The 64,346-nt window shown below is 38.4% G+C and overlaps 2 protein-coding genes across 2 annotated transcripts; one reads left to right on the forward strand and one right to left on the reverse strand.

Moving 5' to 3' along the window:
* The first annotated feature begins 1,113 nt into the window (after positions 1 to 1,113).
* LOC139722470 (uncharacterized) lies at positions 1,114 to 8,241 on the forward strand. Its single transcript, XM_071633762.1, is given in 8 exon segments — positions 1,114 to 1,186; positions 2,039 to 2,097; positions 2,100 to 2,160; positions 3,534 to 3,664; positions 5,391 to 5,453; positions 6,163 to 6,330; positions 7,478 to 7,530; positions 8,139 to 8,241. Coding segments are annotated over 8 exon segments (693 nt in total). The 5' UTR covers positions 1,114 to 1,131.
* Positions 8,242 to 26,327: 18,086 nt separating this feature from the next.
* Positions 26,328 to 57,663, reverse strand: LOC139722471 (alpha-N-acetylgalactosaminide alpha-2,6-sialyltransferase 3-like). The gene is made up of 7 exons (XM_071633763.1): positions 57,405 to 57,663; positions 40,685 to 40,924; positions 39,702 to 39,906; positions 39,102 to 39,237; positions 38,347 to 38,568; positions 27,492 to 27,599; positions 26,328 to 27,136 (listed from the first exon to the last, which is right to left on the reverse strand). The coding sequence occupies exons 2-7, from the start codon at positions 40,895 to 40,897 to the stop codon at positions 26,953 to 26,955; spliced, it is 1,068 nt and encodes a 355-aa protein (XP_071489864.1). The 5' UTR covers positions 40,898 to 40,924; positions 57,405 to 57,663; the 3' UTR covers positions 26,328 to 26,952.
* Between the last annotated feature and the right edge of the window lie 6,683 nt (positions 57,664 to 64,346).

Below are 64,346 nucleotides of genomic sequence, written 5' to 3' on the forward strand. Positions count from 1 at the left end.
GGTTCCAATACATTACATCAACTCAAGACGCAGCTAGCGGGGAGTTCATTGAATATACCAGAGAACAATGAAAGGTGAGAAGGATAATTTTTATTACCCAGCGTACCAAATGTGAAGCCTACACATTCCCTGGTATATTCCTTCACACTTTTAATATAATTTCCTTCAATTACTAATAGTTCATTATTGTATTAACATGATTCGTGAATTGAAAAATAAAAGTATGCTAAACAGACGAAATCTGTGAATGAAATTTGTCGCGTGAAAACTAGAACATTGTACATGTATCAGGGGCAGATCCAGGAATTCTGTAAAGGGGGGGGGGGGCGTGACTAATATTTCTGGTGCCACTTCCGGGTTTCATTTCATTTTTTTTTTCTTTTGTTTTTAACGAAAAATAAAGGGGGGCGTGCGCCGGTTGCGCCCCCCTCTGGATCCGCCACTGTGTATAGTTATTATTTGTCTGTTTACTTTTTGTTTCAGTTTATTTTTGTTTTTTCCTCCGACGGACTGTCTTCAAAGGGAGGAGAAAAATCTCTTTGACTGTCTTCGAATAGCGCCATCTCCCCGCTGGATATGTACAGCGTTCTAGTTGTGCGTGGTGCAGGACTGCAGCAGCATGCAGCAGCAACCGTGCGGCGACCGACCGACTCTAGCCGCCCGCTCCCGGCCGCGTTTTTTTTTTAAGACGGCACAGATTGGGGCATGGCGCGTGTTAAACCTATGGGAACAACGTTGGGTTAGGGTTTTTGGTTATGGTTAGGGTTAGGGTTAGGGTTGGGGTTGGGGTTAGGGTTAGGGTTAGGGTTAGAGTTTGATGGTTAGGGTTAGGATTAGGATTAGGGTCAGGTTTAGGGATAGGGTCCCCGATAGATTTTTAGTTTCCCCAATCTGTGCCGTCTAAAAAAAACACGCCGCCCGGCCCATCCCCACACACCCGGCCGCGACGCCCTTCGCTCACTCGCTCGGTCTCAGAATCCGGTGTGGTGGTGTGTATGTTGTGGCTAGCTGGCGTAACAGACGTCGCGCCGGGTGACGACCTTGAGTGAGAGCGCGAGACGGTGCTTCGCACGCACACTGCATACTGGTTTGTCTGAGGGACTACAGTATCTGGATGAAAAGCACTTAAATATGAGTGGATCCGGCGTCTCTAGGCTAGTCACAATCCTACAACTTGCTGACACAGGTAAAACTTTTGCAAAATGCTACAAATCACAAACTGACTATCCTAAAATGTCGCCAATGATCAGTCGGGACTTTACTTGCCTAGCCATTAGAAGAAGTAAAGTCTACCCTTCCCTTCCCCGGTGGATCCCCCGGGCAGGGCCCCGCGGTGTGCGTGATGTGAAGCCCTGTGACAGACATGCTAACCTGGAAACATTAAATTGCACATTACTTGAATATGAGACCATTCTGAAGCAACAATAGATAATGATATAATTTACTGTTTTCAATCTTTCATCGGTGAGCATGGTCACTGAAGTACTGCCAGTCCCACTGCACTGGCACTGATCAGTTGAGTTTGATACTAGCCATCCTCTTTGCTTTAATAGCACTGACTTATGCTGTATTTTTCCCAAAATATCTTTAATTACTGTTTTCAATCTTTTGTGAATGGTCCTGAAATAGAGTCCCGAATAGGGTTTGAATAGTTCCAAACCCCTGAAAAATTCTGAAATAGGGGTAGACTCTAGTGGCCAGTGCAGCTTCTTGTTGTTTGCCCCAAATACCAATTCTAATTCTCCTGAATGTACTTAACGGTTAGTGTGCATGTTTTGCTGGAAAGCATGCCAAGCTTCTCTTCTTTTCGCAGGACATTTAGCCACATATCTGCTGCATGTCCATCACTTTATTTAAGTTGTTTAATACTTCCCTTCCGAAAACATGGTGATGGGGGAGGGGGAAGGTTTACTCAAACTAAAGGGTACCGTACTTAAAAAAGCTGTAGGGAGTGTCCACAATTTGATGGACGTCATTGAGTTGATAGAATTGTACAAATTATGTTATTATATTTTACAATCCACATTCTCATCTGCAGGATTTCCCACTGGAGCCTTTTCACACAGCCTGGGCTTTGAGTCAGCAGTCAAGCAAGGCCATGGCATATACGGAACCATGAATCATTCAACAATTTCATCACTTCTGCAATGGAAAATGCAGGTAGAACTTTAATACAGTAACCAGGGCTGCCAACTCTCACTCATTGAGAGTGAGACTCACTCATTTTAGTCCTTTCTCACTCTAAAACTTTATTTCATTTGCATGCATTTCTGTTGCTCTCACTCATTTTGACTCCTAAATTATAGCATTGGCCTGTGGGAGTCTCACTCTCAACTAGTTTCCAGTGTTGGCAGCGCTGCAGTAACAGAGATGACTAGACAATAGAGACAGTCTGTCTGAAATACCCACCATGCACCAGTTTTCATACAAATTTGGCTTTGCCATGTCAATGAAAATTTGTCCTATTTATTGCCTTGTGGAATTATGCTATGACAAGGGACATCATTCTAACTTCAACAAGTGAACTCAAGTTTAGTATTAAAAGTCAAATTTAATAGGTACTTTTTCAGTTTTTTTTATATTGAAAGATATATGAGAAAGCAAAATGGAGTATAAAGTGCAGTTTTTTTTTTTTGGAAGCACTACATAATATCACCCACAATCATAGCTGTGCAAATTAGTTCTACATTCATAAGGTAGTTGTACAGGGTATGTCATTATCTCACAGTAATTACATTGACCATTGTACATTGCTTTGTAGTAAATCGTACATTGAAAGACAGTTTTAGGAGAGTATGTATACGTTACTATGACTTTGAAACTTTAACTGTTGACCTCTTAGAGAATATTGTCAGCACTTAAACATTGCAACTGTGTAAAAGTTCATTACCAAAGAAGAGATATGCGGTCTTGTGTAGTTAAGATTATGTGTAAGCTAAACACTACATGTAAGGACACGTAGTACTGTATACAGAAATAGACATTTTGAATTGGATACTGATAGTATTGTCTCATCAGGTCTGTAGAAAAGTGTAATGAGCATTGATGCTCAGTACCGATATCACTTTTGTGAAAACATATCAGACTTTCCAATTTAATAACTTGCCTATAAACTGTTGTCAGATTTCGTAGAGACATTGACATATTTGTCAAACCCTTTGTACCAGGTCAAACTGCTTTAGAAGGTCACGTCAGGAGTACTTAGCTCAGTGTTTAAGACTGAGGATTCTTATTGTGAGGCCCTTAGTTGCAGTCTGCGGACAGCAGCAGCTGTGCACTTTGGCAGTTAGGACATATTTATCTTCATTGAAATTAGTCCTCTGGAGGGCACTTTCACATACAACTGTCAGTTCCTTGTATGCTTAGTTAAAGCATACATTGTAATTGCTACCACAATGGACCTATGCAAAATGAATCCAAAACTCAATGTATTGTGGGATGCAGTTTCACCCAAGTTCTGTCTCCAATGAAACTGCCTGCATGGAATAAGTTCTTGTTATGAAGGATTATGGTTTTTGTGTGTTTTGTGTCAGGGTCCTCTTGTTTGCCCTTTGTGAAAGCCGGATATGAAGGGAGCGAGAATCTATCAGCCATCTGCTCTCTGGATGCTTACTGCGATGCGTGCCTGAATAATCACGTAGCCAACAGAGCCAGCTCACAACAGGTATGGAGAATAGTGGTTGTCATGGTGATACGCATTGAATCAAAGAATGTAGTAGTGTATCAACAAAGGATAATTAGCAAGAAAAGCATCTTGTTTTCTATCATGGTGTAGAGACTACATACAGAGTATGTTGAAAAAGGATGTTCATGTATGATGATAGGGCAGGAAGGAGAATGCAAAAAGTCTGCCAGAGTACTGGATATAATACAAGTGTACTCTTTCAAACTAATTTTGTGTTATGGCTTCACAAGAGCAGGGCACCAACAGATCAAAGTCTTTTTGTGCTAACAATTTCATTTCTTTTTTTTTCATGAGCTGAAGAACCATCTTAATATTTTTTTTTGGTATGTATGTATGTGTGTATGTGTGTGTGTGTGTGTGTGTGTGTGTGTGTGTGTGTGTGAGCAATCACTGTTAAAAGCAGGGTGCTATATAACTTTATTTTACTAGTTTCCTTGTCGGGCAAGCAGATTTCAAATTTGCTGTAAAGTAAAAACACTTGCCCAAACATTGATTTTACTTGCCCAAAAAGAAAGTCCAAAATACTTATATAAGGACATAATAAAGAAAATCATGTGTTAGTCAAGGGCTTAAAGACAATCACTGGAATAATCAGCATACATTGATTCAATTCAATTCTATTCAATTCAATTCATTCGCTCGCTTAAACACAATGGAGTAACAAACTTGGTCCAATCTGAATCAAGTGTTGCCGTTGCATTGCATAGGGGCTTCTTCACGTAAGTGTTGGACAGTTGCTGAAATGAAATATAAAGTGCATTGCATTACTAAACAGTCATTATCTTTGGGATTCTGTATGGTTGACTTTGTTGGTTTATTGGGGGAAATAAGTAAAAAAAAATGGCTTCAAAACTTTTTGCTTGCCCAATTCGGGCTGTTCTCTTTGTTCAAAAACAATTGCCCGAATTTGATTTTCACTTGCCTCGGGCAATCGGGCAAGTGCTTATGTAGCACTCTGAAAAGTGCCTTAGATTATCATTTGAGTATTCATAGATTTTAAGACATTACTTAGTAAATCAGTAATCATCCTCTTGTGTTTGAATGCAACAAAAAACATGTGAATACAACTAAACACTCACAAGTACACACACATACAATTAGACATAACTTTCAGCTATTAAATGGCGCGTTTACACCGAGCACGGTACGGGCAATGGGCTGGGTTTTAGCTATGGTACACCAAAAGGAACCATGTCTTCTTCTGTTAAAACAGAATCAATGATGCGGTACAAAATTACCCAAAATGTTATTCATATGTCAAACTCAAGAGCAACAAAATCAACAGTAGAAGATTAATTTTGTTACAAAATCATTAGCAGGGAAGTGATATTGTAACAGAAACAGACATGGTTCCTTAGGTTTGGCGCACTATAGCAAAAACTCTGTTCCCTGACCCGTGCTGGATTTGGTGTAAATGCAGCTTAATTGATACATTTATTCCATGTTGCATCCATCTGTAATTTCAAATATACTTTCAATCTACTTCTAGCAACAACTACGGTGCATGGACAGCGATTCCTGGGGGTTAAGAACATCCAAGTTTGCAAGGGCAATGAAATGTGATTGTGTGTTAAATTTTATGTGAATTGAGTAGTTCATTATTTCATTATCTGTGTAAGAAAGGCTTTGTGACACTGTCTTTATGACTCTAGCCTACCCTTAATGCAATGACATGTTTTTTGTTACCCCCATGTGAACCATTCAGGGGAAGTCCCTGATATTGACAGCGAGTGAAGCATTCCCTGACAAGAGGATTGGAAAATTACACGTGAGTCTCCTGCCTTAAGTATTTCATCCTACGCTGTCTCATTTAATGTGCCTTCTAAACATGACAGCAATAGGTAGTTGATAAGACATGTTCTTTCAGGGCTACCTGAATTGTGTGGGATTCCAGGATACATATGCACATGTAATGAAATTCACGCACTCTTTATGACTTGAGAGAAAATCTGATAAGTGCATTTGTATAATTACTGTATAAGTATTCAGACTTTAGAATATAATACTCATTCCCATAGTATTGATGAATTAGCAGGCAACATCATAATCGCAATGATATGTACTGTGCGGTTTTCATGGTATGAGAATGATCATTTCATTAGCTTATAAAATCTTTAATATGTTTTTATGCCATGTGTCCTACCATTTCATTCTGTCCCTCTATGACCTGGGGGTGTTTCATAAAGCTGTTCTTAAAGTTACGAACGACTTAAGAACGACAGGAATATGTTCTGATGTGCTGTACTTATTAGAATTTCAATAATTCAGCACAAGAACTGATCACAAGTCATTCTTAAGTCGTTCTTAACTTTAAGAGCAACTTTATGAAACACCCCCTGGTTGTTAATTAGGCAAGTAAAGATTCAAGCAGATTTAGAGTAAAATGGATTTCTGTTACTGATTGTGTTAGTATTGCGTGTGCAAGTCAAACTTTCTCTCCCATTATACTTGGTATGACTGCATTTTTTCCATCGCAGCAAATCATACAGGAGAGAGGGTTGAAGGGTCATCATGCTGTTATGTTTGGCGCCCTCTGTGCCTACCTTGATATACCTCTGATGGACTGTCTGGAGACGTACATGTTCAATAATCTAAAAACCCTGCTAGCCAGTGTGGTGAGACTTGGCAACATGGGCCCTCTACAGGTAAGGTCATGGGAATTTTATTAACCCGTTGAGGATGGGCTGATTTTGCTACAACACACATTTCCCACTGACACTTGACCGAGTACTAGTATACTCGAGACTCGTCCTCAACGGGTTAATCAATGCAAACGTGCATGACAGCTCATCAACCACAGAGTACCAAACTGTGATGTCATAGCCATTCATCGGCATGGAAACTGGTTCTAAACAACATCCCCTGGCCTGGTATTTGAACACTATTGTTGCTAACCATGCTCACACCTGGGGCCCGTTTCATAAAACTTGTCATCAGTGACAAGTTGTCATAGATGTGACAAGCTACTGAAATCCTTGCATCTGATTGGCTGAGAGCAAACTTGTCATAGAAATGTGGCAGTTGTCACTGATGACAAGTTTTATGAAACAGGCCCCTGGTTCCAAACACAAGATATAACAAACCACTATGACATCACTTCGGTACTCTACAGAGCTGTCGATGTAACTAGAAGGCTTGTGAATTTTTTTTTTTTGTCTAGTTCTGTTGTTTGTTTCAGCGTGCATTACACAATGTGGTAGTATTAAGGTGGTGGTGTTCATCGATTCATCATTCACTCACTTTTAAAGAAGAATGAAGAAGAAATTGAAACAAACGAAAATTAGATTTGTGCATTCTACCTTAAATTGAAATCACTCAATAGGTAGAGAATCAAAGAATATCTTCTCATCAAGAGGTACAGAATTGCACTTATCTATGGAGAAGTATTGGTATTTCCACAGTTGATTTGCTGAAAGCATTTCCAGCTACACAGTTTGAGATACCATTTAACGGTGTATTCATAACTAATTTCACTCCATGATAAGGGATCAAAGCTTTCTTATGATTTCTTGGAAAATTTGTTTTGATAAGAAGTGGTGGTTTCAATTTTAAAGAAATTTGTCTTCTCTTTTATTTGCAATAATGTGTAAAAAGGTTGCAAATAAATTCAACTTTCTTATCACAATGCAGAAAGAGATAACTCCTTTGTGTGAATTTGGCTATAGCAAACCTTTTAACCCCTTCCCTGCGAGATGTTGAGATATCCATCGAGACTTTGTACTGGAGCTACAGTGTTTGTAACTGATGGCAGTATGCAAGTGTTTAACAGACTTTATGAAATTGTTTTTTCAGGCACAGAAGCATCAATATGAGCATCAGAAGAACATTGGGGACATCATAGCAAGGTGGGTATTGTGTCTCTTCTCTTGTTTGACATTGTTGTGGTATATGTGTGAAGTAGATTGCTATAGTACACTACTTGTCAGCTGCAGTGTCTGAATTGAAGACTACACTGTCAATGTGGATTGACAATGACAAGTGTCCTTTGGTATGATAGTGAGTTGTTGGATATAAATGATGCACAGGTTGCCATTTTTTGAATGGACCTATGAGATGGCCTCCCGCTCTTCTTGGACAAAGTCGTATCAAAGAATCCCTTCTCTATTAGCTGAATGTATGCAACTGATTGACAAATTGCCCTTCATCAATGTATCAAAAATAAACACTAATTATTCAATGTATGAGTAGCAGTCATGATAGAAAACTTTGGGTATACTTGCTGGTGTAGGATTCCCAAACTTTATTTTTCCCATTTTGATGCAATTTCTGTTCAACTTATTTTACTGTATTAATTGCTGCCAACTTCAACATCACTTGGTGTAGAATAACTCTACTATCTCTTTAGATAGGCCTATAGGAATAATGCATGTATTATTGTGATCTCATATTGAGTGATAAGTACTGAAGTCAATTGTCGATTTTTTTTTTCTTTCTTTATATTTTGTAAACTCAGAAATTATGAGAGGACCGTTCAAGAGAGCTGCCTCCGATTTCCTCTGGTGGATATCGTACAGAACACTCACGACACTCTCTTCTCCAGGCTCTTCTCCTCCTGAACGTCATCAGAATTTTGCATCTTTACCGACGATAGTGGAGCCATCTACGACCATTCTCAGCAGTATACCGGTTTTAATGACACCAGGTTATCCCTTCATTTTTAGACTGAGAGGGAAGTCAAGGACCCTTTACTTTCTGAGAGGTAACCAACAGTATGTTCTTATTAACTCTGAGAAAGAAGAAGAAATCAGCACCTGCAGCACACACACACTGAAAATAAGTGAAATGGGTCACCTGGCCGAACACTTTTTCATCTTTCAAGGACCTAAAATTTGGTTTACAGGAAAGTGTGTTTTTTTCAGTTTATTTGAACATTTTTGGTAGAATAGTTGATTAGGTGTGTTTTTGATTTATTGAAACTCTAATATGAGATGGTGTCTGCAGTATGGACAAGAGTGTATGTTTTCTTATTCATTGTTGTTACTGTTTACTTCCTGTTTTTTGTCCCATTCATCGCACAGCCAGCACGGTTTGGTAAAGTAGTGAGACACTGTAAGAAGTTCAAGATGTGCTTTCTTTCCAATAATTAGATACTGACCATTTTATTTGAGTTATACATATATAAAGTCTGCTCTTTCAGTGTCTTAACTAAAAATTCATAGAGTGAGTCACATTTGAAACATAGAGTGAAAAAAAAATAATTATATAATCTATCTTGAATGTATTTAATTCTGCGAATTAATAGTTTTCGGAATTCCGTGCATAGAGTAACTACAGCCCATTTATTATTGCCATGCCCAACAGTTTGCATTGATACAGAACTGCGATGTAAGTCATTCATTCATGGCGACCCTGTGAGAGGCGAATGCTGGTGGCTTTCTGTCTTTAGGAGATCTTTCTCTCGCTGAATGTCAATGAAATGTCCCATCTCTGCTGATGAATAGATCGTTCTCTCTTCCTCACAAGGTTCAAGGGATAGGAGAAAGAGTCTGACAGGGAGAGAGAAGGCAGTCACGTTACTGGTGATGAATCATCAAACATGATGGTGATGACTCACCTGGGTTGACTGGTTCCTTTCTTTGAGGTTAGGGTTTCTTCTATCACTTCACTGTGAAATTGGGATATTTGAAAGTTACACTTGGAGAAGAGAAAAAAAAAAGGTATTGACTAAGGCTTTAAAACAGAGCTACCAACCTACTTTTACAAAAAATCCTACTCTTTTTCTCTGAAAAACCTATTTCAACACAAAAAAACATTTTTGTTTTTGACATACACTTTTTGCCACATGTTTGTCACTAGCATGTTTTCAGCATGGAGCCTAACACACCATAGTTTAAAATGTTGACTGAAATGACCATTTAACAATTTGCATACATGTAAGTTTTTGTTCCTTGATGCATATTTGATGGAAATTGCATACTATTTATTGTTTGTAAGGGAATCGGCCTCGATAGGCTTCATACTGCCTTTACTGATCCCTCACGTACTATATTTGTTTGTATATTTTTCTCTCCTGTTTTATTGTGAACGTGATGTTTTCTTTTTAGCATGTTAAATAAATTTGAAATTTGAAACTTTTGACATCTTAGAAAAAAAAAACAGCATCACTGAATTTCTCATTGTAGCATTGAGTATGTCTTGACTATTAAACTTAATATCTTGTGGGTTGGGTTAGTATGTCTGATATTACAGGTCTCTGTCTTCAGACTTGGTCTGGTCTGAATTCTGTGCTATTTTTTCATACAATGTTAAAAGGTCTTGTGCTGTGGCGTTGCTATGACCAGCTGACAGAATTGTGAACTTTGGCAAAAGATGATACGTGTACTTGTGCTTTTCAGATGCAGTTTTCACACAAGATATGTCTGTCCATACATCATCAGCTCTCATGTCCAGCAGAATTCTGTACAAAGGATCAATTTGACAATGAGCAAATTCAGTCTCCAATACATCAAAGTGCTCCTCCAAATACTGAAATTTCTCCCCCCCCCCCCCAAAAAAAAAAAAAGTGCATGGATGTAATTTTTCTCTCCATCCTCTGGACAGGATTTGCAATACTGGCACGTTCATCTCCCATGGGAAGATTTTTCATTACATAGTCACAAACTCCTTTATAATATTTCCTAACAGACTGAACCATGGTGCGGCTCAGGGCAGGCCTGACTACTATGATATGTTCCTCCACTCATGGGATGAGAAAGTCGAGTGGTTTTGCCAGATCTTCTGGTACCTCTATTATATTGTGGAGAACAAACTGGATTACAAAACAGAAAGAAGAGAATCATAAAAAATCGCATCATAACCATGTCAAATCCTAAATTTTATTGACATTTTGTTCAACAAAAATTGATTTTTCTTTTAGTGGCATCGACCCACATTGTGGGCCCATCGTGTACCAGAAGGGCTAGGGTTCCTTTGACTGCCTGAATGAACAGGCTCTTGGTGCTGTGGAGGTCGGCATGTAGTCCTCCATCTGTCGTGATCACAGACGAGAGGACCAGTCCCTGCATCTTTGTGGATTTCCAAAGGCCGGGCTCGACACCAAAAATGAAATATGGGCCACCAAATTTCAAAAAAGGGCAAATTTGGTGGCCCGCCTTGGGCTACCAAATTTTTTTTTAAAGTACACTGTATATCAATAAATTTGTAACTTTTTGCGCCGGAAATGCATTCATTGAGTGTATGACTCATTAAAGAAAAAAAAAAGAAACATAAAAGAATTAATCAAGAATCAAATTTTGGGGTCTGTGTTGTTTTTACAATCAAAATAAGGCTATAATATGTACCATGTGGATGACTGACTAGCCTAGCGGGTCCCCAGGCGGCAGAAAAGCCAGCCCCTCCCACTAGAACGTAAGCCTCTTTTGGCCGTTCGAGCAGATCCTCAATTTGCCGTAGCTGACATTCACACTAAAATGAATTGTCATGTGCTGAATCTGAAATATAACGAGCTAGCATTGCACGAAAACAATACACTGTAGGAGGGGAAAGCAGAGTTGTGAATTTTTTTTTGACCCCCCCCCCCCCCCCCCCCAAAGAAACAGTTGCAGAAAAACCATACTTTTTAGCATTTCTCATCATTAATTCCTGCTGAATCTCCTGTTACTGGTAGAGGAAACATCAGAGATTCAGAAACCACAATGAAAAAAAAAATTGACCCACGGAATGGTTTTTCACCTTTTCCAGCCCATAATGGGGAAAGTCGATTTCCAATTTAAGACTCATTTTGACAGAGCGCCACACATACGGAAATCTACAGCAGGGGTAAGGGCCCAACGGCTGCAAATTTCAAACGATGCTGAGCACTCTGATTGGCTGATTAAAGATTAAGTAGAGTCATTCAGAAAAAAATTCTTCATACATTGTACCCATTTCAAGATTACTTCACTGTTCGTATCTTTAGTCAATGGGATGCACTTTCATTCTTTCCACTTTGTCTTCTTCATCTAGCAAAGGATGTGATAGTAATTTTCTTTGACAACTCATGGTCATACAAATCTCGAAACCCCTTCCCTTTTCCTGCATGGCATGATCACATGTTTTCATTCCTGTGCAATGCAAGACTTCGGATAAGCCTCTCAAAGAGTGTCCTACTTTCTATACAAGAGTCTGAGTACATTGTAGTAAAAATTCCATCATTTTGTCCTTGAAGCCTGCCAGTTTTTTATCCCTTTGATTACCTCATAAAAGTTTCTCGGATTTACAAGACCTGATGTTTTGATCGTTTCACTGTTTATTGCACACATTAAGCAACTTACCAACTTCCCTCATTTTTTGTGATGCATAATCGGTTGATTAAGGTAGATACCCAGCCTGCTCGAAAGTATGGCTGCCAGACCTACATATATCAAGCCATGTGTTTGCACCTTGAGTGAAATCAACTTTCAGTTGCTCAGATACATCATTGTTCAATTGTTGGGAGCTGGTATGTAGATGATATCTGGTGCATATGGTGAGCAGGTTGTGCACTGGGCTTGGTTTTCATGCAAGTTTTCTTTATGTCTCCACAGGTTTGACTTTTTGATAGATTATATAATACAGTTCGACCTCGATTATCCGGCCTCCTTTTATTCAGAAATCTCTTATCCGGACGCGTTCACGCAGTGAAGGACCTTTTTTTTTTTTTCATCCAAAAATTAAGAAAAAACAGTGACTTTAAAGTCAATTAAAATGTCTACAAAACTCACACGATTTACCTACAATTTTCCCGACAGAACTAACATAAATTCACACCACATTATGATCGTAAAAGTAAGCAGTCATGATCTATAAATTCACCTTAAGAACCACCGTTGCAGGGTACGCTACCTACCTAGCTGCCAGTGCACTGGCACGGCAGCTTGGACGGCAGCTATATACATTAACATTGTCTCTCCCATATCCGGCCATTTCTTATATCCGGATGAGCGCCGGTCCCGACATGGCCGGATAATCGAGGTCAAACTGTATGGCCTTGACAGGTATTACATGGAAGATACTCAACTGCATCTTTTGAGGATTTAGATTTGGGTCATTTATAACAAAAAGCCTGCCCAGACTCTCTCTAGAGCTGGAGTGTTGTTGGTATAGTCTCTTTCTTTCCTTAACTCTTCAAGCGTTTGTCTCTCCTCAAAGAATTGTGGATGTGTGAAAACTTCCTTTACTCTTGAAATCCATTTTAAGGTGATGAGTTTCTGGCTGGCATGAAGGTTTAGGGTCTATTTTTGTACAGAAAAGATGGCAGTGTCCTCTGTCCTACTTGCATTTCGTTTTCCTCGATACCGAGAAAGATCACGTGACGATGATACTCTCAGAATGTGCTTGGTTTTCAGGTCTGTCATTTCCCAATAGCTGATAACTTTTTCCTCCAGTGAGCCAGAAGATTTATGTTGTTGGGCACAATCCTGTGAATGAAATAAAGGAACCTAAGTTTCATGAATGGAAAGGTAATACCCAAAAATAATACGTAAAGGTAATATCACAATCACATTTCATGCATAATTCATACTACATGTAAGTTTGAAATAAATCTACCTATCCTCCTCTTGTCTTTACTAAGGATTTAACATTATTTAATGTCAGTGCCAAGATGTTTTGGATGTGTGATTTCCAATTAACAAGGTGTTCATATTCAGTTGACATTTGTATTAAGTGGTAATACATGTATTGCTATTCAAAATTTGTGATTTTAAGCTCAAATGCTGCTATGCATACTTGTGTCAAAACAATGACTGTCTCTTATATACAATTTAGGTAGATGTGACACAGGTTGTATTTTTATTGGAGGAGTTTTACTAAAATTGTGATTATATATATTCTTATTGTTACATGATGTTCATATCTAAGATCTAATCTAACAAATCTTGCCCAAGTTAAGATATTGCCCTGTGTTGTCAAGCATTAGCAGCACCTACATAATATGTAGTTTGATCATCTCTTTTTTAGTACCGGTACATGTGCCAATGTGAGATATTGTTGAAGGATCAGTAATAGAGTTCATCTTGAAATGTGCGCTTTGCCAAAATGCACACACTATCCATAAGGTACAATGAAATACAGTGAAATATATTTTTTACTCTATAGCAATAAGTCCATCCGTGTTATTGATGTCTTGTATTGGCATTGTGGAATTTGAAATGTGATTGAAATTCTTTTTATGTCAAATAATTGGGGAAGAAAGTCTCAAAAGTTTCACTAAATGCATAATTGTTGGTTTATGGTTCATGTATGAGTCGCCTTTTGCAAATTAAACAGGAAACATTTTGGACTGTCCAATACAGTGCGCTCCCATTACAATGAATGCTGTTAAAATGAAACTCTCCTCACAGAAGTAAAGATTCAGGTCGCAAAATTTATATCCATAAATACCTCCATTTGTTTGGTTATAACGAAATTTTGAAACTGCAAAAAAAGAAAACAAAAACAAAAACCTGCCTGTCCTGAGGAATTCATTTTGTTGAATAACAGGAGTTGCCTGTGTAGGCCTACTTCTTGTTTTTCATGTGTTGATGAATCAATGTTATCAGCCCTACATAGAGAAGGTACATTGTATTTAGCATTTTTAACTTTCTACCACAATTTGATGATATATCGGGCGTCCCCAAAAAAGCGGAATGGTGGATTTTCAGTAACTTTCGTTCTAAAAGTGATATATTTTTTGACATCATTAGTAAGAGCATCTTCCACAGAAGACTGTGATACCAAAATCATTAAATTTGGTTCAGTACTTTTTATTCTACGCCAATTTCTGTAAATGCAGTCATTTTCAATATTTTGCGACTAATGAGATAATAATTTGGGTGCGACACGCGTTCCATATGGTGAATCGTGTACGCTCGTTGATCCATGTCAACAAAAGATAACGCTTTCATATTGGGCGCGTACACACACACACACACACACACACACACAGGCACACACACTGTTTTTTTTTTTCTGGCCCGTGCCCAATGTGAAAGCTGTATCTTTTGTTGACATGGATCACTGAGCTTACACAATATTCACCGTATGGATCGCGTGTCGCACTCAAATTATTATCTCATAAGTAGCAAAAATCCGGCGAAATTTGAAAATGACTGCATTTTCAGGAATTGGCGTAGAATAAAAAGTACTGACCCAAATTTAATGATTTTGGTATCATTGTCTTCTGTGGAAGATGCTCTTTCTAATGATGTCAAAAAATATATCACTTCTAGAACGCATGGTACTGAAAATCCACCGTTCCGCTTTTTTTGGGACACCCGGTATAATAACCCTATTTGATGATGATGACCCTAATTCTTAGTGGTCAGTTGAACTGGACTTGTGGATAGGAGAAACAAATGAGTTTGTTCAGTCAGTTGGAGGATCTGCAGTCTGCAAGATCTTTTAAATAAACTGTTGCCAAAAGGGCCTGAATTCACAAAGGTGGTACAATTGAAACCATGGTTGAAACCATGGACAAAGACTGTTGTTTTTTATGGGGCGCCAAGTGTCGCATGGCCTATTTCGTTATGAAATGTTATCTTTTGTAACGAAATGCGACACTTGGTGCCCCATAAAACCTACAGTCTTTGTCCATGGTTTAAACCATGGTTTCAATTGTACCACCTTTGTGAATTCGGGCCCTTTTGGCAACAGTTTAAAGATCAATTGTACCACCTTCATGAATTCAGGCCAAGGTGATTTGAATTTGGCAGCTTTCGCACCATCGCATACACAATCCCATCATTGCCTGGTGCGGATGTAGTTTTTTGTCCTTTTAACTGATGGGATTGAGATCAAAGGATTGAGTGTCCATGTCAATGTATGACAATCATGGTAATTTTGAATTGTCAGTGGGATTGCCTGTAGAGCAAGCATTTGCAGAATATCGGTCAGCAGTTTTTCGTGTGGAGGACGGTTTAGTGAGGTTTCTCTAAGCATTCTGATGAGCATTTTTGGGCAAAATGTGACATATTCTTTCCTTCACATCTGACTTTAGATTCCTTTTCCTTATTCCATTCAATTCTCTTCAGATGGCTATGGGCCTGGACTGCTCGTCTGAAGAGTTTTCTATCTTCTCAAGTCGCATGTTTTCCATACACTTTTTTTATGCCTCCGCCACGAAGTGGTGCCGGAGGCATTATGTTTTCGGGTTGTCCATCCGTCCGTACGTCCGTCCGTCCGTACGTACATGTACGTCCGTCCACATTCGTTTACAGGATAACTTGAGTAATATTGTCTGGAATTTTACCAAACTTGGTCCAAGTATAAAGTATGATGGGGCAATTACTTGATTAGATTTTGGGTGAAATCGGCCAAAGGTCAAAGGTCAAGGTGAAATCATGAAATTGTATCTGTTTACGCAATAACTCAAGACTGGATCTAGCAAATTTCACCAAACTTTGTCCAAGGATGATGTATGATGGGACAATTACTTGATCAATTTTTGAGTGAAAATCGGACAGAGGTCAAAGGTCAAAAATCAAGGTCAAATCCTAAAATTTATCTTTTTACGTGATAACTCAAAACTGGATGAAGCAGCTTTCACCAAACTTGGTCCAAGGATGATGTATGATACGGCAGTTAGTTGAGTAGATTTCAGTGACACTGGCAAGAGGTCAAAGGTCAAAAGGTCAAGGTCAAATGCTAAAAATGTTGCTATTTCCCCATATCCATGCAATGCCCAGAGGTATTTTCTTGAAACTTAGTGTAGACATATACTACTGCATAGAGATTCTCAAGAGAGAGTTTCATGTCATAAGGTCAAAGGTCAAAAGGTCAGAGATTAGGTAAAAATGTTACAATTTCACTTTTCTCACAAATGGTTCAATGTATCTTCATGGGATTTGGTACATACAAATGTATGGCTGGCAGGGATTATCTAGGGAATTTAGGGGTCATGGGTCAATAGTCAGGGGTCAAAGGTCAAGGTCAACTCATCAAAATTTTACTATTTCCCTCACATACTAGTACATGCAATGCTTGCATTATTATTTTTAAAACTTAATATACATGTATTACCTAATGGAGATTCTCTTGGAAATTTCCTGCCAGAAGGTCAAAGGTTAAGGGTCAAGGCCAGGTTTAAATGCAAAAAAATATATATTTTATACTGTAATTACACTCTTTCTTTATACCTTGAAAATTACTCAATGCATAAACTTATAAAAGGGTTAGTCAGTAGTCAAGTAAAAATCCTCAATTCCCCAAATACGTGTACCTGCACTCTGTAATAGACAATTATAGCAAACGTAGTTCAAGGAAAGTGAACATTCAAGATATTTCTGACAAATCTGTCATTTCAATATTTTGCCATTTATGTGAAACTGTTATCTCACATTGTGAAGACATTATACTATACACCTTTTGGGAGAATCATGCATTATGGCGGAGGCATCAGTCGCCATAGCGACATTTCTAGTTTTTGTACGAGTTCATTTGATTTTAGTGACATTTTGCAGTGTTTTGGAGGGAAACTATGTGTAAAATGTTTGTAAATGTTCACCTATTTCCTTGACCTGCTATGCTCCTTTGTGAGGTTTCTGAATCTGTTAAGATATCACTTTCCCTTTTAACAACTCAAGATGTTCAACACACACACTTAGAACGAGATGCGTTGATCCATTCCAAATGGAGACAGGAATTGTGAACAAGTTGCATGTACTGTACATGTGTATTATGAAGTGGATTAGCTGTCACCACTTGACATTTATCCATTTCAGGCTCTGATTTGTAAGCCTAATACCTATGTGTACATTTTACTGTATTGTATGTCAACATTGTGTCACATTTTATAGCATAATTCTTGTTAATAAAGTATTTTCTTGTAATAACCTTGATTTCTGAGTTGTTTTGAATATCGTGCCTGAAGCAGCGATTACCAAATGTTTTTGTTTCATTTCTGTTTGTGTGTGTGTGTGTGTTTGTGCGTATGAATTTGCTGTATCTATAAGTTGGGGTCACTCAATGGTCTCTTGAGAGATAAGTGGTGTTGCTGTACTATGGCTTGACCAGTGGTCAAACATCCTGTATTTTATCACATTAAAAAGCTAGAGAAGCACTCTTAGAGCGCAGACCTCCGCCAAGCATGCAGCTCATTTCCACCACTGATCTTGTTCTTCCATAGATTGTAAATGTATCATTGATTTCCACCCATATGTACTTATAGCATTGTGTGCTGAAAGTCGCCCGATTTCCCAATATAAAAGCCTTTGTTACATCATAAACCCTCAGCTGCACGGCGCACCTCGCCCTAGCAGAAACTAGAGCATGCACTTTAGCGCGCGCATGCAAACCTCAATACGCGCAGCCTGAACTCCCAAGTTCGACTTTACCTGCCAAAATGTCAAAAATCCTTCATAAATTCCCCCAAAATTCTCGGATCACTACCAAAATTTAATCATCTGTTACTTGTATCATTCTAAACCTTTCCTGCAAGTTTCATCCAAATCCGTTCACTACTTTTTGAGTTATTTTGCACACGGACAAACTAACCAACGGTGATGAAAACATAACCTCCTCCCTTGGCGGAGGTAACGATTAAAGGAAACAAAAATCACGAGTGCTGTATAGATACAGCCTTCTACTGGTTTGCAGATACAATGTATTCACTTTCCCTATACATGTGTACTCATTTATTGGAATCTCAGTGTCCTTTGAAAGGCTCAGCTACTAAGTTTTATCAGAATCTACAAGTCCTTTGATAAACCCAGTTTTATCAGAATCTAGAAGTCCTTTGATAAACTCAGTTTTATTATAATCTAAAAGTCCTTTGATAAACCCAGTTTTATCGTACTCTCTATGGAGTCCTTGGGCAAACCCAGTTTTATTAGAATCCTAGTCCTTTGATAAACCAATTTCCAAAAGGAACAGTCTAATATTATACACTTGTGATATCAAAGTACACAGGGTGTTCATGTACTCCAAACACAACTCAACATCCGGGCAAATCGTGCCAGCTCGGTATTAAGTATCCAGGTAAACCTCTTAATGTTTTGCAAGCAAATTTCAAAATAGTGGAAGGTGAATATTGAGCCCTTCTGAGAATTTTGTTTTGCCTTTAAAACATCATGTAGCAACAATGATCAGGTGTGCTCTGAGGTTGCAATACTTCCTGCATACCATTTTGTGTAATACACTATTTTGCATTTTTTGTCATCGTTACCCAACTGTTATCATGTTATCATAGCATTATTTCACACATAGTAGAGCAAAATCGGTAAGACTGCAGTCATATGGGAACTACAGATCTTTCACCTTCATATCTAGCATAATTCATGTGCAAAACAACCATTTTTGAAAAAAAAAAAATAATGACAACAAAACATGCAAGAATGTTACTCTTCTAGGTTTATTGAAATTTCTGTACTTCTTCATGCAACGCACATGTTGACAAGTACACGTACATATGAAGGTTTCAAATACATGTACTTATACTGTACCTAACTGTATGTGCTACGTTGTACCAACATCAAGAGTTGGTTAAGTTACCATTAAAAAAATGAAAAGGGTAATGGGGCATAACAGATGTTAGGAAATGGGTCAAGGTTTAGTTCTTTCTGCTGAATGATGCACAGTAATATATAATGCACAGTTGAGGGCTTTATTGCTTCACTTTTATGCATTTGTTACCTATCCATATTCTTCCTTACTAAAAGGCAGCTGCTATTAACACACATGTATTCAAAATTACTATAAATGAAGAGACCATAAATTTCCACATGGTGCATTAGGTAACTTACATGTACAGCTGTATACAATGCAATAAGTGGCTAGCCTATCTGCAAACGTTATACATATTGTTTTTTCTCACCACACAGTCTTTTACTTAACTAATGTTGTGAAACATTTTGGTCTTTACACGACTTCTGTTAAGATCATCTTTTCCTACGATACATAGCCTTCAGTTCTCGGAAATATTTGTCAAATGCAACAGGAATTCATTCCACACTTAGTGGCAAGACTCCATGCAAGCTTGAGGTACGGTAAAAGCGGACATTTTCGTGGTGTTTGAATTTTCACGCATTTCGCGCAACCAGAAACTAGCGTGAAAATAAAAGCACGTGAATATTTTTGTCTGCTGAATTAAAAACATGCAAAACTCTTATTCACACAAGCACGAAAAATTACAATAAACTGTAGTCATTAGAAAACAAAACAAATGATGACACTACTGCATACTTATGCCATATACTTGCCATATAATGATACCAGGATCATTTTCACAAAGTCAGACTAGTGAAAGATTGAATTTGCAGTTGAGAACCTCAGTGGATAAAGGAGAAAGAAGTATCATTCCTTTCAAGGAGAAATTTAGTGATTTCAAACCTCGAAATATGCAGCACGCATGTTCTGTGGCAGGCAATATTTTTGTGAGTCGTAAATTGTGACAATTTCAGTGGACTCGTGGAATTTGTGGAAATGAATATTCTGCAAAATCTACCAAAAGTATAGTAACTAGAGAGGAAGTTGACCTACATAGCTTCTTTTTACTAGTAGTGTACACTGTCCTATTGGCACCTGTTGCATGTTTATGATTTGTAATTGTCAAGTCATGGTTTGATGCTTTTTTTCTTTCTCTATGAAATTCATGCGTCCGTAAAAGTTTAATGAACAAATTTTTTCATCCACACTTTATAGTTTGTGGCTTCAATCAAACTGAATGTAAGTATCACGCCCTTTAAAGATCCAGTAGTTGATGTCTTAATTCTGCCAAATTAAAACCCCGCAAAACTTGTCCTATCCAGCCGAGTGCAAAAAATTAGTCCCACGAAAAATATCCACTTTTATTGTAGTGCAAATTCTGACTCTCGTCATCAATAAAACATAATTTCTGCAATGACAATTAGTAAATATCAATTGTTCATTAAAAGGATAGTGGAACACAGGGAAGGCAAAACTGCATTAAGGTATCAAACCAAAATTCATAACACATGTAATGATGGCTAGGATTGATTGCACACGCACAAAATAGGACTGGACTTTTAACCCTGTGAAGGACATTATTGATTTCAGCTGTGGTACACACACAATTAAAGAAAAATATTTGTAATCTGCTACTGAGTAACAATGCCCAAGCCATGTACGCCTATTGGTATTAATACATACTTGGCAAATGGCAAATAAAATGTTACTGAAATTACACTGCAAAGTGATGTGTTTACATTAACAAAGGCAAACAAAGATGGGCAAATCATCATTACAACTATCATAAACGATTTTTCACATGAAGTATACTGTTATAATACCAATCACAAGATTGTAGGGAAAGACACCCTTCTAAATTATCAAATATCTTTCATTTATAATCCCTGAGGTTGTGTGAGCCATCTCAGCCCGACACTAGGAAACATCAAACAAAAGTCAAGACAAACAATTTCGACACAACTGCTGAAATAGAATGAAGCAATACCTATACAAATTCAAAGACATCACAAGAAAAATCTGAAAAGATTTAACACTACAAACCTTCAATCAAAAGTTGCACATGAAAATGCGCCTTGGAACACAATCTACATAATATCAACAGCAAAAATAATCAGGAATTAGAACATCATCCCAATAGGAAATCAATCAGGAGTCAGTACCTAAACTAAGCCTAAGGACAAGTGCATTGTGGGATACAAGAATGCAATCAAAGGAAGTTCTAAGCAGCAGTAGCTGATAGCACAATTCAAAATGAGAAAGGTCTTTCCTTCTCTCCTGAGGTCTCCGATATTTCAAACATGGCTGGACGTAGTTTCCCTGAGTGAAGTGTGAACACCTTACGTCCGACACTTCAGGCATTCCACAAAATATTCCACATTACCACACCATAATCCAAAATAATATGTTACATTGTGAGTATTCAAGAGTCCTACGAACAGCTGCAGGTAATACTGTTTTATTATTGTTCAATTCATGCTACGAAAGTTGCTCTACGGGAATAAGGTAGTGCTTGCTTTCGCTCAAGCTTAAGCAGCTGTAAGGGTACAACACAAAACAAGATGTAAATTTCACTGCCTAGCTAGGGCACGTTAATTGAAAAAAACAAAAATCCACAGCAAAGTTTTGCTACTAGGAAACACAAGATTTATATTTACTCCAGATGCTTTACACCTCCGCACAGCAGAGATCTTACGCCCCGACTACGCACTATTCCAAAAGAATGTACAACTTTTAACTACCACTACCACTATCACTACCACTACCACTACAGCAAGCACAGACTCATATACTGCAAATCTATACATTATGTAAGACAATGCATGTTATGTACACAATTCTCTTAAAAATAGTGATAAGTTTGAAGAAACAAGACTGTATTTGAGATTCAGTTTTACCACATCGTACCAAGCACAGTATAAAGCACAGTACACAATGCATGTAATTTATTTTGCTGAAATATAAAATATAGAGACACGAGGGCACAACATGTACATTGATTTTTGCATATGCACTGTATACCAGTATAATGTCAGGTTTAATACTGCTACCTTCATCATCCAAGTAAGATTTGCGATAGAAGTAGTAAGGATATTACAATTCCAGGCAGGTAAGTAATACTGACTACAGACAGCCCAGCTCTTCACAAGGCTGGGAAGACTGACTGGTATACTGTATTATGCCGCTAACTCTGCTTGAATATGAATACTCCAACTTTCAAGATATATTCTCCTCCAATACCATCAATATTACTTTCTCTGCCTAATACAAAAGATATATTTTGAGTTCTTGGTCTTTTTTTTTTTCATCATTTCTCTGTTAGATATATTCACACACTATCTCCGGTTAACACCAATTAAAATCACATATATAATTGACATTCTAAGCAATACTTCTCCGAACAAGTTTACAATTTCCAGTAGATGAATGCATCTGGTAGGACTTTAACCTACAAGTACAACCTCACGTCTATGAGTGCTGAGCCTTATCCACAACTACATGTGTATACCATAGTTGCAAAAGACACAACACACTAAAACAAAGAAAGTCACTAACCTTTATTTGTCTCGATACATATGAAAGTGAGTATCATAGGTCATGAATATCAATACATTTTACAAGAAAATGCTCACAACACTAACAGCTGTAGAATTGACACCACGGCTTTGCAATAGTAAAACATGTGAGTACAACCATCATTTACCCATTAGTTTCTTATTGAATTTAATAAGTAAGTCACCTCACAAGCATACTAATAATATATCTGCTTTCCAAATTTAATAGGAGTATTCAGCACAAATGAGATATGTTCTGTTAAAGCACTGTTCTGTTATATCTGAAAAAAAGAAAAGAAAAAGGGCTTACATAGTAGTCTTAGCCCTCATATAAGTTGACCCTTTTAGGGTTTATGCTCATATAATCCATATTGACAGATCAGGCTATATCATAAATCTATTTCTATCATTCTGTTTGTCACTTTCAGAAAACAGAAGTTATAACATTGCATTGCCTCACAACGATTATGTTGGTAGAAATGTACGATTATAACACTATCTTTTATTGTGTTTACATCATCATGGTGCTCAAAGCACTCTAAAGCATACAATGCATGCGTAGTGACCAGAATTGAAACTAGTTAATGTACAGATAATACTCCATTGCATGACAAACATTCCATTCAGTAAGTAGTTTCCTGGTCCACACACGTGCTACATCCAAACACAAGTCTTGTCTACTTTCTACTTCCTACTTTCGAGGCTACAGCGATGTACAATACACCCCTCTCTACGACAGCTTCTATACTTTTGGGAGAATAGTTCTTCATAAGGTTCAAGGTACTAAGTTCCATTTATACACACGGAAAGGGAAAGGTGTATTTGATAAGGATATACGGAGACAAGGACATATCTTTTAATATAATCTTTCTAGCTACACTCTGTTTTAAAATATATCTAGCACATTCAGAAAACATGGAGGATCTTTGGTATAAGTCAGCTGCCTTTGATACTATGCCTTCTCATCATGAGTTTATCAAGGAAGCATATCATTTTATGTGAACATGCATCACAAAACCAACAAAAAGTTGCCAGACATAGATTTCTAGGTAAGGAAAGATTCTATCTTTAAGCTTTAAAATTATATATAACTCAATTCAAATGAACTCTTCAAACCTATCTAAATATTGAAAAGAAAGAATATACTCTGGAAAAGTGTTTACTGAGAAAAGAGACTGTAAAGTCTACTGTCTATTCAAGCCCTGTACCAAGCTGTGCTGGCTGTGCAGTGAATGAGACAAAAAAAAAAAAAAAAATAAATAAATAAATGTAAAACTCCTCACCAACAGCAATGAAGGGATTATCAGATAATGCTGAAATTGATCATGCTCTATCAAAACATTCTATCTATGACTATAACAACTTTCAGAGCAGTAGCATTATCTTTTTAGAGGTTAAGAGTTGAAAGTGAAGGGTGTGTGGAGGATTCTTAAGAAATTAAAAGGGGACTCTAAGACACACCTAATCACACTATCCAAGAGTGATCTAGAAAAAAAATGTTAAAAACATAATTTTCCACTCATTTCATGATCCTAAACTTTACCATGATGCAGAAGGAGTCTTGCTCTTCTAGAAAATATGAAGAACTCAAGATTGACTTGGTTGACCCATATTTCGAGTCCTCACACAAAATCAATGCATGCAACTTTTTGTTGGTTTTGTGATCCACAGTCACGTATCAAAATGGGAATACTAGAAGAAAATTAACATCCCTGCTTGTTTCTAAATGACATTACAAAAAAAAAAACCCACAAAAAAACATTGGCTTACAGACTTGCAGATCAGAGAACACATAATTTGCCATCTGATTTGTTTGGTATGTAGTCTTTTGCTATTAAACATACACTACAACATTGACTTTCAAAGCAATTTTGCTGCACCCTTGGCGATGCTATGCATGTACATTGTAATGCTCACGACAGAGCAGAACTGTTTCTGGGGTGTGCAAAATACAGGTTTTTCATGTTTTGTGTTTCACATACAAAGCTCACAACTATTTGGGGGGGGGGGGGGTGGTTGCATATCGTTCCTAGTCACAACCAACAAAATGGGCTAAAAGGGATTTACTGCCTGTGACAAAATACATCTTTCTTTTGAACTGATGTACTCATATAGTTGAATACATTCACTTACAAGTCTCTTTTAGAATAAAACTAATTGATTACATAATACCTTCAACAGCCTCTGATAATTCTAGCACTTACTTTGACCACTGACAAGAAAGGATAACAGTCTATCTATCTCTATGGCAACTAATTCAAACAAAAACAGCTGAGAGCACCATCAATCCAACACTACAAACTCACACATGGATGAAAGACACAATCAGCACAAACTCATCGAGAAAATATCATTTTGGCATTAATAACACAAAAACCTAGATTTTTATCTTCCTCTTTTAGTTTTTGCTTTTTTCTGACTTGCTGAATACAGTGCACTCCCGTTATACCGCAGTCCTCGGGACCAACGGTTCTCTTTCATTGTATCGAAATTTCACTAAGAATGAAGAGTAATGTACGTAAATGCATATAGGTGACAATTTCATGACATGAATTCTGTTTTGTTGTAACAAGCATTTCATTATGATCATGTTCGTTATAACAGGAGTGCACCACACAACACTACATCTCTGGCACATTGCTATTTGGCATTTCGATACTTACTGTTCTAGAAAGTTGCTAGAGAAATACTGGCTCTCACATCCCTTCAGACAGGTGGAGTTGACACACTCGGGTAAAACGCTAGCATTCAGAGCTTCCAGCAACACTGACGTCGCATGCCAATGCAAGACAAGACTTGTGGCTCAGATTTAACAAAAATAAAAAATAAAAATAAATAAATAAAAAAAATTACAGAATTTTGACACGGCTGCTCAGCTGGGATCTCAGCTATGTGGTCGTTGTTCATCGATGCAATTAGAAATAAGAATATGAGGCAATCACACCGAAACAATCAATGCTATTGTTGGTCGATGTCATGTTTTCACATGCCCTAATACACACGCCTATAAAGATAAATGATAAGGGCAATATTCACTAACATTCTACACATTTTTAAGTTTTGTAACTATGACACTTGATGAAGGATTATCATTTTTGTTTCTTTGTTAGGGAGAACAAAATAATTAAAAAAAAGTATGCAGTAATGATAAAAAAATGACTGAGGTAATGTTAGGGTAAATATTGATCCATTCATCCTTGCATGCAAACTACCTACCTACACTGTAGTAAACAACATGCGACAATGACAATCGTGATGTTGGTCTGTATGTGGCCATTCTAATAGCATTTCTTCATCTTATGAAAAATAACTATGATGGAACAGACATCTTGCATCACAAAATACTTTTTAGAGTGACTAAGTTATACTAAACCTGAGTCACTGATACACCTGATAGACAGTCTCAAAGCTGTGTGAAGAATATAAGCCACATATTTCAGCATAGATTAGAGTGACTAAACCCATCTCAGGTTTGAGTCACTTAGTCACACACGCACGTTGGCTTCATGAAATATCGTCTAAATGGACACCCATATCCTTGGAGGTTGGGTGGAAACAAACAGATGCAATACTGGAAAAAAAAAGAACCCAGCATAATGCCTCCGGCACCACTTCGTGGCTGATGCATAAAAATCTTCAGTAAGAGCGAAATTTAACACAAATGCACACAAACACAAAAAATAAATTAACTACACTCTAGGATACAGTTTCTGTACGTTCTTCCAGTCTTGACTGTTTCTTGAATGCTCACAAAGTTTGACTAGTCCAGGTAACCGACAGTAACGACAATCACAGTAACAGACTATAAGTAATAAGTACGTTTCTGTTAACAGCGACTTAACATATGCTGTATCCCTCTATTTTTCAAATGATACATTCAGCACACATTGCAAATGTATATTTATAGTAAACACATCTTCCCAAGTCTAAACCTGGCTATAGTTGCATCTGTTTGTGTGCAAAATTCCACTCCACTGAAACAAGGACATAACCACCCACACCACAATTCAAGGGTATTCCCACTAATTGGGTTGGTTTTCACAGATACGACTAGGCTTTTAAAACCCGAGTCAGTTAGTTGCATGTGCAAGCGCACATTGCAATGCAGAGTTGAACTCTAGGCAGAATGTTGACGCATGCGCGACACGAGCGGCGGCAAGATTTCCTGCATCTGTGTCGCCACGTTGCTAGCACCACTGTGACTATGTCTTCTGGACATGAGTCACTACCCCAAAAAGCTTTTGCCTGGCAAATCTCGGCTCGTCCTGTCAACGTCACGACTCGCAGCTACGCTTCTCGCGTGAGCCTGCCAGCATGTGAAACAATGACAGGACCAGCCATCCCGGCCGCTCATTACTCCCACGAGGGATGCACAAACTGGATGCTGCTGTCCGTCCTCCAACTCTCAAAGACCTGTTTCTCGGCAAGGAGGGGCTGGCTGCCCACGGCAACATTCTCATGGAAGTCGTACATGTCACACTCAGTGAGGGTTGGATCCTTGTAGTAGGTGAACGCAACTTTATTTCCAGGGTTGTCACTGAAAGACAAAACAAAATGAAACCACTGATAATCTTACAATTGAAAATCAACTTCCACACAGGAAATGGCAAGAGAAAAGTGAGCCTAATATTACAATCTTAACGATTTCAGCCAGCTGAACACTTCTATACGTCTATAGTGCTATTATGGTTGTTTCGTTTGTTTCTGTTTTGGGTTTTGTTGGGTTTGTCGTGTGAATAAAGAGGCCAAACAGCGCAAACTATCATGTAGCAATATTTCCACACCAAAAAAAAAAAAAAAAATAGGCCTTTTGAAGAAACATATCAAAACAACAACAAAAGGTCCATCTTAAAATCCCATAAAAGCAACAAAACCTTTGATGCCTGCCATACCTGCAGAATGATCTGGGTAGCATTCCATAGACCATGATACTGGAGCACATGTCCTTCATGACGAGGAGAGCGTACATATTGGTGGAAAACTCTGCACTGCTATTAAACCTGGTGGAGCGGAAACAAAAGAAGACGTGAAATAATGGATCACTGACATCAATCCATCAAACAATTGAAATTAATGTGAAAATAAATGTGGGTGAATTTTTTGCTTGTCATTTTTCCACACGCCCTATTCAAATAAGGCGCTCAACTTACGAGACATGTGCTGCCAAAGCCATGACAGCAGTGAGGTGTTTGAAGTGCTTGCTCAACTGTTGTTACTGTCCACGAAATAAATAATCCACAAATTTCATCTCACCTGGCCTAGCATGAAAAATCAAACAAAACTGTCTGTTTTTACAGTTAAAGGGAAAATTCAGTCCAAATATAAGTTAGTCTGACAAAAAAAGAGTAAAATCTTACGAGTTCGATGGTGGAAATTTGACTGAAATCGGATGACAAATGTGGAAGTTATGACAGTTTGAAGTTTTGCTAATTTCTTCAAAACAGTTCTTGTACAGTGGATATGAATATAATGCAAATGAATGCGCTATAAACCATGCCATAACCTCACAATTTTCCATAGATTGTGTACAAAAACAATGATGAAAATTCAATGTTTCTGTCATTGAAGTCTGAGACATGATGTTATTCCTGGTTGAATAACTTCAGAATTGTGATCAATTAGATATACCACGATTTGAGCCTTGGGCAAGAAAGTGCAGAGCGACGCAGACCGGACCGGACGCGTCTGTTGTGCGCTCCCGAAATACTTTATACAACATCTTTTGGCGGGAAGTTTGAATGTTATCTTGGATATATTTTGGGACATATGAGACGCCCTTTCGGAAAAGATCCAGCAGAAGCTCCTTGTCGTCATCGCGATGCTGAAGAAAAAGTTGGTGGAGGAGCTAAGAGACAAGCTGAAGCTGGAGACAGAGATCAGGAAGGAGGTGTGCCAAGAGATGGCTGATATGCTTGCAGAAATAGAGCAGGAACAGAAGAAACTTTTCGTGTAAACTTGGACAATTTCTGAATCATGTCGTCCACAAAATCCAAGTCGAAGAAGAAGCTCCGTAACACCAGCGAGGCAGTAGAAGAGGTTACCGTGGCTTCCACGGAGTCTTCGTCCCAAGATCCCGAGGACGAGAGCTCCGGAGAAAGGGGTGCAACACCGCTTACTTCTGGTGCTCAGCGGACCGAAGAGACCAATTCCAATCCAAACTCAGCTTCTGACATCCGAACAATGATCTCCGATGAAGTCACGAATGCCTTGCGATCCCCGGCTGTTATCAGCACCATTGTTGAGGCTGTTTATAATGGCCTCTACAAGAAGCTGGCAACTGAGCTACACTCAGCATTCCAGCTGGAGCTCCAGAAGAGCGAACAAAGGATCGAACGTCTTGCTACGACCTGTGACCAGCTGACAAAGAAGGTGAAAGATCTCGAAGCATCACTCGACGAGCAGGAGCAGTACTCGCGCCGCCAATGTTTGAGGATCTATGGCGTTCCTGAGCACCACGGTGAAGACACCGATGACCTCGTCATTTCTCTGGCAGCCAAGATGGGCGTAAACCTGGACAAGCACGACCTCGACCGCAGCCACCGGATCGCCCCGAAACGCTCATCGGCCACAGCACCATCTCAGTCTACACGTCCGAAACCCCTGATCGTGAAGTTTGCGAGATACAATGCCCGTCGCTCGATGTTCGCTGCCAAATCGAAACTGAAGGGATCTGGTATCGTCATCCGTGAGGATCTGACGACATCGCGACAAGACCTGTTCTCCAAAGCATCTTCTCACCAGAACACCAGGTACACGTGGTCCATTGATGGGAGAATCTTCTCACTGACGAGAGACGGTCGGAAAGTACCAGTGAGGAACTCAAGTGATCTGGAACGACTGGACTAGAGTGAGGTGTAATTATCAATTGTTCATTTCTGTTTGTTCATATTTGTTTGTTATGGATAGAGCTGTAAATAGTGATTTAGATTTTGACAGTAATTTTGATTGTTCGTACATAAATCTCAATGAGTTTTGTAAAATACATCATGATACTTCTCAGTTTAGTTTATTACATTACAATGCAAGGAGTCTTAAGAGAAACTTTGATAACATAATTGGTGATTTGACGATATTGAATTTCCCGTTTTCTGTTATTGGGATTAGTGAGACATGGATGACTGACAATGGTAGTTTGTTTTCTTTAGATGGTTACACTTTTAGAATTTCCGGACGCGGTGGTGGAGTTGGGTTGTTTGTTAGAGATCACTTGAAGGTTTTAGTGATAAACAGTATATCATTTCATGTCCAAGGTGTGGAGTCTTTATTTGTAAGTTTTGAATATCAAAATCACAAAAATATTGTTGTTGGTGTAATATATCGCAATCCCTCTAGTAATGAAAAGAAGTTTCTCAGTGAATTTGACAGTATCATAAACGAAATGCGTAATATTTCCAAACATATTTACATTATGTGTGATTTCAATATAAATTTATTACATTATGATACACATCCCAATGTACAAACGCAATTAGATTCATTATACTCTCATGGTTTATTTCCTGTGATAGATAAACCAACCCGTGTAACTAAGGATTCTGCAACTCTTATTGATAATGTTTATACTAGTGTTATTAACGAAAACGGTTTATCTGGAATACTGTTATCAGACTCTAGCGACCATTTCCCAATCTTTCACATGTCTAGCATCAAAATTCATTCCAAGATTTTACCCAGTCAGAAATCATCTTCGCGAAATATAACCTCTTCAACAATTAATTTCTTTCTTTCTGATTTGAAAAACACTGATTGGACCGATGTTTTAACCTCAAATGATGTTAATGGAGCATATGATATGTTTCTCTCTAGTTTTTTGTCTCTTTGCGATAAACATATGCCCCTGAAAGAGCAAAAGCCTAAGATTCACAAAAATTTGAAGAAACCACGGATAACTCGAGCTTTGCTCAATTCTATTAGAAGGAAAAATACTCTTTTTAAGCGATTTCATTTTTGCCCAACTATTGAAAATGAAATTAGTTATAAAAGATATCGCAATAAACTTAATTCGTCTTTGCGTTTTGCGAAAAGAAAGTATTATTATGATAAATTCCATGCATTTAAAGGCAACATTAAAAAAACCTGGTCTTTTTCGAATGACTTACTTGGTAGAAACATTTTGAAAGCATCACATGGTATTTGTTATAACGGCAAAGAGTTACATGATTCTTCCGATATTGCAAACACATTCAATGATTTTTTTGTGAGTATTGGTACCTCATTATCACGATCACTCCCTGTTACCGATGTGAATTTTTCCAGTTTTATGCCGAAAATGTTCGATAAATCAATGTTCTTTAATCCCATCTCTGAATGTGAAATTATCGATGCCATCAGGAGCATCAATCAAAGTAAAAGTCCGGGATATGATAATGTATCTATTGATATTGTTAAACCAAGTATATATTTTATAAGTAAACCTTTGACATATATATGTAATTTATCTTTACAAACTGGTATTTTTCCGTCGAAAATGAAACTACGAGTAGCTAAAGTAATACAGTTGAACCTCTCGTATCCGGACAAGTAGGGACCGGGGCTCATCCGGATAAGGGATTTGGCCGGATACGGGAGACTCAATACTTTATACATGTACATATACATACACATGTACTGATGTAGCCCATTGTAGTACCACATGAAGTAATGTGTATACTGCAACCTTTTCATTGTTACATTTGGGGGTGTTTGGGGATGTTCAAATGTCTGAAGGTAAGCAATTTGGAAGGAAATTTGATTTAATGTATGTTAATCATGTTGGAAGTAATATGTAATTCATGTGTGTTTGTGTAGGAGTTCTCAAGGAGTTGGGAATCCCCCTTTTCTCCCGTAATCATTTTTAAAAAAATCACGGCGAGATTGCGTCCGTATAATAGAGAGATCCGGATAAAGGGAGGCCGGATACTGACTGTGGGAATTATAGACCGATTTCTGTATTGCCACTTTTTCTAAGATACTCGAGAGACTTACTCATAATAGACTCTATAATTATTTGACAAGGAATAGTTTGCTTACTTCTAAACAGTATGGATTTAGGAAAAATTGTTCCACTGAATTTGCAATTATTCATTTATATGATAAAATTTTGAAGTATATTGACATTAACAGACATGCAGTCGCCATTTTCATGGATTTGTCGAAGGCTTTCGATACTTTGTCACACTCGATATTGTTATCAAAGTTACAGTATTATGGCATCAGAGGTATACCCTATCTTTGGTTCAAAAGTTATTTGAGTAGCCGTGTATCAAGTTATTTGAGTAGCTGTGTATCAAGGTTACTCATCCAATCCCAAAATTATTTCATCAGGTGTACCCCAAGGTTCAATTCTGGGACCATTATTATTTTTGATTTACATAAATGATCTGGTCAATTGTTCACAATTTTTTGACTTTGCTTTATTCGCTGATGATACGACTTTAATTACCTCCCATCAAAATTTTGAGATTTTGGTCAGTAGGATTAATATTGATTTGGATAGAATATATAATTGGCTTGTTTGTAATAAATTACCTTTGAATATTTTAAAAACGAAATTTTCTGTCTACAGAAACAGACAAAATAGAAGATCATGTTATGATAATGTCCAACTTTATATTAATAATACTTTGATAGAGCAATGCTCTGTTGTCCAATACCTTGCGGTACAACTCGATGACTGCTTGACGTGGGATTCTCATATAAATTTTGTCTGTGGAAAAGTATCCCGGATTGTCGGAGTTATGAATAATCTGAAAAAAAAATATATTGCCTTGTAATGTCCTTTTCTTATTATACAACACTTTCATTTTACCTCATATAATGTATTGTAATGTGTTATGGGCTTCGTTACATCCCTTTAAAGTGTCAAGAGTGCTACGACTCCAGAAGAAAGCACTCCGCGTTTGCGCGAACACTCATTATCTTGCTCCGTCAAAACCATTGTTCCACCGCTTTCACACATTGAATGTCCATGACTGCAATGTCTTTCAAGTTGCTTCTTTGATGCACAGGTATTTTACCAAGAGCCTTCCCCCTTACCTCGCCGAAATGTTTTGTTTGAATGATAAAGTACATAGTTACAACACCCATCAGTCATCCAAATTCCACCGCTGGAAAATGGAAACAAACATCCATTCAAAATCAGTTCGTCACCTTGGTCCAGTCATTTGGAATTCACTACCGTCTAGTATTCGAAATTCACAATTTAACAGGTCTTTTTATACAAAACAACTTAAGATATTTCTCCTCGCTAAATACTAGTTTCACATTTCTTCACACTTGATCCCCTACTTGTCTAATTTACCCAACACTGCATTTCATTTTCTGTTATTTTGCGTGTTTTCCAACTCCTTATAGTCAGGTGATCCCATCACTGCAAGCCCTCGAGGCTTTTACGGGACACCTTTTTCTTTCACTTTACTTCACTTCTCCCCTCTTGTTCTTGTTCTTCATTTTTTTTTTTTTAAGTCTGACTTTTTCAAAAGTCTGACTTGGTACTATAGTTTATTGCATGATGACCTATAATGTCATCCCTTTGTGAATTGTATTGTGAACAATGTTATATTTCGTCTTTTTTAACTGTATATACTGTAAAGGTAGAAAGAAATAAAGGAGAGTCCTATGCTCTCGGTCAATCAATCAATTAAGTTTGAATGAAAAACCGCAACTTTCAAAATTTTACGTACAAACTATATATGGCAAGTTGTGAGGGGATGACATGCTCACTTTGCCATTTGCATATTCATATTAACCATTCAAGAGCTGTTTCCTGAAAAATTAGCAAAACTTCAAGATGTCATAACTTGCTTATTTTTCACCCGATTTCAATCAAAATTTTACCATTGAACTCATAATATTTTACTCTTTCTTATTAGACTAACTTAGATTTAGACCGGGTTTCCCCTTAAAGGTAGGGAATCCATTTGCATGCCTTAAATGAAGAGTTGTATAAATACAGTGGTATGTTGAAGAGAGTATCATTTTAGAAACTCCCATAAAGTATTGAAGGTGGAAGGTAACATTTAGTACACTTTTATTGACCGTTAGATTTTGAATTGAATTTTTTTCGGGGCTCACCGTAAATTCCAGTACATTACTAGGCTACCTTTGCAGACCCATGCACTGCATGTGTGTCCATCACGTATAGTTTGTGAAGAAAGTTCATCAAAACTTACAAACATTTCTATATACATTCTTGCCACATACTCTATATGTTATTACATCAGCTCTTATACTTTTAGATTTGTGTTGTTATAGATAAAAAATACAGAAGACTGCAACAAAAAGGCGTAAGTGTGGCTGACACACAGAACTACTGAGTAGTTGAATTTTGTGCATCATTCAAATTGTAGATAACTGTTGACTTCCAAATTTCTCAGCAGTGGCCTAAACAAGTTCCCTGAGGTTCATATTTAATGTTTTTCTGCATTTTGGGAGGTCTGTAAAAGGTATCCCCTACCTTTAAAGAGGAATAACAAAAGTAACAAGCACTGTTTGACTCTTTAGCCCCAGGTCCAGCCTGGAAAACGATGCTGGTCAGCGAGGTGGGACAGCTTGTCATTGTGTTAACACTGCCTTACTGTGCAGAAAAGGAAGTAAGTTGTAAATCATCCCAATCTGATATAACGGAACTCAGCATTGCAACTGATTGACAAATTGCCCTACATCGACGTAAATAAGCACTGAATTGATCAGTGTTTTAGTAGTAGCCATGATAAAAAAATCATGGGCGTACATACTCGAGCAGGATTCGAACCTACGACCTCCTGATAACCGGACAGGCGTCATCTCCACTAGACCACCGAGCTTTCGCCCGACAGCAAGTGTTGGTTCTAATCCTTATAGCATGCAGCGGGTAATGCTTTGTTATTCAAATTCATGAAAATTCTTCCGTCGAGATGTTTTCATTGCAACTGATTGACAAATTGCCCTACATCGACGTAAATAAGCACTGAATTGATCAGTGTTTTAGTAGTAGCCATGATAAAAAAATCATGGGCGTACATACTCGAGCAGGATTCGAACCTACGACCTCCTGATAACCGGACAGGCGTCATCTCCACTAGACCACCGAGCTTTCGCCTGACAGCAAGTGTTGGTTCTAATCCTTATAGCATGCAGCGGGTAATGCTTTGTTATTCAAATTCATGAAAATTCTTCCGTCGAGATGTTTTCATTGCAACTGATTGACAAATTGCCCTACATCGACGTAAATAAGCACTGAATTGATCAGTGTTTTAGTAGTAGCCATGATAAAAAAATCATGGGCGTACATACTCGAGCAGGATTCGAACCTACGACCTCCTGATAACCGGACAGGCGTCATCTCCACTAGACCACCGAGCTTTCGCCCGACAGCAAGTGTTGGTTCTAATCCTTATAGCATGCAGCGGGTAATGCTTTGTTATTCAAATTCATGAAAATTCTTCCGTCGATATGTTTTCATTGCAACTGATTGACAAATTGCCCTACATCGACGTAAATAAGCACTGAATTGATCAGCGTTTTAGTAGTAGCCATGATAAAAAAATCATGGGCGTACATACTCGAGCAGGATTCGAACCTACGACCTCCTGATAACCGGACAGGCGTCATCACCACTAGACCACCGAGCTTTCGCCCGACAGCAAGTGTTGGTTCTAATCCTTATAGCATGCAGCGGGTAATGCTTTGTTATTCAAATTCATGAAAATTCTTCCGTCGAGATGTTTTCATTGCAACTGATTGACAAATTGCCCTACATCGACGTAAATAAGCACTGAATTGATCAGTGTTTTAGTAGTAGCCATGATAAAAAAATCATGGGCGTACATACTCGAGCAGGATTCGAACCTACGACCTCCTGATAACCGGACAGGCGTCATCTCCACTAGACCACCGAGCTTTCGCCCGACAGCAAGTGTTGGTTCTAATCCTTATAGCATGCAGCGGGTACTGCTTTGTTATTCAAATTCATGAAAATTCTTCCGTCGAGATGTTTTCATTGCAACTGATTGACAAATTGCCCTACATCGACGTAAATAAGCACTGAATTGATCAGTGTTTTAGTAGTAGCCATGATAAAAAAATCATGGGCGTACATACTCGAGCAGGATTCGAACCTACGACCTCCTGATAACCGGACAGGCATCATCTCCACTAGACCACCGAGCTTTCGCCCGACAGCAAGTGTTGGTTCTAATCCTTATAGCATGCAGCGGGTACTGCTTTGTTATTCAAATTCATGAAAATTCTTGAAAATTCTTCCGTCGAGATGTTTTCATTGCAACTGATTGACAAATTGCCCTACATCGACGTAAATAAGCACTGAATTGATCAGTGTTTTAGTAGTAGCCATGATAAAAAAATCATGGGCGTACATACTGGAGCAGGATTCGAACCTACCACCTCCTGATAACCGGACAGGCGTCATCTCCACTAGACCACCGAGCTTTCGCCCGACAGCAAGTGTTGGTTCTAATCCTTATAGCATGCAGCGGGTATGCTTTGTTATTCAAATTCATGAAAATTCTTCCGTCGAGATGTTTTCATTGCAACTGATTGACAAATTGCCCTACATTGACGTAAATAAGCACTGAATTGATCAGTGTTTTAGTAGTAGCCATGATAAAAAAATCATGGGCGTACATACTCGAGCAGGATTCGAACCTACGGCCTCCTGATAACCGGACAGGCGTCATCTCCACTAGACCACCGAGCTTTCGCCCGACAGCAAGTGTTGGTTCTAATCCTTATAGCATGCAGCGGGTATGCTTTGTTATTCAAATTCATGAAAATTCTTCTGTCGAGATGTTTTCATTGCAACTGATTGACAAATTGCCCTACATCGACGTAAATAAGCACTGAATTGATCAGTGTTTTAGTAGTAGCCATGATAAAAAAATCATGGGCGTACATACTCGAGCAGGATTCGAACCTACGACCTCCTGATAACCGGACAGGCGTCATCTCCACTAGACCACCGAGCTTTCGCCCGACAGCAAGTGTTGGTTCTAATCCTTATACGTGCAGCGGGTACTGCTTTGTTATTCAAATTCATGAAAATTCTTCCGTCGAGATGTTTTCATTGCAACTGATTGACAAATTGCCCTACATCAACGTAAATAAGCACTGAATTGATCAGTGTTTTAGTAGTAGCCATGATAAAAAAATCATGGGCGTACATACTCGAGCAGGATTCGAACCTACGACCTCCTGATAACCAGACAGGCGTCATCTCCACTAGACCACTGAGCTTTCGCCCGACAGCAAGTGTTGGTTCTAATCCTTATAGCATGCAGCGGGTAATGCTTTGTTATTCAAATTCATGAAAATTCTTCCGTCGAGATGTTTTCATTGCAACTGATTGACAAAGTGCCCTACATCGACGTAAATAAGCACTGAATTGATCAGTGTTTTAGTAGTAGCCATGATAAAAAAAATCATGGGCGTACATACTCGAGCAGGATTCAAACCTACGACCTCCTGATAACCGGACAGGCGTCATCTCCACTAGACCACCGAGCTTTCGCCCGACAGCAAGTGTTGGTTCTAATCCTTATAGCATGCAGCGGGTACTGCTTTGTTATTCAAATTCATGAAAATTCTTCCGTCGAGATGTTTCATTGCAACTGATTGACAAATTGCCCTACATCGACGTAAATAAGCACTGAATTGATCAGTGCTTTAGTCGTAGCCATGATAAAAAAATCATGGGCGTACATACTCGAGCAGGATTCGAACCTACGTCCATGATTTTTTTATCATGGCTACTACTAAAACACTGATCAATTCAGTGCTTATTTACGTCGATGTAGGGCAATTTGTCAATCAGTTGCAATGAAAACATCTCGACGGAAGAATTTTCATGAATTGGAACTCAGCATGTTCTACTTGGGTGTCAAGTTTTGAGCAGAAACACTCATCCTGTTGAGTTATCAAGGTCAAATGGTTCTACAAACATAGCATTAATGGCAATGAAAAGAGTCCCCTACAGTTCACTAATTACAAGAAAGAGGACTTAACTCACTTACTTCCTTCTGCCAATGTAGGGCAGTGTTGTCTGTAGAATCAAATTATGTCAAAGTACGTCAGCAATTGTCTATTCAAACAAAAGGTGTCAATTTTGTATTGCCACCTAAGTCAATTTTCACATATGAGCAATTTTCAAGGGCAGCCCGTCTCTGTTGATTGCACGATAAATTTGCATTTGGGGGTGCAACTCATATCATTGTTTCATGATAAAAAGAACTTTGAAATGTCTTAACATTCCCTATCTTTTTTTTCCTCTTTTTTTTTTTGGTCAGATTTCTATGGAAATTCTTCTTTCTTTCTGATTTTATGTTGATACAGCCATGGTGAGACATTTCACTTGAATTACCAAAGTAAACAAACTGTCATACAGCAGTGACAGAAATATCTGCCATTGTTTCTACCAAATCAGTCTATTGCTACTGAGGTTTTTCTTTTTTGCTGTTACTCTCCATGAAAACGATTGATCTATATTATTACGAACACTGTATTATCATGAACACATTCAGTGTTCATAACACAGACAGAGCATACAATCTTTAACCCGTTGGAAGACAGACTGATTTTCCTATTACATGCATTTCCCATTTACCCTAGCCCGAGAATACTCCGAACTAGTATTCAATGGGTTATTATTCGCTAAGAGTTGTAGCAAAAAAGAAAACCTCTGTAACTGCACAATCTCTGTATTAAAAACAAATTCCCTACATTCTTATGATTTTATCACTGGGAGGGAAAGTTTTCCTCAGAAAGATCTTTTACCTGGACTTCCCGGCATGTCTGAGGAACTCAGTGTCTGCCCTGTGCTCTACGGCAGCCGAGGCGCGGTAGAGCTGGACGTCCCGATTGGCGCCCTCTATTTTCTGGAGCTGCACCAAGATGGACGGGCTGGAGTAGACGTGCTCGGGGCCGTGGAAGATGAGGTGTGAGGGGCTGGGTCGCTGGGCGAGGAGAGAATCCGATCTCGCTGCCAAAGATGACACGCTGAAGACAAAACAATTTCAAGTATTTTAAACATGAGCATCATATGTCACTGATTTTAAGCACTTTTTTTGTGTGTTCTCATCAGATAACAGACTAAAGTTCATTAAAATTGATCTTTGACACCACTTCTTGAGTATATATGACAAAGATTTTGTGTCCGCTCGGTACAAGGCACTCCCATGTTGCTGTTTTCTTTAACTTTTGCAAGCATACTTTGCACAAATTTTGTGTGCAAAACTTTTGCGTGCAAGAAAGTTTTCATATACGGAGGGAGATATTCTGTGGCAACCGCACACACTCGGCTATTACAGGGATCTGTGAAAAAGTAATATTCCTGTCGAGGCATCTTAGAATGGTCCTTCTCAAGTTTCTGCAGTATCCTTAACCAATCATTCCTTGGGCAATTTGATTGCAGACATATATCAGCTTGTCCTTATGAAGTCAGTACAGGTAACTCTCAATTTTTTCACTGCATATCCAATCTTAGGAGGAAACTCTTTCAAATTCTTTCAAATCTTTCAAAACCTGCTTACCTTGTGTGGGGTACCACTCGGACAGTCGTCTTGCGTCCGACGTCTCTCTCGTAGCCAATGGTCGGGGCCACTCCCATTCTAAAGACGCACTCTGATTGGTCGATTTGCCTGCCCATTGAGCCGTGTCTCAGGTAACCTGCAGTGACACAGAATAAAGGTGGCATGGGTGTTTGGAAGTGTGCTGCACAGAATACTTTCATGTCCACAGATGCCATGAAACTTATAAAGACAAACTGATTTTCTTTCTGACATAGGGAAATTTTTAATTCATAATACAAAGGGTTTGGATAGAAGTTACCGTACCTAGAACTAAAGGGAAAAGAAGGAACTTTTGTGCCCTAATTTGTCATATGCTATTGACTCCTAAATGTGAACAAATAAGATAGGGGATGGCTAATGCACCAGCTGGAAGACTGTTGAAAGAAACATTGTGAGTTACTATGATTTTAACCCCGCATCACAAAATTGAATAAGTCTCCTTCGTCTGACTCAAAAGTTTAGCAAAAAAAAAAAAAAAAAAAAAATACAGCAGCAACAAGGGGAAGTCCATCTAGACAAACTTCTGAAGATGTGTTACTTGTCCAAGAAACTGCAACTTACCCGAGTTGGCTACCAGAGAGCATGACCCACACTGGAGGTCAAGCCTATGGTCTTTGTCGGTCAGCAGAGGGAGGTAGTCTCTGAGATCACCTGTGTCTTCCTGTTGGTCAGTCATGGCTTGACGGAATGGTCTTGTGGCCGACTGGCGTGCCTGGAGCTTTCTCCTACCGTACTGGACTAAGCTCCTCCTTTTTTCATAGCGAGCCTTTGAAATGTGACACAAAGATGAGTTTACCCCTTGCCTATAATCCTGCACATTCACATGTACTACACTCAATTCTGTAACTTTTTTCTTCAATCCTTTTACAAATATGTCAACATGGAAGAATAGCTTTAAGGACTGTCTTTCCTGTCAGTTTTACTTCTACAAATCAGGGCAGTCATTCATTCCAAGTTGGAGACTCTAACTCATTCCAAGCTATAAGGAAAGATATCCCACTCTTGGCTGGGTACAAACTGAAATCAGTTGCTAAATGGCAGTAACCACTGCAAATGTTTTTCACACAATGTATAATACTAGTAGTTCTTTTATGCTACCAAGCTTTCCAAGTCTCAACGAGTTTTAGAAGAAAATTCCATTGCAGTTGAAACATAGTCTGAAAAGAAGGAGTTATATTTTCTGAGCACAACAATGAAAATTTAATCAAAATCGGATGAAAATTAGGAATTTTCAACATTTTGAAATTTGCTGTTCTTCAGAAATGAGCAAAACCTAACAATTTCATAATTTCCCTGATTTTATCCCATTTCATTAAATTTTCACTGTGGTACTTGTAAGATTTTTCTGTTTCTATCAGACTGACTTTTAACTGGACTAGAATTCATTTTCAATAGTTATGTCCAAATACTGCTAAAGTTCACTGATTTAGCTATTCATTTTTTTTTTTATTTTGAAGAAAAAAAAATACTCAGCATATCCTAGTAAATTCAAGGGGTGAAGAATCACACCACACAGCATACATGTTTTCCACATCAAAGCTCACCTTCAAATCAATGTTCATCGGCGGAAGATTGTGGACATGATAGAAACGGCTAATGACCTCCTTCTCCGTGGGGTAGCGTCCGACAAGCCTGACCCTCCGCGGATGACCCTCGCTGGACGGAGTCAGGTGGACACACAGCACCAGGAGACAAGAGAAGATCAGCAGCGAGACGACGATGATTCTCGCTGTCGGAGCTGAGATGAAGTCAAGCATGGCTGACGTGGGAAACACACAATCTAGCTGCAAAGAAAATAATGAGATAAATGGATTACTGGTAATATGCAGCTCTGGTATAAGAAACATATACCCTGCAAAGCTCCAAAAGTCTAGTATGAACAATTCACAGAAAATCTCTACTTCATACCTTCATTTTCACTCATATTACTTTACACATGCCCTGTCATTCTAATGAGATACAACATACTTTTTATTATTTACATATTGCAGAGTCTGCACATGATTTTCCAAGTGTGCATTAATGGAAACAAAAATTTGCCTGGATATGGTCGACTTTTTCAACAAAAAATAGTAAATCTTTGGCAATTTCAAAGATATTCATGAAAACTTTCGCTACATTACATTTTGTCAAAAGAAATAAAAATTGTAAAAAAAGAAGAAAAAATAAGGAGGAATGTACAATAAAAGGAAACACATAATATAAAAAGATAAATCCTCAAATGAAATAAATAACTCTGCATAATAAAATAAAAAGGAAATTGAATTCCTTTTCAAACTGATACCCTATACAAGTACCAAATCGCACCAAATTTGTTAAACACGTGTAGCGTACAGCCAGATTCTGAAGTTTGATCCGAGTCAATGAATACAGCACCGGCGACAGCAGCATACTAACTGAAGAAGCGAGAAGGCACCCCTTGTGACAATTGTACACGAGCATTTCTATACACATCACTTTTGTTGTTTTGATTCGCATCCAACTCATCATTCAACTCCAAATGAAATGAGGCATGCGTGATGTCACAATGAAAAGAGGTCTGCAAACAATCACGGAGATCACTATGAAGGTCACCTTCACAGAAGACTGCTCAATTAGAAATACAGTACTACTACTACCACTACTACCCTCATTCATTTTTTTGTTCTGTCTTTCTACAGCAGTCACATCTGCTTGCTTCGTTCCCTCTCATTTCTCTAGCAACTTTTGCATATTTTACTCTGAACTCAAATTCTATGAAGTGCCTCGTGAGTGAACTTGATGAATGGGACTATAAAGGACATTTACAAAGCGAGAAATACCACATAACGAGAGATACAAGTAGATAGAGAGCGAAAAAAAAATAAAGAGATGGCATCACCTCTGAAATGAGTGCAGATTTTAATACCCTGTGACATCAGCAAAAATTTTATTCCATGCACCTGCGCCCAAAAGTTCTTTTGACCCCCTGGCCTCTAGCCAACAGACAATGATAATATGTGTTTAATCAACACTGGCTGCTACGCCAAATACGTTGAAAAATGCTAGTGTCTCAACCTTCGACGAGAATTTTGTCCAAATATGTATACAGCACTGATGAGCTGGAATCAAAATTCTGAGTAAGATCTGCCCTCTGAAAGTTCTACAAATAACTTTCGTCAAACTCTCTGAATAAAAAGGAAATACTGAACAGACAAGGACAGAGGAACGAGCAAAACAAATCAAACCCACTCAGGATGAAATGAAACCGACTCACTGCCTTGAGCAGTACCCTCATAGGAAAAACAAAATCTAAATCTAGAAATACCACAAAATTGGCAATTTCAAGGGCATCAAACCTTTTGCCCACATGCCGTAAGCATCTTTGATGACTGCTTGCGGGGCAAGATATTGCGACTGGTCATTTGAGATTCAACAATTTACCGTCAGCTCCAGGTTTACATGCATATTTGACCAACAGGTCACCATACTTTTAGCGCTTTGCAGCAAAAGGTCTGCATGGGATAACAGGCTACAGATTGTAGGTAGATGCTGTGACAATATCTATGCTTGTCAATTAAATGCCTCCAAATTTCATTACACAAATGCTGGAGTTTTAAAAGATCTGAAGTATAGTGCTCTGCATGAGCCATTAAAACTTTAATACATCCTGGCATACCGCCAAAGATCAAAGTGGGTTTAACTCCCCCAGTCTTATTCATAGCTTCATGTTCCCTGCCTCATGGAGACAGGGGTACATGTCATGAACTATACAGCAGCGTGTGTGTGAACAGCAAACACGCTCGTAAGCCAACAGGATTAGCAATGGCTTCAGACAGCTCGTGTTCCATCTCAAGCAGCAAGCAAGCTGCCGTGACTGATCAGAATGTGAGATGCTTGTCTTACCCTCGTTTGAAGCAGCAGCATTCACTCTGGCTGCATTTACAATGTATCTCAACATATCAATAACATGCTATCACCTCTAAGGATTTCATTTTATTTTCTGGAATTTCAGTAGAAGTGCAGAGCGTGGGAGAAAGCCTCCCATGTCCCACATCCCCCCCCCCCCCCCCCCCCCGAAAAACAAAAAATCAAAAAACAAAAAATCAAAAAACAAACAAAGAAACAAACAAAGAGAGAAAAGGTTTGTTCTTAGAGTCCTAACATTGTCAGGAAAATACCTAGATACAGATACTAAGATACCTTGTAGGTATCCATTGCATATTACTACATTGATATGATTATTTTCTACACATTTCCCATGCATACAGTTGTAGAAAACATGCAATCATTGTATGTGGGATACCTTGGCAGGCGTCAACTATTACCACCAACTATAAACTGTCTTCCGAATGATTCATGAAATCATGGGATGGTTCAATGTGAACAAAACATTTACAGCTCCACTGAAGAAAATAAAGAAAAGAAGAAAAGCAAATAAAGACTTTGATGGAGGACAAACATTACCAACTGACTGAGAACCAGTCTGTGTAAACTACACTAATAATTATTAACTGTGATTCATGCATTTCATGCTGCATCTGCCAATGATCACAGTCAATTTAATGGTAGGACACATAAGTGTGTATTAAAGTTCAAAATGTGTTCCTGAAATTGATATTGACAAAGTAATGACAATGTGCAGTGTAATAGATGGCAGCCCTTTCACCCTGGCTGATATTAATGTACAGGGACGTCCCATGCTATCATCACTTTGACTTTCAGTAAAATGGAAGAAAATGTTTAAAGTATCATTAAAATCAAACAAATGTCAAAAAGGTAATAGTAAATCTACATGTTTTCTTGAAAAATGTGATGCTCATGATGATACTATATATACATGCAGTTTTAATTCAGATATATGATTATCTTACAGCTCACCCAATGATATACAGTTGTATGTCCATTAAAAAATATAACTTTCAAATCATTATTAGCTCAAGTATCAGGCAACAATGACCTTTAAACTTAATATCACTAACAGATTAACATAACTTACAGAATTTGATATGAAGGACGTAAAAATTGAATTTTTCCTTTTATTCAAACAACGTAAATTTAGAGATTTGTGTGCAGAATAATGGGATACTAAATAAAGCGAGGGCATCAATACCTTATCACACTTGTGAAATATTGCACACAAACATGTATGACGGGTCTGCACAATTTACATGTAATCCACACCCCCCCTATCACACCCCCCCCCCCCCACCCCCAACGGTTCAGAAAGGAAAAAATTTATCATTAAGCAATAAATGAAGTTACAGATACTGCATCATAAGAAATGAAAATAAATTAATACAAGAGATACACCAAAGTACGTCTCAATGTAAATGTCTGGGCACATTTTTTTTTTTTTTTTTAAATCTCACATTTGTTACACAGGAAGTGATACCACTTGTGTTTTCATAATTGTCTCCTACATTAAGTGGTTTCAAGTGGTTTTCATACACACAAAACAAGCAGAAGAATAAATATTTATGGCACTCTTCACTGAAGAGAGAAGGTTACTCTCAAGATAAGTATCACAGACGAAGGTCAAGATAGAGCATTTTGCTGAATCCAGTTATCAGATGTGAAAAGTACATATGTCTTTTGATTTGTTCTTCAGTCCTGTCCCTTTCATTTTCTTCTTTAGTTTCGTTTCTATACTCCCGATATATTTTACACAGTATTTATGTTTTCTAGGGGTCAGCGATTTACAAGGCTTATTGCTCTTCTCTGTTGACCTCCCATTCTCATGAATTTATGCATCGGCTCTTGTTCTTGTTGTTGTTTTGTGTATGTGTGTATATTTCTTTTGATATTCATATATGTGTTTTCATTGTATGAATTGTTTGATGATTTTATGTCGAATGGAAAATAAATTTGAACTTTGAACTTGGACATGTGTGTGTGTGTGTGTGTGTGAGCGGGTTATCCTGTACTAGGACCATTCTCACCCTCATTCTAGATTGGATAAGACTTCTCCAACAAAGTCGCCCCTCTCTCTAATCCTCCTGTCTCCCATACCCAGCAGGTATCCCTCACCACATCCAATCACTCGTCAACTGGCCACCTCCCGATTTAGCCACAGAAACCGGAACCGCTGACTCCTTTGTCCCACACCTGGAATGAACCCCCAAAGGTAATATGGCCTCCGCAGGCTGTGAACATGTGCCTTTTCAAATCTTCCAAGAGCCTAGTAGATGGGCAGCTTTTCACCATGGTCAAGTTCGATTGGATAAAATACACTGCGGAAAAACATTATTATGGAGGGATCAATCTACAGATTGTATACATTTTTCTCATGTCATAAGGGAAATATGTCCCTTTGATATCATTGTTCACATTAAAAAAAAAAATGAATATTAGGGCTAATTGCTTGGATTTTGAATCAAAAGATTTTTTTTTTTTGTTCCACCTGATTTTTGTTTACATTATTTGTTTTTTTATTGATTTTCAAAATTCATAACAACATATTAGCATAATTTACACAAATCACATGGAAAGGAAAAAAATCTAGGACTTACAAAAAAAAAAAAAGAAAACAGGCAGAGTAAAATAATCATGTCATTCAAATCAAAAGATGTTACACTGTCTGAATTCAGGTACAGCTGTGTTGGAAATTGCACCACACATTTGATGGAAAGAGAAACTGTATCCAAAAGCCTTACAGTAAGACTAGGCAGGTGGTGAAAAAACTGGGGGAGGGGGGCCTTCCAAAGCCCACTCGCCATTCACATCAACTTCTCTTTTATTTCTTTGTGTGCTGAGAAGCTGTGTAACGTCTCCAACCTTTCCATTCCTACACCAACTTGATACCACATAGAAGTTTTGGTAGCGTAGTATGACAGTGCCCCCTTGCACTCTCGATTTTCTCACTTCATTTCTTCTCATGGCCAGCTCACCTGAGTGATACCCCTTTTATACTGAGAGTTACAACATGTAGCTCGCTTCAGATCCGCACCTGAAGCGAGCTGTGATGTAACTCCCAGTATAAAAGGGGTATACATGTAAATTCCCTTCCTCCCAGGTAGACAAGCCAGACAAGAAGGACAACCAGATGGTTACAGTTCATTATTCCAAAGGTTTGTTGTCGTTGGTTTTTTTTTTATTCCATAGGTTCAGTAATCTTAATATGAAATAAAGTTTGTGATTCCGAAGGTTCAGTAGTATGTATCTTCTTTTCATTTTTGGATTAACAAATTTCATATCATTTTCAGATAAACAAACCTTTGCAATAATGAACCTTATTTCATTTTCATTTAGAAAAAAAAGAATCTTCAGAATATCAAATTTTATTTCATCTTGAATTAATGAACCTTCAAAATAACATCACAAATGTTCAGAACCCTATTATATTTTTGGATCAACAATCATGTGTAAGTATGGGGAATTTGTGTGTTTCGAAATAACAAATCTTCTGAATTTAACAAACCTCCTTTCATTTCGAAAATAGCTATGTTGTAAAATCACCCAAACAGACAACAGTGAAAATCCTATACAAACCCACTTTACAAGGCATAAATTGCTGAGACTTGCAAAGAGACTACACTGTATGAACACTCACACCAATTCAGACACAAAACATGTAAAAAAAAAAGAAAAAAAAATATGTGAGAGAATACAACAGCAGCACCTACAACTGAAGGACAGGTGCATTTGAAGTACCAGGACATCCTGTAACTCATGGGAAAGACAAACAAAAGAGGAAGTGCTAATTTGGGAGAAATTTGTGGTATGAACAGAGACATTAGTGAGAAAAACATACAAGAAATGAAACTGAAGAGCATGAGATAGGGAAACAAAGGAAACATGCACACTGCCTTGCCAGGCCAGGGAGGTGAGACAACCTCCCTGGCCAGGCTAACCACAGGCTAACTCGCCTGAGTGGTTTATCAACGACAATAGCAGAAAACTGAAAGAAATAGCCCAAAGTTACCACATAAATTATGGAAAAAAGCATTATAAATCCCTGTGAGTTTTCATGTTCCACCATTTCCATTCAAAAAACAGGAAAGCACATCAGTGAGAGTTTCCAAAACTCAACCTTTTGTCTTTCTTCTTCTTTCTCTTCTATGTACTTGTTTTTTCTTCAATTTTGTGATTTATAAACATTAGCATGACCCACTTCTTGCAGTGGGATGTACACAGTATTCACAATCAGGATAGACCAAATTAACCAGTTTAAAGGGATCATATAGTTTTGGTTAAGACTTAACTTCAGGTTTCTATAAACATTTTTTGGTGAGATGATGAGAAACCTTTTATGAAATGTGAAAGAACATGTAGGGGGCCCTAATTCCAAGAGGAATTCAACATTTATTTGATGAAAATTGGTATTAAAATGGCTGAGATATCCAAAACAGAGCGATCCTAATAAAAGGTGGCACCCGCCTTTTATCATGAATGCTTTAACTTTGTTTTTGGATGTCTCAGCCATTCCGAAAACGATTTTCATCAAATAAACTTTGAATTCATCTTAGAATGGTATGGTCTGTACTACATGTATTTCATAATGTGGTTTCTTGATATCTCGCAAAAAGTTAGAAGCCCAATTCTCATCTCCACCAATACTATACCATCCCTTCAAAATACATTCTAAGTGTCATGCTGTGATGTGTGCCCAAATATGAAGAATCAATGGACTACAAATGGGAATTTTCATGGGACAGTGAGCAACTAAAGAAAGGCAAAAGACCAACAATTTTTTGTAAGTACAGTAATGACTTCACACATATCAAAAAATCAAAATATAAAAAAAAAAAAAAACATATATCAAAAAAACAGTATGGATATCACTTTCATTGCAGTTGTTGTTTTGGGTGTTATTTTTGTGGTACCTTCCAATTTTTGTATAGATCAGAAACCTAACCAGTAATACTTCCTTGGCACCAGAGGCCACACATGGCACAGGAAATGTGAGATACATAACCTGTAATCAATACCAAAATGTATGCAATTACAAACACAATAGGAAAATTCACACCAAGAGACAATGTTTGACAATCTATGAATAGATAAAGGCTATGCTTGCCACATCAAACAAAAAAACACTATTGCACAATCATCAATATTGTCACTTCATAAAATATGAAAAAGAAAAGAAAGAAAAGAGGACAGTAGTCGGTATATCGCTTCCACAATGGCTGGGGAAATAGAGAGATGTGTGCCATATGTCAAAGAATTTGAGTGTTTGTTTCTTTCTTTCTGAAATTGTATGCTTGTTTGCCTTTTTTTTTTCCAATGGAGCATTTACAATGTAGAACAGTACCTTTGCGCGTTGCATCCAGTGGAAAAGGCGCTCTATAAATGTCTACTATTATTATTACCTGTGTGTTGCAAATCATGTGGATACTGTTGACTCATTTTATAAATTATTTATTTATTAATTCAATATTTAGTGAAAATTTTTTTGTTCTGTTCAAGAGTCCCTATTTTTGCAAATTCTTTGAAGAAACATTCTTTTTTTATCATTTCAAATACATCTGGGCCATTCTATTATTCCATATTCTATAATCGTTGATAACTAATTGCTGATGATAAGGTACAATGTGACCATGATTGTTGCTATTATTTTCCAGCACTGAATTTAAATGCAGCTTCAAGACTCGTAAATTAATGTTCTCTTCTACGCTCTCCTTTCTTTTAAAACATCATGAGAAGAAGGATTTTCTCTACAAAGGGGTTCAATCTAATTTGGGAGTCCTCAAATTTGACATGACAGAGCATATGAATAGTTTATTCATGGAGCACCATGGATTATTTAAAGGAAAGATCCCTGTAACAGAGTAGACTTCCTCCATTGACCTTCCAGAGACTCCAACCCCAAGCACCTTCTGATCTGGAGATTCTCCCGCCCGAAACCCCTAGCAAACGGGAGACTCCTAGTTGATGTGTGCGAAACGCGAAGTTCCTAGGGCTCTAGATGTTCTCTGGTGCTATCTAAGGCTTATTTTTTCAACATACGATAGCAATAAGTAAGAAATCCTTTCCACCGGGAGACACAGAGCCAGGGCGGGAGAAATCAAATCTCAAGCGGGAGAACGGGAGATTTTGCTAAAATGGTTTTTCGGCGGGAGATCTCCCGTCGAAAACGGGAGAGTTGGAGTCTCTGACCGTCCTTTAATAATTATAATTGGTGACCCCAATGGCTCCTCAGGCATTTCAGTCAACATCCTTGTCTTGAGCCAAGCTAGTCTTGGCCTGTATTTACTTCCAGACCCACTTATCACATTCTCACAGGCACAGTTTCCTCCAGAGAGCTGGAGTGCAATGTTTTTGTAGTTCCTAAACAAGGTACATAGTGGGGTCCAATCCGTATCTGGGTGAGGGGGAGCTATAATTTCTATAATACTACAACGTGTAGTACGGTACTGGAGCAGTTAGGCAGTTGCAGTACATTGAAGCTACATGTACAGTGTAACTATCATTGCACTCCCACACTTTTGTCTGTGGCTGCTTGGGTCCATTTGTGGCTGCATTTTCTCAATCATGAATCTTTCTTTCTAGAGAATGGCAACTTTCATCAACCACTGTATCCTATCATCTGCATAATTCCATCAATTTCTCACTTTTTGCCTTCCTGCAATGAAGAGTAATACATGTATGTATCATTCCTTCAAATGAAAACACAGCCTCTGTCATTTATCCAAGTACAGTTTACAGTATGATCTCATGTTAAGACCACCACTTCACTCTCTCTTTGATGATGATAAAGGAAGATTTCAACTTTGCTGAAGTCTTTGGTTACTTTGATTTTGATATAGAGTTCAGGTTTAGAATCACCCATGCACTGTGAAAAAAAGCTGATCAGTGATATCCACACTTACTCAAAACACACTGAATGAGGTAGGTATGCGGAAGCCTTGTCTTACGGGTGAAGTTCCTATCCTGGGAGTCCAACAACTTCCTTGTGTGTTCAGGACTCCGATGCATACATTCACGTGTAGGTCGTCCTTCCTCCTATCACATAATAATGGCCTGGACATTCCAAAATATGTAGGCCTACAACTAAATGGTATATTTTTTGTGCGTCTGAGATTTCAAAACACATCGACTTTTCTTATTCTTTTTAATCATCTACACAATGTACATCATGGAGAGTACACATTCATGTTCATAGATTTATACGAGACAATGACAGAAAAAAGAAATAGCTTGAGTTGATGTGGAAATGAGTTGAACATCCCATTGCAGGGTGGTCCACGACCTGATACTGTATACGCTATAATTTTCGCGGACATAAATTTTCGCAAATTGCCGCTGTCACACATTTTCGCGAGTGGTTAAATTCGCGATTGGGGGACCAGAGAAAATATGAAGTGGTAAAGAAAGTGTGAATTTTCAACTTACTAGCAAATAAGAATGATACTAGTTATACACTGCATGAAAAAAACTTGCCAAACTCTGCGAACTAGGAAGTTAGAATTCAACATTTTTGAAGTGGTTAAGTCCATCGCGCTAGATTTCTGACAAGTGGTCCCCTTGCGATAATGGATTGGCTCTCTACAGTATTTAGACGTGGACGTGCGTAAACAAGCTTAGCCAGTATGGTCTATTCGGTAAGCCGTGACATGGTATACTAGTACTGAAATGTTCATATCATCAAGGCAAGGGATTCATTTTGGAAGGTAATATTTTCGCGTGTTGTTAATTTCGCGAATAGCTCCCGACTCGCAAAATTCGCGAAAATAAAACCCACGCGAAATATATAGCGTATACAGTATTACACTGTGTAGAGCACGTTGCCAGCTCTGAATGTGAGAATATTGCGTAGCACAAAATATTTTGCAATTTGCATTTTTGCATTTCTTGTTGTACTGCTTATAAATGTCCAACGTTCTATCTCATGTTTTGTACACAAATTTTCCAATTACATGTACAATACATTGTAGTTCGATGTTTCTCAAGTTTTACACACGTTTTTCACATGTTTGACATTCTATTTTGAGCATGTTGCATAGCATGCTCCTGGCTTTCGAAGATGTTGAACAAGAATTTGAGCATGTTGCATTGACATGAACCTCTCTAGACCACTCAGCTATTGCATCTTAGAATATTGCTTGTCTTTTTTCTTCTTTTTTTCCCAGTGAAGACATTTCCAAGTACTCAACTGACACCTAATGACCCTATCGCCTGGTATGAACGAAACAAAAAGGGAGAGATATCAGATTATATGAGGCATTTCATCAATATGAAGGTTTGTCCATTAATTCATCAATTACATGCTCAATTTGCTTTCAATGCGGCATAAAAATGCACAGTTATGGCATGGTGCTTTGTTCAAACCAAAACAAGATGTTTCAATTATCAAACTGAAATAGTTACACTATGGATTGTGAGCTCAAGCCTTCAACAACTGCTTTGAATCAAAGCCACAAGTGTGAGAGATAATTGAACTCCGCAGGAACTTCCTGCACAATTATCTGTCGCACAAAAATATTTCCAGGGGCTTTTATTTGGGAGCAGGCTTTTCTCATTTTGATCAAAATGGGTTTTATTTACTCAATGGGTTGTTGGCACTGCCGCCTGCTATGAACACAAGTGTGCCTGACCTTCACAATTACAAGAACTGGCCGGGCACAATTTGTAGAGACCAAAAATTGACCTACAGGTCTTTACTAACACACAATCTCCAACACCACAGAGCTGTTGTTAGAGGAGGTGGTGATACTTTTTGAGGTCACAAACACAGAGACAAATTCTATGGCTTCGGAGACCACTTCCTACCAAGGACAATCTTGTATAATATTTCTATACATGCTAGGGGTCACAGATTATTTACAAAGAGAAATTGGACTGATAACAAGAACTCTATGGACATGCCATTACTGCTTTTTAATACACCTACATGTACAACACATAACCTTTTCATAATACCTGTAAACAAACAAGCTACCAGTACTTGTGGCTATTAAAGATATGAGTGTGGCTACTAGTGAACAGAAGGGATCCAACCATTTCAAGCTTTCACTGCCACAAAAAGATAGGCAAAATACCCTTTTTGTCCACCACCATTATTTTTCAAATTTAAGAAATTAAATCCTGAAAAAAAAACCAACCAAACAAATGATTACCTGCATGCATTAACCATTTTCTAATAAGCCAGCCACATACCATGCTGGCTAGGGTAGGGTATTTCACTAACTGTTTTATGCAAACTTACATTGATCACTCGTCCAAGTTGGACAGGATCCAAAAATCTGTTCAGATACACATGTAGTCAGAGTGTAACATTACCCTTTGACTGATGCACATTGCTCTACATTGAAATCTAGTTTGAGTATTAAGTGCATTGGCTGCCAAAACCTTGATAAAACCCCAGGTCAAGCAAATGGTGCATCACCCAGTACCCTGGGATACTGCATTGTATGGCGCCATCTCGTGTTCGCAAGATGTATTTTTACACGCTGTGATCATAGTGGCCAAAATTTAGTACTCGGCAATAATGATCCCAATACCAATTCAGCCCTGCTAGGGATTTTTTTCCCCTTCTTTCTTTTGCTGTAATTACAATAATAATAAAGATGATGATACTTTTCATGTCAATTCTCAAAACGTTCAATTACAGTACTGAACAGTAAATCAGAATGAGATTTTTTAAATCTGTGAACTTGTCCCTTGATTAGACCTACTTATCTTACATTACTTCTGGTAAGCACTGATGATGCCGCTGCACAACTGAGATCACTGTTGCGACAAGATTTTCTTCCATACAGCACTAAAAATTACAAGTACATACTATGTACTTCATCCAATTTTCAATTCAAAATTTGTAAAAAAAAAATCACTAAAGTAGAAATGTAATTGGAAATAAAAATTCACACGTCCACAATCCCTTTACATCATACATCCTCATGCAACATCATAAAAGGAATGTATGTACCCTATCCATTGTATGGATATTGTTTTCTACATGTTTTTTTCTCCAACAATTTCTTTGAGAAGTGACAAGGCAAACCTGTGCAATGACTGAAAGAGCACCGGTCATCACAACACCCCACATTAAAGAGAGTTTGTAGAAGAGCTACAATGTACATGCAACATAAATCAAAATATATGACAAGCATTCTGCAACCAGCCAACTATCAGTTTTACTGTTAGATTATGAAGTATTTAAAATTAGAAACTCTGGTGCCCAATCTATAAACTTAGCTCTTCAAGGAACCAAATGTAATTTGACTCCAAAACTTTTGTTACTAGTCGCTGTTTCACTGAATTCAATTCACACAGTGCCAGCAACAAAAGTCTCTCACTCATTCAAGATAGATTTGTTGACCTCTTCTAGAAACTAGTATCCTGCCATTGTTACTCTAGCGACGTATCAATAAACGTTCGCTAGGCGTTCTGTGGACAGTGAGAAGGATACTCTGCAGCAACTAGCTATGTTTGGTCGTGCTCGTCATGTGTTGGTAGAGCCTGCACTGCGGTGTCTATGGATTGGATATTACTGGTAACATGTAATTACAATTTTCCTGTGACACTCTCTAGAATCTATTACCGGTAATCTTTTCAACCCATTCCTCTCTAAATTCTCCAAGAGGCTTCAATGACCCCAAATGAGATTCTTTTTGCCCATTGACAAAGAATGGACTGGCTAAATGGTACACTGTAATCCATCTGTGCGAAAGCAGCCAAGCGGTACTGATTAACCTTTTTGTGGTGTATGTAAAATAACAGATCAATCGGATGTGAAATATGAATAGAGCATGTGCTTATGGGCTCACAATTAGTCTGCATGAACTCTTTCGTTATCACGATGCGCTATCAAAAAGGGCACCCGAATGGGGTCATCAAAAGTCAAAATCAAGTGAGCTCCTCAGGCATTGATGGCTGGCTGTCTCTGTAGTGAAGGACCCGAAGGTAGGTCCTTCACTTGTACGGCTTCATAGGCACTACAAGTTATGACCATGTAGCAAAACAAGCACACAACGTCATTGAAAGAGGTAAATTCGACAAAAATACACACAGTTTAGAGAAATGGTCTACAGAACAGAACCTGGTGGAAGATGGTCTAGAAATAGAAATAGAAATAGAATCTAGATACTCTACTAGATTCCTGTTGCCGTAACGAGTTGACGATGCCACAGCCAAGGAACCTGGTGGCATAGAAACGATTCTAGACCCCCTAGGGCCCCACCACTGGTACCAGGTTCCCGAACAAGACTTGATTGATAATTGTATGGTAACGAACAAAAAAGTTAACATGAAACTTTCGTGAATTGTCACTGGCATTTACGTCTAATGCATACAATGTAGATTCTACTCTCTCGACAAGAACTTTTGCATGCATTTTAATTTCTTGAATTTTTCTCGGCTCATGCAATTCCTCCTCGTTTGGTTCCAGATGGAACGTTGAGGAGTATAAACAGTTAATCTACCTCGAAGAATTCACAAAATTAAAATGCAGACAAACATTCATTTTACAGTAAACAATCATCACGACAAGTTCGAATTGCCTCTTGCAAGTCTTCTTTTTTGGCTCGGTACACGCACAGGGCCACAGTTAGACAGAAAAATCTGTGTCCTCCGGAGTTGTTTTATCATTTTTTTTTAAACTTTTGCGGCTCTCCTATTTAGGAGGGGACTCCGTGAAGCAAGACGCAGTGTCCACAGAACAAACGCACAATATGATGACACCCCAATCCCACTCCTATACTAACATCTAACCTCACGCACCGCGACAGCGGCTGCACGTCTACCCTCTTGTAGACGTTGTCATTTTCAGCGGTGGGTGTACGTTTCCTTCATGAATATCTTTATTTATTGTTAAGTCTATGATATTCATTCAATAATCGGTATGCGATTCTAAAAGAAAATTGCGTCAAAAACCCACCGAAATCCGTGATTAAAATCAGGTCTGTAAGCGTCCGAATTCGTGCACTCCTCATCTTCTGCGTGTTATTTGAATGGCAATCACTGTCAACGTAGCGAGTCGGAAAAATTCTTGACCTAGTCGGGTGACCTAGTCGGAGCGAAGTGACGCAGCAAAGGTCAGATCATGAAAGCAGCACACACGGAAATACATACACGTAGCAGACGACAAGCTTCACGTAACACACAAAACACACGGGCGTACGTAAAATGTTACCAAGGTGCTTCCGGTCGAGTGTTCGTGGTAGTTCATTGATTTTGTGAATCATCACACAATCTAGTCTACTCCAAAAAATTCAACAATAAGGTCTGGATACCAGGTACGGTACCAACAAAACACCAAATTCAACTCAACCATCAGCAAAATACGATGTAGGCGAATGGTAAAAATCATCTTACTGTTAAAATCAAACAAAATAAAAGACATTTTATGTGATTTTGCCGTCAAAAGCGACGATCGTTTAACCCGTTAAGACGTTTAAACACTAGTATACATATGTCAGACTGCGTGCTGTGCAAAGCACAGCGGTCTGGTCAGGCTAACTAACATCTAAACCAGTGTCAGTCCGGGAAACCCGCTCATGAGGACCGCTCCCGAGTACGAGGACTGTCCCGCCTCATGAGGACCGCCCCCACGCCTCATGAGGCCCGGGGGGGGGGGGGGGGGGAAACTCCTCATGAGGCCCCCTATTCCCTTCTATTCATCTCACATCTGACGTATAAATTGTCGCAACTTTGCACGGTGATTTTTTGTTACACACACATGTCGACTATCCATGATGAAAAGAAGAAAAAATCAAAAATCGAGTTTTAATCAACCGATGCAGAGCGCCCATCAAAACACGTGTGGATAGTGGACATGTGTGTGTAACAAAAAATCACCGTGCAAAGTTGCGACAATTTATACTTCAGATGTGAGATGAATAAGAAGTGAATAGGGGGCCTCATGAGGCGTGGGGGCGGTCCTCATGAGGCGGGGCAGTCCTCGTACGCGGGAGCGGTCCTCATGAGCTGGTGTATTGAGCAGGTTTCCCGGACTGGTGTATTGCACTATTGGCAGTGAGTTAACAGACACCTAACGACTTAATAACATAAAAAATTTGACAGTGTTACTTACAGTAAAATTTAAGTTACACATTGTCATTAACGTTACCTTCCTCTTGAGTCCTGGTGCTCGGTGGTATTATTGTAACGTTATTATGTTTTGAATTACAAGGGTTTACTCTAACCCCTGAATACTGTTCATACTGTTACTGTTGTTAGGGGCAAGCATGGTATTACCGGACGCATGGTATTACCGGACACGCACATTTTTGCGTACTAATGACATTCTGTACGCGCGAGACTTCGTAGAGTAGCCTCACAGAACTTTGTGTGGACCGAAATTGCAAAAAACACCACATAAAAATGTGAAAACAAGAAAAAAATCACATTTTACATCAAATTTATAGTTGAGTGACCCGCACCTCGTACCGGTATATAGTTAATATTCATGCATGTTTGAATCACATTTCACGACTGAAAGTCTATGAAATCCCACTCACATACAGGAAAAATGCTGAAGATTCCAATATAGAACCAAAATTTCACTGATCGATATCGGAAATTTGTAGCTATCGTCCTCAAACGCGAACGATGCGGAATAGTTGTGCGCTAAGGGGCCCGCAACTCATCACCCGCGCGTGCAGCTCCCATAGACAAAGCACGTAAAGTAGAGTCTACAACCAGTTGTCGATTTTCTCACAAGCTTTTATTGCGTGAACTGTTCGAAATGTTCGAGACAGACATTTTACCGTAAAATACGAAATTTGAGCCTCATTTGCCGATTTTTTCTTTGTCATCCGCTTGGTGAGAATGTGTACGGTGATTTTTGGGATGAATTGTGATTCTCGTGCAAGGACTAGGTGCGAAAGACCTCGATTACTCGATCACGAAAATCGCATCCGGTAATACAATGCGATTTAGCACCGCGCAAAAAACAACTATTTTAAGAGGGGAACGTTTGAAGCATATTTTCTAAAAACTGGAACGAAGAATTGACATAAGTTGGCTGAATTCGTAATTTCCAGGAGTCTGTGAATAAGTGGTGTTATTTTTAGCCGAAATTTCATCCTCTTAGTACGGAATTCAAAGCCACAAAAAAAAAAAAGCGTCCGGTAATAGGATGTACCACCCTACAATGTATTAGTGTTGGGCTATTCTCGTTGACATGGTTGGAAGACCAATAAATTTACCTGTCATCACTGAGTGTCAGATTTAGCCCGACCAGATCATTCAAAGATGATGTAAAACCTACACAGCACTGCTGTGTATTAGCAGTTAAATTTATGTCAGATTCTAACGTTACAACCTGCTGAAACGTTAGTCGAAAGCAGCATTATCAATGGTACTAGACATACCATCAATAATCAATTGTAATTTACGTTCAATGACAATGTTGTAACATACCGGTTTGACACTGGAACGTTTTCTACAGAAATTGTTTGTCAGGGCTGAACAGCTACCTAACAGGTCAGGACGACGTTTGGTCACTCGCAAGGTTGCGTTGGTCTCGCAATCGTTGGCAAAATAAATCGTGTTCCGTTTAAAAACAGAGAGTTTGATACGAAGTCGAAGAACTATCAGTCTAGTAGTAAGTTCAAATTCAAATTCAAACAAGTATTCATCAAGTTTTCGGATATATTCTACATTCCTTCTTTCGACCTCGTGGGCTGCAGAATTTCTTGATCTTGTGAAGGGTCTTGGTTACCTTTCGTCAGGCACAGCGCTGATGATGTCTGTGCGCCTAGCGAGCTGGCTACGTGCTTCTTCGATCGGTGCAGATCGGTGTGTGCATGGATGGGGACGCTCCGATCCGTGGGCCGGTTCGTCGGACGTAGATCGTGCGATCATACAAGCACGTGCGTCCACGCTTATTGCACAAGCACAGTCGGGCTTCTCTCTCTCGCTCTCCTTTTCTTTTCCAGGTTCCCGCTGGCTCATGGCATGGCTACGTGACGTCCGCGTCGCGCGTGCGCGTGTGCTGACCGCGGACGGGGAAAAAAAAAAAAAATAAAGAATTCCTAAAAAATAGCGCCATCATGCGGAGAGCCATTGCGCATGTTTACGCACTCCATCCACAGAACTCTTGTAAGAGTTCTGTGACTCCATCCCCATCACAGAACTCTACACACAGAGCTGGAGTTTTGTGATTGCCATCCATCGGTCCTTTTTCCCCCATTATGTACTGTACCACCACCAAGCGGGAGATGATGACTTAACACACTCCCTTACGAATTACTGCGTAGTCTTAAAACTTAGACTGCACTATATTTGTATTCCCATAGTCACAAGTTTTGCTTTTGGTAACAACTACTTGCATGGTTCTGAACAGTTTCGGAGCTATAACCAGGGCCGGCGCAGTGTTTTCAAAAGAGTGGGGGCCCACTTCCGGGTTTCATGAGCTAACAAGCAAAAAAAAAAAAAAAAAAAAAAGGTCCTCAGCTCCATCTCTCCCCGTCCACTTCCGGGTTTTTTCAGCTGACAAGCAAAAAAAAAAAAAAGGTCCTCAGCTCATCTCTCCCCGTCCACTTCCGGGTTTCTTCAGCTGACAAGAAAAAAAAAAAAAGGTCCTCAGCTCAGTCTTCAGAGAAAACACATAACCTTACCGCCGCCATACTTCAAGATCTCAATCTATTTCTATTTTAGTGCCACTTACGTACTTCCAGGTTGAAAAAAGTGTGGGGGCCCAAAGTGATGACACCTTATGTATTCCTTTGCATGGTGCACAAAAAGTGTGGGGGCCCAAGCCCCCACGGCTGCACTGGCCCTGATAATGTTGCACGATGTACATAGCAAAAATATAATAATATAAAGTATGACATTAAAAAAAAAAAAAAACACCTTCCAAATAAATATCATGCTGTAAACAATTCAATCACCGTAGCATTAGATTACTTTCCTCAATGCAAATTAAAGAGGAAAGCTACTCAAAAAATAAATTCCAAAATAAAGAGAAAAAAAAATACCTAAAGAATGTTTGGAAAATAACATTAATCGGATAAGAAATACGGAGGATATGACATTGTGAAATTTCACTTTTTATCTGAAAACATTTTGGTCAGTCCTTATGAATATTCAATGAGCAAATTGATGATGTCATACAAATTCATTTATGTCAAATATGAAATTATAGGACAAATTGTTATTTTTAGATAATATAGGTAAAAACATATTCCCATATCAAAATATATCAAAGATAACATTATTTATTTTTTACTATGAGTGATTTTACAAGTTTTCTGAAAATTCTGAAATTTCAGAATGTCATAATTTCCTATTTCTTCTCCAATTTTGATCATTTTTGCACAGTTCTGCAGAGAATTTTTTCTCTTTTTTATGTAATGAAATTGCTAAAATTTTGGAGTGGATTAATTCCCATACATCTACAAATATCTTACAAAACAAAAAGGTTGAGATAGCATTGATACAATTTATCCACAATTTATTGAATTTGATACATACCACAAAATCAGAAAAACACAACTTTATCATTGCATTTCCATTCCTCTGCAAAATAAATCCAGTTATATACAGGAAGAAAGCAGCACTGATCAATGAATTTACAAATTGTCCTTCTTCTCAAAACATTGCACTTACAGACATGAACAGATAACACAAAACCTATACTCAAGCACCAAAATATATTCAAAGAAAAAATATTCCCAATTCCAATCTGCTTGGTCAAGATATTCATTAAAGGGGAAATCCAGTCCAAATATAAGTTGGTCTGATAAAAAAGAGTAAAATCTTATGAGTTCAACGGTAAAAAATTTGACTGAAATCGGATGAAAAATAAGGAATTTAAGACGTTTTGAAGTTTTGTTAATTTCTGCAAAACAGTTCTAGTACAGTGGATATGACTATGCAAATGAGTGAGCTAACCATTTTATATCCTCACAATTTTCCATTGATCATGTACAAAAAAAAAATGATGAAAATCTAATGTTTCTGTTATTGAAGTCTGAAACATGATGCTATTCCTGGTTGAATAACTTCAGAATAGTAATCGGTTAGATAAACAAGGATTTGAGCCTAAGGCATAATTGCATTTGCATGAAAAACTGGAAATTTCGAAATTTTATGTACAAACTAAAGGGCAAGTTGTGAGGGGATGACATGCTCACTTTTCCATTTGCATATTCATATTGACCATTCAAGAACTGTTTCCTGAAAAATTAGCAAAACTTAAAAATGTCATAATTTCCTTATGTTTTACCCGATTTCGATCAAAATTTTACCGTTGAACTCGTAATATTTTACTCTTTCTTATCAGACTAACTTATATTTTGACTGGATTTCCCCTTTAATTTTTAAACATCCAAGAAATCCTGTGTTATCCTTGCTTACAAACTAAAGGAGACTTTCTAAATTCAAATGCAACATTACAGTCCATTTTCATTAACAAGATGACTACTGTAAAGCAAGAAATATTCGCAGTATGAAATTTTAACACATTTCAGCTGACAGTATTTTTCCCAGCATGACATTTTTGTGAAATGCCACTGGCATCCAGTGCATTATACTGTATACGTCACATATTTCGTGAGTCTAAATTTTTGCGAATCGGGACTTCCCGACAATTTCACGAGTGGTTAAATTCATGATCATGGAATCCTGTAATGAACAGAGAAATGTATATGCGTACGTCACATTCATATTGGCATTAGAGTCAATATTTTGCATGTCTTTAATTTCGCAAATAGAAGCTGACTCGCGAAATTCATGAAAACAAAAACCTCGCGAAATATTTGGCATATATACACAAGAACTTTTGTGTGCGTTTTAATTTTGTGGATTTTGACTCTTGCAAATTCACACAAATGAAATGCAGGCAAACATTTCTGGTTTTACAGTATAGAACTAGAAATATCACTTAAGGTGATTAATACCCCCGCCCCGTGACGACAGTCTTACCCAAGGAATGATCTTTCCTTGATCTTCTGCTATTTAAATGCCGTTACCATGGCAACGCAGCTTCCGACACGTCCGAAAAATATGTCTTGCACATCTTCCCACCAAGACTATTGTGTGTGCCACATTTCATAAGCTTTTGTCAAAAACTGAGGAAGTAGTTCAATCCACAAGATCTTTCCTTGATCTTCCACCATTAATATGCCGTTACCATGGCAACGCAGCTTCCGACATGTCCAAAAAATATGTCTTGCACATCTTCCCACCAAGACCAATGTGTGTGCCACATTTCATGAGCTTAAGTCGAATACAGAGGAAGTAGTTCAATCCGCAAGATCTTTCCTTGATCTTCTGCCATTTATATGCCGTTACCATGGCAACGCAGCTTCCGACACATCCGAAAAATATGTCTTCCACATCTTCCCACCAAGATCAAGGTGTGTGCCACATTTCATAAGCTTTGGTCAAAAAACTGAGGAAGTAGTTAAATCCGCAAGATCTTTCCTTGATCTTCTGCCATTAATATGCCGTTACCATGGCAACGTACTTTCGGGTACTGTCAAAAAATGCGTCTTGCACATCTACAACCAAAGGCACACATCTGTACCAAGTTTCATGGAAATTGGGCAAAAACTGAGGAAGTAGTTTGCAACACAAAATTTTCCATCATTTTGGCTCATAATATGTGAGCTGTTACCATGGCAACATACTTTTTGTCACTGTCAAGAAATGTGTCATGCTGACCTATATCCTAAGACAAACATTCAACATGAATTCCATGAGAATTGGAAGAACACTGATGAAGCAGTTTTGCCATGAAGCATTTTGCCCTATATTTTACCAATAACATGCCGTTACCATGGCAACGCACTTTTTGCCACTGCGGAAATATGTGTCTTGCACATTAACATATTCAGATGAACATCTGTACCTAATTTCATAAAAATTGATCAAAAACTGTGGGAGGAGTTCGCGACGCAAGATTTGTACCCATTTTTGCCCATAATATGCCGTTACCATGGCAACGTACTTTTGGGTACTGTCAAAAAATACGTCTTGCACATCTACAACCCAAGGCACACATCTGTGCCAAGTTTTATGGGAATCGGTTGAAAACTGAGGAAGTAGTTCGCGACGCAAGATTTGCAATGGACCGACCGCCCGACCGCCCGACCGACCGCCCGACCGCCTGACCGCCCGACCGCCCGACCGTCTGCTGATTCCTATATACCCCCTTCAAACTTCGTTTGGCGGGGGTATAAAAATCTGCACAGAATGTGAGATGAGATGTTTCAGGAGAATTTTCACTGCTGTGATTTGAACGCTTTTCCAATTTTATGGGGAAAATCACTCATTCACTGCTTTGATACCACTGATTCATTCATTCATTTTTTTTCAAAGAGGTGAATTCTGAGATTTGTTCTTAAAATCAAACAAAGGCATAAGAACTCAAAGTATTGTATGCACTAGTATGTAACATCAAATATATCACAACTTGTTGCACAAGACAGTGAGAGTGTGGGGGGGGGGGCAAAGGGATGTCACATCTGCATTCCTTTTAAAGCTTACATCAAAATATCATCTTGACAAATCATTATACAGTAGGTTTTAATCTCAGGACAGCTAAAGAAGTGCCATTAAAAGCTTGCTAAGGTTCTGTCTTAAGTGATATATCACAATTTTGACAAATATCTTTCACATCAAGAATATTTTTGAGTGGAGAATAGAACATATCGAGTATATATTTATTTAAGGGCTAAAAGTCATGACATTTCTTTCAAAAGTGGATAGCATACACTTGAGCCAAGACTAGCGACATCAAACCTTTAACTTACAGTTACTCATTCCTACACTGTTAATCATGAACTGTATTTCGGAGTGCAGATCCCTTCCGTGTCAAAACGTTTTGTGGCAAACTCAGCAGGTGGTCAGTTGACGAGTGATTGGCTGTAGTGCCAGAAGTCAGCAAGGTATAAAGACACTGGGAATTAGAGAGAATGATTACATCGGTGAGATAGTCATATCCAATCAAGACTACTGGTGAGAACAATACGGCAAAATCTCATTATAATAATAACAATAATAACTAGAAAGCACTCAGAGAGCACAGACCTCCTCCAAGCCAGCAACTCATGTTCATCCAGTACCCTAACTACACGAATGCAATTTTCCAAAATAGAAGCATTTTGTTTACGCCATTGCACAGCCCCATGCCCAAGCAGAGCACACAATTTAGTGCGCGTATGTAAACCTCCAGTACGCGCAGCTTGAACCCCCCAAGTTCGTTGGCCATACATGCCAAAAGATGAAAAATCCTTCAAAAATCCATAGAAATTCCAGAATCACTGCCAAAATTGAATGAGGTGTTTCTTGTGCCAATATTGACTTTTCATACAAGTTTCATTTTAATCTGTTCTCAACTTTTTGAGTCATTTTGCAAACAGACAAACCAACAGGTACACCGATGATTCTCCTCCTTCCTTGGCGGATGTAACAATGAATTTGGATCCAACAAAACACTTTTTCTTGACCTTTGTCTATGATGCCCTGGTGAGAGTAGCCTTTTGTCTTCAATTAAGATTCCATAAATATTCACACAAATATTTATTAATACCACTTGAGAGACAATTACGACATCCTTGATTGGTATCAATTTCTGTGTAATGGGTGTGGGGAGAAACATGCAGAATATGAGTGTGGAGGAGTATATGTATTGCTTCAATAATTGCTTTTATTGTCTTTATATTTGTGTTGGGTGTGGATTTCTTAGATGAGTAAAACCTTTCACATGTGTTGTTCGAATTTCACATTTAAATGTTTCACACTAGAAGTATTGTTCTCAGTGGAAGAGGTGCAACAAATTAAACATGTACACTGTAGATTCACTGACGTGGAACACATTGCAACCACTGTCTGACGTGGAGACTACCATACAGGTAATCAAATTACCGGAAAGAGTTCTGCAGCCATTTAAGTGTCTTTGAGTTGGTCGGCCGACACAGGAAGAAGTACAAGCATGCTTGTGTACCCAGCCATGTACAATTGTAGCTAGACTGATCTGCATATGGTGTACTTTAGTTTTCTTTTTCTTTTTTTTTTTGCGAGTTGTGAGGTTAAATCATCAGAAATGCTAGCTCACAAATGACCCCATAAAAGTGTAAGAGTTATTCCCTCATAAGGAATAATATTCAAATGCAAATCTCACACATTTGACAACAAAAAGATAACAAATCTAACAAAGCTTTACTGATGCAGTAATGACAGGAACTTAAATACTCACATTGTCTAACTTGACATCTTATATAATTGTATTAATGAAGATTTTTACTTTTTTTGTAAAGGCAGGTGGCATGACTTGCTGAATATTACAATCATCTTTCAGCTTTGATTGCAGTGTATGGGATATATTGACATAGAGAGAAATATATGTGACCCGCT

Source organism: Diadema antillarum, unplaced genomic scaffold (genome assembly GCF_040938485.1).
Source record: "Diadema antillarum isolate AM-2024a unplaced genomic scaffold, OU_Dant_1.0 scf00000166, whole genome shotgun sequence".
NCBI lineage: Eukaryota > Metazoa > Echinodermata > Echinoidea > Diadematoida > Diadematidae > Diadema > Diadema antillarum.

What these genes read in the sequence shown, in the direction of transcription:
- LOC139722471 (XM_071633763.1), bottom strand. Translation starts at nt 40,897, where the DNA reads ATGCTTGACTTCATCTCAGCTCCGACAGCGAGAATCATCGTCGTCTCG. An exon ending in CGATGAACATTGATTTGAAG is followed by an intron (nt 39,907 to 40,684) that starts GTGAGCTTTGAT and finishes CACATTTCAAAG; the next exon opens with GCTCGCTATGAAAAAAGGAG. An exon ending in CTACCCAGATCATTCTGCAG is followed by an intron (nt 27,137 to 27,491) that starts GTATGGCAGGCA and finishes TTTGTCTTTCAG; the next exon opens with TGACAACCCTGGAAATAAAG.